The 72,089-nt window shown below is 48.3% G+C and overlaps 1 protein-coding gene across 4 annotated transcripts; it reads left to right on the top strand.

Annotated features, from left to right (window-relative positions):
- Positions 1-51,111: 51,111 nt before the first annotated feature.
- LOC144824039 (uncharacterized) lies at positions 51,112-58,950 on the top strand. 4 transcript variants are annotated; one of them, XR_013608876.1, is made up of 4 exons: positions 51,112-51,252; positions 56,974-57,174; positions 57,899-58,124; positions 58,649-58,950. XR_013608876.1 is itself a non-coding variant. In XM_078683089.1 (4 exons), the coding sequence occupies exons 1-3, from the start codon at positions 51,171-51,173 to the stop codon at positions 58,082-58,084; spliced, it is 402 nt and encodes a 133-aa protein (XP_078539215.1). In that variant the 5' UTR covers positions 51,112-51,170; the 3' UTR covers positions 58,085-58,124; positions 58,649-58,950. The 4 variants fall into 4 exon arrangements, 1 of the variants encoding a protein (XP_078539215.1); XR_013608875.1 differs by having other exon boundaries at positions 56,971-57,174; XM_078683089.1 differs by having other exon boundaries at positions 57,041-57,174.
- The last annotated feature ends 13,139 nt before the right edge of the window (positions 58,951-72,089 follow it).

The following is a 72,089-nucleotide window of genomic DNA, read 5'->3' as shown; positions in this document are numbered from 1 at the left end:
ATGAGCGAAAGGGTGGATAAAGAGATGGATAAGTGAAAGGATGAATGGATAGGTTTTGAGTTGGATGGATGGATAGGTTTGTATATGAAGGGTGGACAGACGGACTGGTGAAAAACTGAATGATAGATGAAAGACAGAATAGACAACATAATGTAAAGGTTAAATGGTGGACATCAGCAGGTAAATGGTAGGATGAAAGAATGAATGGATAGATCTATGGAAGAGACAAAAGATATCTTCTGAGGAGGGTCATGATGATTTGCTTAATGGGGCGTGGCTACGTAAGCCACGATGGTGGTTGTGTTTCGCAGAGGCTCCGCGATCGGGCCGGCATCCTACCCGGTTCCCGAGACCGCCTAGAGCCTTCCACGCCACAATCCACAATCGGAACCCACCCGGCACCCGGAGCAGCCTCTATGTTCCAGGAAATCGGAGCCCAGCCGGAGAAAAGCCTGATTGCGCTGGGCACTAGCGCCGAACTGTAAGATGGCGCCCGCGCTTCCCCGCTAGCGGGCCTGCAAAGCCAGACGGCCATCGGGCGCTCAGCGCCTACCAGCTAACACTGCCTACGGAGCGTGTGAGAGTGATGGGGCCCTCCGCCGGGGCGCGCTCCTACAGCGGCTCCTACCTGACAGCGGGAGGCGATCTTGGACGGGCACGAACCCACCATTTTGATTGGCGCAGACCGTCGCCTTCCAGGACATCGTCCCGCTCCGGCGATCCACGCTGCAACGACCCCGGGCGGGGGAGCGCCTACTCACCAGTGCCTGAGAGCTGGGGGCCCACCTGTGACCATCGGGCTGAATGTGCCCCCCCCCGGAGGAGTCCCTCTGATCGGCCCGCCTGCCCCTAAGATGGCGCCCGAGGATTGCCAGGAGTGACGAGACGGACACTGCAGCCCCCGGGGAGTGCCTACAAGAGCAACAATCGGAGGTGAGCTGCGCTCCCCCGCCCTCCCTGGAGAGTTCCCTTGGGCGGGCACCCCCAGCAGGTCACCGTTACGGTGCTTCAGGACTCATAGTGAAGCGGAATTGCCTGACCTTAACATGGAGGCGCAATAGCTTCACTTACTCGTACATTAGACTGGTCCAAATCGAACTTGGGGGCACAAAACTTGGCCCCTGTGCTACCTGCAACTCGCACACTACTTGCCTCCCCATCCAGGACACGGCACTTCGAGGGGCTGGAGTGCGACGGCGGACACACCTCAGGCAGTGCGCTGATGCCCCTTGCTCCTGACTGGGTGCCTACAAGACAGACTGGTGAGAACCGACTAGCCCCACGTTCCACGTGCCCGGAGAGGAGGCCCACTCGGCGACGCATTCCTCGCAGAACCTGGCACTTTGAGGTGACTCCGTGATCGTCGCCATGTGGAAACCGAAGACGACGCAGCAAACTTCAGTGCCGGAAACTGCCCCAGAGAACATGCCACACACGCGGGCGTGGTCACACACTAAAGGGTCGCAGGCTAACCCAACAGTATCAGCCAAACTGGACCAAGTGCTGGCAGCCATCAAACTCTCCCGGTTGTCTATGGAAGAGCGACTGGGCACTCTGGCGACCGATATTAGCCTAATCCGCGATGACCATCGTAAGCTCGCAGATAAAGTGAAAGACGGGGAGAAGACGCTAGCTGACCTACAACCCATTGTCAAGACACATCAAAACACGCTACAGGATGTCCTTCACCACCTAACTGTCATGGAGGAGCGCGCGGACGATTTGGAAGGGCGATTGAGGCGCTGTAACATCCGCGTGCTGGGGCTGCCAGAGGGAATTGAGGGCTCGAACCCCCTGGACTACATGGAGACGTGGGTGAAATCATTTACCCCGACTACAGACCGGACTGCATATTTCTCTATTGAGCGTGCCCACAGGGTCCCAGCCCGAAAACCACCGCCGGGATCTGCCCGGAGACCGATGCTTGCAAAGTTCCTGTACTTCCGCAACAGGGACGCAGTGCTAGGGGCGGCCCGACTGGCAAGCCTCTTCCACGTAGAAAACAAGCAAATAATGATTTTTCCAGACTACGCACGTGCAGTACAACAACAGAGGTCCTTTTTCCTGGATGTGAAAAGGCGGCCACGAGCGAACAATGTTCAATATTCCTTGCTCTACCCGGCTCGCCTTAAGGTTCTACACAAGGGCTCTGCCATCTTCTTTACCACCGCTGAAGAAGCACATGATTGGGCGGATCAGCACTGCCCACTACAATCCAGAGCTGAGACCCTACGCAACTCCAGTCCCAAACTGCCGCGATCCAGAAGGCGCGGCCCGAAGCGACACCACTAGAGTGACCGGGTCTTTCCCCCAGGATTCTCCAGACTTGACACAAATTGTGAGGGAACGCCGGGAGGCACTACAGGCAGTGATCGACTTGCAGACATCGCCCCTAACGCAGGACATAGATCGACCCCCACACATATTCACGTCGGAGGGAGAAAATGACAGCGACGGAACACTGTCCGGCGGGGACTCAGTCACGCCCCCCCTGGTCACTCCACAGACGGCTGATGCTATCCTAGATGGACAAATGGGCACCTCTTGACGTAAGAAGATCTCACGAACATCACCATGTGCACCTGACCCGAACCCGAAAATACAGAATAAAAACAAAATATTAAAATATTTTACCTATACATATTAACTGCTCTGTCCTAATCCATGGAGTTTCTATATTTGTAGGAAATGGGATCCCCGGCCGACCAGAGCTTGCACCAGAGTCAGTCAGAGACCACCACTCCCCCGTCAGGGCCAGGGGGTCACCCACCAAGACAACCCCTACTCGCCCTCTAGGTAACGTGGCGCGAGCAGCCAGGCCTATCTCGGAGGTCATGTGTAAAGCATTTGCGCACGCACCCCCCCAGCGACAACCTCCCGGGCCCCCCCACAAAAGGAACTCCACACAAGATATATATGAAAATAGCTTTTGTATTGAAGAACACACTTAGACAGGAATACGCAATTCACAAGGTGCCAGGGGCACGGGCAGGGTTTACAAGGGACTATATACAGGGCAGTGCCATGGGGCCACTGCCAGGGATATGCACATGATGGAACTGGCATCTGAACACATAACCACTGGGAGCTTCCTAGAACTAGCTCTAGAACACATTCACCCAGGAGCTTCAGGGAACTAGCGGTAGAACTCACTCTAACCAGGATTACATGCATGGGACATCGGATACTCAGGAGGGAAGGAAGGACAAAGTACATAACACAATAGAGGCATCATCAGAAGGCAACACGTAATACTCTCAGGGTCACAATTAACATTAATCAATACTTCCAGCAGGCAATGTCAGGATGTTCAGGGCAGGCTGCAGGTAGCCAACAATACCTAAACGGGGCAGCTGCCCACGAAGTGCTGGGCAGCCGTAGAGCAAGGATGGGGCCATTGTGGGAGCCTCGCAGGCTCTGAAGGAAAAGGCGCCAAACGGTGGAGCCTCTCGGGCTCGAGAATAACTGGGCGGAGCCTCGCAGGGCTCGGGCCACTGGGCCACGTGGGAGCCTCTCGGGGCTCAGGGGGCAAGGACACGGTGGAGCCTCCTCGGGGGGTAAAATATAGATGGAGCCTCTCGGGGCTCAGAGGCCAGGAATGCCGATGGAGCCTCTCGGGGCTCGGGGGGTAAAACTGTGTCCCCCTCGGGGGACCCGGCATCACTGGGGGCCCCAGGGGCCGTGACTGAGCCTAGCGGGGCCCAGGGACAAAGCTGCGGGCAGGCGGGGCCCCCCTCGGGGGACCCGGCATCACTGGGGGCCCCGCGGGCCTCTAAACACATGGCGCTAGTGCGGGAGGGGAGGGGAGGGGTGGGCACCGACAAGGTGCCCCGAAGCCCCGCCTCCCCTCCGGCAGCACTCACCGGTCGGTCGGGCCGGCGCGCCGGTCTCTCCTCGCTCTCCGGGGCTCCCTCTCGCTCCTGGGGGCCCCGGGGGGGGAAGCGGCAGTCGTCTTGGTGGGACGCAGGGACGCGGAGTAGGCTCCCGCCGCTCCCTGCATGCTCGGCTCTCACTCCTCCGCCTCTGCAGCTCCCCGGGCCGCCGGCCAATCAGAGCGCAGCCCGGGGAGACGTCATCAGCACAGCCCGGGCCGGCAGCCAATCAGAGCGCGGCCCGGGGGAGGGCCTCACGAGGGTCCCGGGCTGCGGCAGTGAACACGGGGGAAATTGACGAGGGCCAGGCTCCCTCGATAAGGGCAGCAATGACGGGGCAAGCGAGGTAGGCACTCGCTGGGGGCTCAGGCCCCCTCCCACGAACGGGTAAATGCCGGGTGGGCACCGGCTTGTAGAATTTAGCGCTCCCAGCGCTAGGAGCCGGAAGGCAGCGCCCCGAGGCGCTAGGACAGCAGGAAAGCGCTAGAAACCGGGATGAAGCGCCCCAAGGCGCTAGGACAGCAGGAAAGCGCTCCCAAGCGCTAGAAGCATGAATGAAGCGCCCCAAGGCGCTAGGATAGCAGGAAAGCGCTCCCAAGCGCTAGGGCCATAGATAGCAGAGTCCAAAGGAAGTCCAGGATCCCAGTAGTCCAGGAGCAGGGCAGGGCTCAGGGAGGCAAGCCCTTCCCCTGAGCCCAAGCAGCAGCATGCCCCTGGCAGGATTCAGTCAGGACAAGCAGGCAAGAGAGAGAGAAAAGGGCACACCCTCCTTTTATACAGGAGACCCCTTTGTCTAAAAAGGGGCAGGCAGGATGAGAACCAGCTAGAACTGGTTGTAAGGAATTTCTTGTTACTGGCCAGGCTAGGACACCAGACGCACCCCAGGTGGGTGGAGCCAGCATTGTGGGGGAAAGCCCAGATCCATACAGGACACAGGCACAGCCCCTCCCTCGCATCAGCATGTTAATCTCTCCATTCACAACCGGGGCAGACCCACACAGACTCCTGGAGTCAGGCTCCCCAGCTGGCTTCAGCCAATCACGCGCCAGCATACTTACTGCACACACACACCGATGTCTAGAAGTGGCACTTCCCTTCTAGTCACACACACGCCGCTTACATCATCTTGCAGCATTCAATCACACGAGTCCACACATACCAGACTCGAGCCTGTACCCCCCATGCACCAGGAACTATCAGGGACACACCCATTCCCCATGCAGTCCTATGGGAGGACAGGCTTCTCTCATCTACACGCACTCAGAGTGGGAATCACCATCCCCAGGTCACATATAACAAGCACAACTTCAGGGGTGGACCTACCAGAAGGGCCCAGTCCAACAATATTTAATCACTGCTTTTAGAAAAGGCACCACATATTCAATACACTTTTCACATTCCAGCATTTGTAATTTAAGAAAAGCAATACAACACTGTCTTAGGCCTAATAATAACAAAATTGGCTTTAGGAACATTTTTCTTGGAAGTACATAAAATCTGCAAAATAGATTGGTATGTAAGGTGGTTTGTCTCGACATGTCATCACATGGACAGATAGATGTCTCTACAGACCAGTCCATGTTTCTAGGGAAGCTAACAAGCTTGTGAAAATTGCCCAGCCTAAATCGGGTATGAAGCATCCTTTCATAGCTACCCTGTGCTGTGGTCAGATATAATTACAAACCGCAGTTTATTATAAGTAAATTGTTATCTCTCACGCTCACTTTGCTACATTCCTCTAGCCATCTCTTGTTATTCAAAAAATTCATACAGAGGTCTTTTAAAAATTTTCTGGACACACTACTCAGGCTTGAGGGACAATCATAGAATTCTGGTCTGCCGATCTTAATAGATAAAGTTTTAATGAAACATAGCCAACCAATCTTGCACGCCCTGTCCAGCTTTAGGGAGTCCATGATAATCTGTCTATATAACTCATCTCTTCCATTGTCCAAATCCTGTGCCATAATAAGATTACATTGGTAATAATTATGTCCGAAATATATGGTAGACCAAGTTCTCTGTGACAGATATAGGTAGAAGTAGAATTAGGAACTGCTAAAACATAACGTAGAAAAGCATTTTCCACTAACTGCAACGCGCTATCATTAGAGATACCCCAGATACCTGAACCATATACAGCAGTAGAGACACATTTGGCTTTATAAATATCTATTAGTTCGGAGACTGGTCTGCGCCCAAGTCTCTTCGCAAAGTTCTTTAAAGCACCCGAAGCTCTCATAAACATTTGTTTCCTTGCGTTTATTGCAGCCGACCAGGAGCCAGAATGTTCAAAGACAATTCCCAGATAGGAAAACATTTTGGTGCAATCAATCTTACCAATTTCTATGTGGATGTCACATCTTTTTCCTCGCTTGGCTCCACATTTCATGGTATAAGTTTTACTACTGTTAACCTTTAGGCCCCTCGTTTCCATATACTCCACAAAATGTGTCACCATCATTTGTAGTCCAACCTGGGTTCTACTCATTAAAACTGCATCATCTGCATATAGTAAGATAGGAACCGGGGATCCATTAATAAAAGGATAATACTTGCAAGAATCAATTAAAAATTGTCCTAAACAGATCAGGTATTTTAAACATGACCAAGAGCAAAGCATCCAAGACTTCTTTACCCACAATGCAGGCACGCGTTCATTGGTATTAGTAGAATGGGACACGTTTAAAATAGTGGCCCGAGGAGAGTGTATCAAGCAAATAACGGGTCAGACGGACGTTAGAGCAGGCACTCACTAAAGCTGAACAGCACCTCGCCACGACCACTAAACAAGACGATCTGTCCGAGGAACGGGTGGCACTTACGGCCAAAGCCAAAACAGCTTACCAAGCGGCCTGCGCTGACCTCCGTTTGTATAATTTCAGGGCTTATGCCACCCGGATGCATAAAGAGAGAGATAAAACAAGCATGATGCTAGCATGGTTGGCACTGCAGGACACAGACATGAAGCCTATACCTGAAATCATTAACCCTGGAGGCACCCTGGTACGCTCCCAAGATGAGATCCTTTTGGCATTCCAACAATATTATGAGAAGGTATATAGCAACCTGACCCCAACAGCACAGACCATAATTGACCATTTCCTAGATCCTCTAACGCTACCCACAGTCACGAAGACAGATAGATTGGCACTAGACACAGCGATAGTGTCCACCGACATCACCCATGCTCTGCATGCCCTGGCCCGTAACAAGGCACCGGGATTGGACGGACTCCCACTGGAGTATTATACGACTATTCCCCCCCTATTAGTCCCGCGATTAACACAGATGTTTGTGACGGCGCTCGGACAAGGGGAACTACCAAAATCCCTTAGGGAATCAATAATCGTTGCCTTCTTGAAACCGGTGGCAGAGTGGGCTAAAGAACGGTGAGTGTTTGATTGGTTCAGATGCTCCGTCCATCACCACCCCCTTTTGTACCACTTTCTTGAAACCGCATCGTGACCCACAACTTATGGAATCGTATCGTCCCATCACACTCCTCTCCACCGACTGTAAAATCCTCGGGAAGATACTGGCGGACAGATATATACAAATGACACGCCCCCTGATTCATCAGGACCAATGCGGGTTCGTCCCCGGTAGAAGCACATCCCAGAACATACGTCACATCTTCCACGTTCAGGATCAGGTGAGAGACACTCACCCCCGATCAGCCTGTCTCATCCTAGACCTTGAGAAGGCTTTCGATACCCTCACCTGGCAGTATCTATTCTCCGTCTTACACCGTACAAATATCGGCCCCATCCTTTTGACGTATACACGACTTCTATATACCAAACTCACTACACGTGTCCAAATAGGGAGCCATGGTTGAACTGATTGCATTGCATAGGCAAACTGGTCGAATCTAGTGGTTCAAAAAGATTAAGGATTGGTTTTTAAAAATCGGGTTGGGGCAGCTTTGGGAGGAACCTGGCACCATTACTAAATCTTTGATCCCTCTTGTTAAAAAAAGGTTCTGGGCACTGATGATCTCGGAAAGCATTGAACATTTTGCACATGGCACTTTAACCGTGAGGTTTTTAAATGTTAAAGACAGCTATGGCTTTGAGTCCTTCTTGGACGACATCGATCCACCACAGGCACGGGCTCTGTATACCCAACTTAGATATGGAACGATTCCTTTAAACACAAGGAGAAGTAGCTGGGGAAATGTGGTGGTTAATATATTGTGTCCATCCTGCCTTGCTGTACCCGAAACACTTGAGCATTTTCTCTTTTGCTGCCCGTCCTCTGCTGACTATAGAAGAACCTGGATAGCCCCTGTTTGTCGTATGCTTTCTATTAGGTGTCATTCAGAAGTTATAAAACTACACAGATGTCCCCACAGGAATTATTTCTCAATTATTTGTAATTTATAAATCGCCACAACAAGTGAACAAATTTCAAATACTGCATGGAAATATCATTATGTATCATACTTCATTTAATTCAAAGTTTCAACGGCATAATATGGCAACCATCATACTACAGACATTCTCAATCTTTTTGTGAGTAGTATAAAACATCTTTTGCTTGAGTTGTATGAATAAACCAAATATCATACAGAACAGATTTTTCAAAGAATGGTAAAATACTTTCAAATCAACATAAAAGTTCTTTTTTTGTAGCAAATCGATGTTATACGTCGACGTTTCGGTCCCCTATTGGTTTAAGCATTCCCCAGGACCATCTTCAGGACGAAAAACGTTGCACATGTGTGTTTCACAACATCTAGAAACAATGAAAAAATACTAAATAACCATGCATCTCAGGTATCGTCTTCTCACCAAAAAAGACAGAAATCACCAAATTTCAGAATAGGTGGTCTGAATCTACACCAACCGATTATCCCAATGAAAGGCCAAGGAGTTTTACTAAAGAACCCAAAAGTTTCCTGCACAAGTTGTAGGGCTTACCTAATGCTTCCAGCCGGAAGTATAGTATGCTTTTAGCCACAAGAACCAATCTGTCTCACAGTCTAGAAAAAGTTAAAAACAACTAATATGTACATCTAATATTTACACAATAAATCTCAATCTCACTGACAATATACCTGACAATCACAAATGTATAAGGCAGGTATCCTCAATGAACAGCCCTATATGACAAAACCAACAGAGAAACAAGAAATGCCTGTTTATACCCAGTCTCTTGTTCATAGTATGCTATAGAACACTCCCAAAAAGTTCCACTTACATGTTTTATCCGTTTAATTCAATCTGTAACCAAAAATAATAATACCATATGAAGCTCATACCAATCTCATATGTACCTTTACCAAAAAAGCACCCAAAAGTGAACACGTAAACACAAAAGTACTCACAGCCCGAAATAATCTTTGGCGTGTTGTACTCCTGAAAATATATTAGACTCTCATTAGTTCTCATACAATCGTGTTAAAGAGGCCAGTAACGAATGATAGAGCCTATAATTCCACTTACTATTAGTTAGTGACAACCCTCGTCGAAACGCGTCCGAAGCTCTAAGTCTTAGACGGTTCCCTGGACGCCAGCAGTAAAATACCTGGATGTAACGTGATGACGTCATATGGGCTAAAATCTCGCGGCCATCTTAGAGTGGCTCGAAATGCGGATATATCCAGTGTTTTGCGATAATATCAACTAAATTCACTTCTAAATGCCAGCCCCTAACAGCGCTCGAACTTCAAATATGTTCTACACGATGATCTTTAATCATATGAGTTCTTCTAGATCAACGTTTCAAATGATACAGTCGTCTAGAAATGAGTGTATGTAACTAGACCACAATATATTCTATAAACCAGAGCGGCCATCTTAGAGAGGCGAATGCGCTTAAATGATGTCAATACGGATGTTCCCAATAATGATAATATATTTGTTGAACATCCCATAGATAGAAAGCTACTGATACATAATACAGCATAACATCAAAATCAATACAGAAAACAATTCAAAGGCACCTGTCTCAGATCTAACCCATAACGGAGAAGGCAAAAAAATTCTTACTATGAATTACAAGGTTGCCAGAGTGTGCCATTCAATAAGCGAGTTTAACCCCTTTTCCACAGTGTTACATGACCAAATCCACCTATTCTCTTTAAGCGTGAGTAGACGATCAACATTATGATATCTTTTTGTACTCTTAACAACATCCAAAACAAACCATTGCATCTCCGTAGGTGAATGCGATTTTAATTGGTAATGTTCTACTAACGGCGCGCTAATAACATTACATCTTATGCGGGATTGATGCTGTGCAATTCGTTTTTTGACCTCTTGTGTCGTTTTTCCTATGTAGCTTAACCCACATGGACACTGTAAACAGTAGATCAAATTTTTTGTGTGACAATTTGAATGATGGTACAATTTAATTTCTTTGCCGTTTATAACACAATTTTTAGTGACATTCGTAGTCGCACAAGCTGTACAGTTCCCGCAAGGAAAATGACCTGTAATTGGAGCCAGACCCCATTGTGTTTGAATGGTGCTTACTTGTGGTTCTTTGTATGCTCTTACTAAATGGTCTCGCAAATTCCTGCCCCTCTTAAACGCAAAACGCGGATGAGCTAGGAAGGGTTCCATTTTGTTGATCAGATGCCAATTATGTCTGATGATTCTTTTAATTTGGTTGGACTCTGATCCGAATGTCATAACACACGTGATGGGTTGAGAATTCATTGTGTCTATATTAAGCACATCCTTTTTGACCAACAAGGCATCCCGGTCGTAATACCAGGCCCGTTTCATTGCCTGTTTGACTAGTCTGTAAGGGTATGATCTCATCATGAGTTTAGATTGCAAGATCTTGGCTTCACGAAAATAATCCTCCCTCTTGGTGCAATTACGTCGAATGCGTAAGAACTGTCCAAAAGGGAGGTTATCGCGGAGATTATGGGGATGGTAACTGTTATATTTTAATAACGTGTTTCTTGCAGTTGGTTTTGTGTATAAGCTCATGGCCAAGGTATTGTTGTCATTGGAAATAGTTAAATCCAGAAAATCAATGGTTTTGTTATTGCTCATCAAAGTAAATTGCAAATTCGTATTTTGTTGGTTAAGCCAAACGTGGAAATTATTCAACATATCTTGTGTGCCATCCCAGACTATGCAGACATCATCGATGTACCTCAAATAATGGATAAGATGTTCACTGTAGGGATTGTTTGCATAAATCACATCCTCTTCGAAAGCCGCCACATACAGATTGGCAATGTCTGGCGCAAAAATCGCGCCCATCGCCACCCCTTGCCGTTGGACATAAAAGTCGCGATCAAAGAGAAAATAGTTTTCTTCAAGGGCGATTTTGGCACAATGAACTATGAAGTCAGTAGGGACCTGATGGGGGCGTACACGTTTCTCTAATGTATCTTTGATCACAGTTAGAGCTTCACTCTGTGGAATACTTGAATATAAACTCTCTATATCTATTGTGACCAGGATACACGAGAGAGGGTCATATGGTTGTCCTTCAAGTTTGATGATAACTTCTCTGCTATCTTGTGTGTAGGCTTTACTCAGGGGAACAAAAGGTTTTAGAAAGAACTCAACATATTCTGCAAGGGGTTGTAGTATGGATTGACAACCCGCCACTATGGGTCTCCCAGGGGGCTTTTGGCTATGTTTGTGGATTTTTGGTAGCGTATAAAACGCCGCGATGGTGTAATCCTTTTTGTTCATGTAGTCAAATTCCTTTTTGCTTAGCCATAGGCCTTCGAGCCCTGAGGTCGTTAAAGTCAGTATTTCCTTTCTTATTCTTAGAGTGGGGTCGCTTCTCAGTTTGGTGTAATGAACTGGATTATTAAGCTGTCTCAGCACTTCATGGTCATAGTCTGATTTATCCTGTAGAATTATTCCCCCTCCCTTGTCTGCCGGTTTAACAACAAGGTTATCACGGCTAGACAATGATTTCAAAATGGCATTTTCCTCCTTTGAAAAATTGAACTTAACATACTTCCTATTTAGAAAAAGCTGTTGGATCTCATTAAGTACTACATTCTCAAAGGTCATGAGATCTTTCGGCATGGTATTCGTTGGCGGAAAAAAGGTAGATGGACATTTGAGACCACTGATATTTGCCGTGTATGTTGTGGGAGCAGTGGCAAAATATTGCTTAAGACGTAAAGTTCTAAAGAATTTTTGAATTTCCACATGAGTAGAGAACGCATCATTCCTATTTGTAGGGATAAAGGACAGACCATGACTTAAGACATCTATCTCTTTTTGGCTCAAAATCTGTGAAGATAAATTGAATATAGGGACAGTCTCCATATTAGGATTGTCGCTCATTGGGGTTGAAGAGCTATTTTCTACCACTCGTAGTAGTTGTTGCGGGTCTGACGAAACCCGGGAGTATACTGGTTTCTGTACCAGCCCCTCCGGGTGTTCCGTGAGCGCCCTCTCTGTTGTGTCTGACCTCTCGATAAAAAAGGAGAGTTATGTCCTCTTCCTCCTCTGAAGTTTGGATGACTTAGCCTACTGTGTTTTACAGGAATTTTAAACTTTGTTTTTAATGGATAATTTGATAACTTATCAATGTACATAACTGTTGTTTTGATGTGTTGTGTTTTTATGTCAATGATCATATTTTTTGATGAAATAAAACATGAATATATATATATATATATATATATATATATATATATATATATATATATATGGTTTTGTGCCGAACAACAGCAATTAACAGTATGGCATTAAGAAGGTGCATCTATTGCAAAAAAAGGAAATGTTAACATATTATCGCATTTCTCTTTCATTTTGTGTAATGAGTTAACTTGCTTTGTTTATATAAACACATTTCTCATATGTTTTGGTGTGTGCTGCAAATAATATAGAAGTCATGAAGTATCATCATGTCTTGCCTTTAGCCCCGCTCCTAGCCCTGCCCCCTCACTACAGCTCTAGCTCATTTTAATGAGTACCTGCACTTATTTTTTCCCATTGAAAACACTGGGTATAGGTCCCCCAAGGTCTGTATGTCAGCTTCATGCCATGCCGTGAGTTCCAGAGGAGTAAGCACCCCAGACCCGCTGGGGAGCCCTCTAGTGGAATGGCTGGTGCGTAGGGGACTAGCGCTCTAGTGAGGTACAAGCAGCGTCGGTAGCACTTATAAGCCACTGCCAGAAGGAGCGGGGTCGGTGCTGGGGCCTGAGAGGCCGGGTGGAAAATTCTGGTAATGTAATTCAGAGAGAGGGGAGGGGTTGTGGCTGCAGTGTCTTCATGGCCTCTGTCTGCGAGCCAGCGGGCCACCCACTGCAACTGTGCAGCCAAATAGTAGTGTTCGAAACAAGGTGCAGCGAGGCCCCCCTGATCAGTGGGTAAGTATAGCTTCGCTAACCTGTGTCGTGCATTGCCCCAAAGGTAGTCCCTGAGTAGTTTAGTGAGTGTGGTGAAAAAGGCCTCTGGGACATATAGCGGGAGGTTAGCAAAGTAATACAAGAGACAAGGAAGGATCACCATCTTGGAAAGGGCCACCCTGCCAGAGACTATCAGTGGGAGTGTTTTCCAGAAGTGCAGTTGTGACTTTATGGCTGTCACGGCACGTCCCAAATTACCATCGAAGAGGTCTGTTGGGTGTCGATATATCTGGATTTCCAAGTAGCGGACAGTATCAGCTTTCCACTGCACTTTTGTACCCTCCAGAATATATCCTGGATCCTGAGTGTCCCCCCCAAATGTCTAAAGGCAGGATTTGTTGACGTTTACCCAGAGTCCAGAAAGAGCGGCGAAGTTGCGCAATATGCGAGCTAGGTGAGCTGGAATATTGTCTACATCCCTCACGAAGACGAGGAGGTCATCCACGTACAATGACACCTGGTGTGTCCCATCTCCTAGGGGTATGCCATCCCCTAGTATCACTCGCAGAGCGGCTGCCAGGGGCTCGATTGCAAGAGCGAAAAGGAGGGGCGAGAGTGGACACCCCTGCCTGGTGCCCCTGCGTATGGGTATGGCGTCGGAGCTGTGCGGTCCCAGCCGTACCCGGACTGTGGGATCTTTATATAATTGGTTGACCATCTGGAGAAAGTCCCACCCCAGTTCATATCGCAACAGCACTGCTGTGAGGTAGCTCCATTCCAGACAATCAAAAGCTTTCTCGAGGTCCAGCACAAAACATCCCGCCCTGGGCCATTCCCTCGTGCTATCCGACGCCACCCTAAAGAACCTCTGTAGATTTAGTGATGTTCTTCGCTTGGGCACAAATCCGTTTTTGTCTGTGGACCAGTTCGGGGACCACCCGCGCCAGATGCTCCGCCAACACCTTAGCAAATATTTTATAGTCCACATTAAGGAGCGCCAGGAGCCTATATTATCCCAAGTTTTCGGGGGCCCTATCTAGTTTGAGCAGGGACACAAGGTAGGCCTCACGCATCGACGGGGGCAGTGTCTGTTCATCCAGGGCTGTGGAGTAAAGGGTGTGCAGATGCTGCGTCAGAGATTCCCGGTAGGCCTTGTAGTAATCGGCAGGTAGGCCAACCGGCCCGGCGTCTTCCCAGATGCCATAGACGCAATCGCCTTCCCGATTTCCTCTAGGGTAAGGGGACCATTAAGTGTCCCTTGGTGATCTACTGAGGCTATGGACAGCTGGAGGGGTTCTAAAAATCTCTCCAGGTCCGGGCCGGAGCAATGCCTCTTGGATTGGTACAGTTGTGTGTAATGATCAAACAGCACTTTGTGTATCTCCCTCTGTGTGTATACTAGGGCTCCTCTGATGTGCGAATTGTTCTAATTGGGGCATGATTGCTCTCTTGTTTCAGCAACCAAGGAAGTAAGCGGCCCGCTCTGTCCGCCTTGGCGTGTGTGCAAGCTGTGTGGGCAGTATAATTTTGGAACCTCAGTTGTTCCATAAGTTCTGTATGCTGCGTCCTGAGGTTCTCCAGATGGCCTGATTATCCACCTCCGCCCTCCCCCTCACGCTCATACGGGAGGAGCTGTGATTCTAGGCGGGTGAGCGACAACGTCAGGTGTTTTCGTATGCTCCATGTGGCACCAAGACAGTGACCCCTGACAGCAGTTTTGTGGGCATCCCATTCCATCAGGGCGGTACTCGCCATTCCATCGTTGAGTTCAAAATACTCCCGAACAGCCATCCCTAGGGAAGCACGGAATTCTGGGTCTTCCAGCACGGATGGCTGGAGTCGCCAGGTGGGTATGGAAGGACGACCAGGGTCCCAATTCAGCTGGAGCTTCAGGGGATTATGGGCAGGGTGCGTCCGCCCAAGGTATTCCGTCACCGCGACCAAGGGGAGTAGAGACTGGGAGCCCACCACCCTATCCAGCCGCATGTGTAGGTCGTGGACTGCCGAGTAGGGGCGGGAAGGATCTGTCTGCGTGCACATCCAGCACCGAGTTGAAATCCCCACCTAGCAGCCAGGGGAGCCCAACGTAAGGGGTCAGCCTTATGGACAACTGCGCTAGGAATGAGGGTTGGTCTACATTCAGGGCATAGAGTGAGCCGAGCAGTATCTGTTGGCCGTTAAGTATCCCCCTTACCAAGGTATACCTGCCTTCAGGATCTGTCACTACGTCTGTGTGAGTGAACAGGATGCCCGCTCTCACCCAGATTAATGTGCCTATCGCATGCACGGAGTATGTCGTGCCACAAATTTGACCCCTCCAACGCCTACGCAATCTGTCGAGTTCCGGCTGTGTCATGTGTGTTTCCTGCAGTAGGGCGATAGCAGCCGAGTGTCTCTGGAGGTATGCAAATATAGAGTATCGACGAGCCGGTGTGTACATGCCCCGTATGTTCCATGTGATTATGTCAGCACATGTCATTTCTGATTAATTCAATCAACAGGGGCGACAGGGTGTGCCATAGGGTACTGGGATCAGGCACCTTCGTGGACATTTCGGAGTGCTACAACAAAAACATAGATAATAACTGAACTAATAGTAACATAACATCTGGGGCGGACATCTTGCAATGTCAGTCCAAACCTCTGTAACAGTTAAGTATGACAAACTAGGTCAGTGAGTTGCCTATTGGGGTGCGCGTACTAGCGTTGCTGTGTCATGGTCATCCCCCGAGTTTTAGTACGGTAGGCGCGCAATCTATATAATCGCCTCAGTTGTCTGGCTGGGCCAGTCGGTGGTAGGTCTTTATGTGAAATCAAGTGTGCATGAGTCCACTGATAGTATGTGGGCTGTGGCCAGGGGCAGGCATAGTGGTACTTGCACTGTAATCTGTGCCCCTCACCGCTGCTTTAGCGGGCTGACCGGTGGCTCCTCGCGTTTTCCGCCATCTTGGGGGTAGCTGGGGAAGTCTGGTGGCGCCATTCTGCTGAGCGCTCTAGTGCTCAGGCGTCCAGGTGAGGTGAGCTCCCTACTTAAGACGAACACTTCGGTTAGTCGGTCTTGGGAAAGGCTTTTTAGTGGAACGCTGCGCCCCACACTGTTTGTGCGCTGTAGTAAGCTCATTTGTAAGGCAGAGCGCGTTTTTAAACATACCACCCCGTTTTACGTATTTTATTTAAAAAATTGTTTCTTAAACCTTGATTTTATCAGGACCACATTTCACATACTTGCACTGTAATCTGTGCCCCTCACCGCTGCTTTAGCGGGCTGACCGGTGGCTCCTCGCGTTTTCCGCCATCTTGGGGGGTAGCTGGGGAAGTCTGGTGGCGCCATTCTGCTGAGCGCTCTAGTGCTCAGGCGTCCAGGTGAGGTGAGCTCCCTACTTAAGACGACCACTTCGGTTAGTCGTTCTTGGGAAAGGCTTTATGGTGGAACGCTGCGCCCCACACACTGTTTGTGCGCTGTAGTAAGCTCATTTGTAAGGCAGAGCGCGTTTTTAAACATACCATCCCCGTTTTGCGTATTTTATTTTAAAAATTGTTTCTTAAACCTTGATTTTATCAGGACCACATTTAACATACTTGCACTGTAATCTGTGCCCCTCACCGCTGCTTTAGCGGGTTGACCGGTGGCTCCTCGCGTTTTCCGCCATCTTGGGGGTAGCTGGGGAAGTCTGGTGGCGCCATTCTGCTGAGCGCTCTAGTGCTCAGGCGTCCAGGTGAGGTGAGCTCCCTACTTAAACCTCCCATGCAGACGCGCAGCGGTGACGCGCAGCGGGCTCGCCTGACTCTCGCCGGAGTCAAGCCAGAGTCCTGCCCGTCTGCGCCCATCAGCGCTAAGGAGGCGCCGGAGGCGGGGAACTCTGTGTTGGACCATGCCCCACGTAACGGTATTGACAGATCAGGTATGTCTAGGGAGTTACTTTACTCCTATAACATCCCTCATACACATTGTTATGAGGTCTTAAATGTTGCCAATTGGCATGGACCCGTGTGCTGTAGTCAGTGTAAGTCTATGCTGACTCCAGAGTCTACCCCGGAAGTGCCCTCACAATCTCACGTGTTGCGAGGAGGACTTATTAATGCCCGATCTCTCTGTAGAAACACCCAAAGTATTAACGACTTGATTGTGCATACTAATTTAGATTGGCTTCTGGTTACGGAAACATGGCTGAAACCTTGGTGTAACCCTGATTTAGCTGTAGCTCTCCCTCAGAACTTTTTGATACAGCGTCTGGACAGGAGGGAACCATGGGGGGGGCCTGGCCATTATTTATCGCAACTCACTCAAATGCTCCACCTATGAGTTGACAGACATCAAAGGGGCAGAGGCCTTGGCCTTTTGTTTGGGTATCCATGACTCTTACACCTTCTCAGGCGCCCATATCTATCGCCCTCCTGGGTCTCCCACCGAGTTCTTAGAAAGTGTAGGTGATGTTCTGAGCGATTTGGCGCTCAGATTCTCCCACTTTACGGTGTTAGGGGATCTGAATCTGCACCTAGACTCCTCTAAAGAGCCAGGAGTAGGTACTTTTACAGACATCATCAACATTTTCGGCCTCACTCTCCTCAATCGAGAACCCACACATACAGCAGGACATCTATTGGATTGTATCTGTTCCAATTCAACTAGATTAACAGTTAAACCCCCCTGTCCTCTAATCTGGTCCGACCATTATTTTATTCCGTTTGACATTGCATTGAAATACAATGTCTCTGCAAACATTACAAATAATAGAAGACCTGATAATAATCATAAACCCAACTGGAAGAAATTATCCAGTAGACCTGATCTCGTAGGAATGTTAAGAGAAAATACGCCCGTTCTTACGGGCGATACTTCCACTGATAATCAGAAATTTTGTGATTGGATAGCAATTGCCGGCGCTTTATTAGGTCCAACTGGCAAGAATAATTCCGGTGTCACCAAAGGTAAAAGGAGTTCTCCATGGTTCTCGCCAGCCCTGAAATCAGAACTAGGGGAGGTGAGAACATTGGAGCGGAGGTGGCGCAGGAGCTATGATGTAGCCGCCCGCAATGTCTATAGGTCAGCCAGAAAGCAATACCATGCAGGGATCGGATCAAGTTAGCCAAGAAAGCCCACTATTTGCAGGCCATATCTACCGCGGGTAACGGACAAAAAGAAATTTTCAAAATAGTAAATGAGTATACTAACCCACCAGCCTTATCGCAGGAGATTCCTCCATCTCAAAATCTTTGCAATGCGATTGCTGACTATTTCGAACATAAGATCCTTGACATTGTGAAGACCTTTCCTCCGGTATCCCCTATTCTAGGGAATCTAGAATGGATGGATGGGGAGAAGTCATTAACTAGGTCCCCTCGCCTTGACTCATTCGACCCTGTCTCCCTTGAGGATACCTTTAAAGCCATTTTGATCAGTAAATCTGGATCTCCTTTTGATCCCTGCCCACCTTCAGTCCTGCAGACGTTAGTAGAGGTGATTAACCCTACCATCAACAGCATCATAAATTCATCGTTAGCCACGGCAGAAATCCCCCATGAATGGAAGCTTGCAGCAGTCAAGCCTCTCCAGAAAAAGGCTCTATCTGATCCGACCACCCTCTCCAACTTGCGTCCCATTTCCCTGCTCCCACTGGTATTCAAACTGGCGGAAAAGTTCGTGAATAGCCAACTCACAAACTTTCTGGAGGAGAATAACATCCTGCACCCAAATCAGTCAGGGTTTCGGTCGAAACATTCCACCGAGTCTGCCCTGCTGTTCACAGCAGAGACCCTACGAATGGCCATGGACCAGGGAAAGAAGGCTGTCCTGATTTTACTTGACCTGTCGGCAGCCTTCGACACGGTCTCACATACCATCTTAGTGGACCGGATGGTTACTGCAGGAATAGGAGGGGTGGCTCTGGCTTGGCTCAGAAATTTCCTTAACAACAGATGCCAAGTCACAGTTTTGGGCCCATTTCAATCTGAAGCTAAAGTCATCAGCTCTGGGGTCCCTCAGGGCTCTAGTTTAAGCCCTGTACTCTTCAACCTGTACATGGTACCCCTGGTTGAGCTAATTGCGTCATTCCAGATTAGCACAATATCGTATGCGGATGACACGCAGCTCATTCTGGTGTTGGATAAGGAACTGCCTGGTGCCGAGGAAAACTTGAAAAATTGCCTGACGGCTACGTTTGAGTGGATGACCAACAATCATCTCAAATGTAATTCCGGTAAGACGGAAATCTTGCCGTTCGGAAATCCAAACTTGTTTTCCCCGAAACACTGGTGGCCTGATGATGCTGAAGCCCCCCCCCATACCATCTCGTCTGCCCGAAATTTGGGCATAAAATTCGATGACCAATTGTCCTTTAAACAGCAAGCGATGGCCGTAGCCGGTATGTGTTTTCACATAATTAAATCTCTGAGGAAGTTTTTTGACCTCCTTCCTCTGTCAGCCAGGAAAACGGTTGCAGTTGCCTTAATAACTTCAAGGCTGGAGTACTGCAATAGCCTATATGCGGGAGTTAATAAGTCCATACTCCATAGGCTACAGATGGTCCAGCACGCAACCGCCCGGCTGGTGCTACGGTGGCCCCGCAAGTCATCTGCCTCGGCCGCGCTCAATGCGCTCCATTGGTTACCAATTGGTAAAAGGATCTTATTTAAGATCCTCCTGATCACATTTAGAGCCTTTCAACAGCAAGGGCCCAAATGTCTGTCCAATGGCTTTAAACGGTATCATCCCACCCGCTGCTTGAGGTCTGCTGGTCAGAATCTGCTAATAATCCCCAGATTTAGTCTGGTAACTAAAGGAGGGAAATCTCTTTTTGTCTTGGGCGCTAAGGCCTGGAACAAGCTTCCGCCGCACCTCCGGTCACTATCCCTTGAAAATCATTTTAGGAAAGCCCTAAAAACCTGGGTGTTCTCCCTCACAGATGCTGCGTGTACAGCACTAGTGTAAGGTATGTTTCACCGAGCTGCTTTCTTCCCTCCAATCTATTTTCATCTGGGTTGGTTGAGCGCCAAGATACTCCTTGGAGTGGTAGGAGCGCTATATAAGTGCACATTACATTACATTACATTACTGTAGCTGCGCTGCGGGGAATATGTATGCAGTGTGTAGCCCAGCAGACCCATCCCCCCACCCATTATCAAGCAAAAGCAAAAACATCAACAGACAGTGTTCTACTTGCGAGTACTGTCTATGTCAGAGTTCATCTTGGCTATAGGTCTTCATATTATGCCATCAGCAGTCTGTCGGGTTATCACTGGCAAGTTGAGATCCTCAGATATTTCGGTTGATGGCGACGAGGAGCCACTGGGTACCAACATATCTCCTGCATAGGAGTTTGGTCGCTCTGTGAGATGTGGAGATCCTAGGGTTGTAACCGCTTCCAGGGCATCCTTCCTTTCCCTCTGTATCTTCTCCAGACTCTGCGCTGCTGTCCCTTGTTTTTCGTTCCGTATAAATCCCGGTTGACGCCGACGTCTGTTCCTCCTGCTCTCTGAGGTGACGCCATCAGAGCCTGAGGACCTCTCGCCCGTCCACAGTCCTGACTCCTCCAGCCAGTCCCATGCGTCTTCGGGTGAGTCAAAGAAGCGGGTCCCTTCTTTCGTGACCACTCGGAGTCGGGCGGAGAACAGCAGTGAATATGGTAGCTCTAGAGTCCTGAGCTGGCACTTCACCGCCATATAGTTGCTTCTGCGCTTCTTCACCAGGGCGGTGTAGTCCGGGAAGAGCATAACTTGACTGCTGTTCACCTTGAGGTGGTTCAACTTGCGTGTTTCGTGGAGTATTGTTTCCCTGTCCCTGTAGTTAAGCACTTTGAAAATAAATGGTCGTGGTCTGGCGCCTGGCTTGGGCCTCTGCGTCGGCATGCGGTGGGCTCTCTCAACCGCAAACTGCATTGACCATGTTCCTTGGGGTAGGAGCACTCGGAGCCAGTGCTCTGTGAATTGCTCTGGGCTTCGTCCCTCCTATCCCTCCGGCAGACCCACCACGCGGATGTCGTTGCGACAAGAGCGTCCCTCCGCATCTTCCGCTCTGTCCTCCAGGGCATGTACACTGTCTATCAGGTCCTGCAGCGCAGCTGTGTGACTTTGCGTTACAGGTTAAAGCTCCTTCAGTGTTTGAGTGTGCGCAGCAACTTTGTCAGCCAACTTACGGTGGTCTGCGTGGAGTAAAGTGAAGTCTGAGGTGACCTTATCTATCCGAGTCTCCAGTGAGGTCCTGGTATGCTCCAGCGTACCGCCAATCCTCTCCACCGTGGTGAGTACGGAGTCCATCTTGGCTGCCAGAGTCGCGGTCGCTGGTTCCGTTGCCCCTCACGTGCACACGCGGAGAGGGTCCGAGCCGTCCGCTCGCAAGGGACCCTGCAGCAGTTTGGCTCTCATCCTGCCCATGACAAGTTGCTGCGCCGTGGGCATTCGTGGCTAGTTGTCAGGGTGGAGATACGCCGACTGTGGTATCCCCTGCAGGGAGTTTCACTGTCCTGTGGGTGGGTCAGAGGATGTGAGCAGGTGGTCGCTGTCCATGGGGGCCTCACCGCTTCTCACTTTCGGTGTTTAAGGTTACACGTGTCCACACAAAGGGCCGTCCGAGCCGTGGCTGGTTGCTAATAGGGCAGTAAGCTTAGTCTCCCAGCAATGGCAGCTCAGTTGAGGTCAGCAATGTCAGTATGGCAGCGTGCAGGACCGGCACAGTTGCGTAGCGGCACCATCGAGGCCTGGCTCGTAAAGGGTGGCGACCCGTGTGGACGTTACCCACGCAAGCAGCAATGTTCTACGTGCATGAGAGTGGGAGGTTGCAGCATTGGTGTCCAAATAGTCCCTCTTCCACGTGCCTTCCAGTGGGTCAGTGTGGGCTTGGTTCGTAGGTGTCAACGGGGGGTCTTATGGGTCCCCGCGCTCTTCGCGGTTGCCCTCCGACACCAGCTTAGGCTCGGTCAAGTCTCCCTCAGTGCGCGCCGGCAGTGTGTTTGCCACTGTTTGCCCGTCAGCGAGCGATGTGCTGCACGGTCTGGATTCGTGTGCACTGCAGGCCTCAACCGCCGCCGTGGGTCATTGATGCTTTTCCGGCTGCCCAGGCCCGTTCCCACAGTTCAGGCCCACCCCGCAGGTCTGCAACCCCGTGGTCACACACACCCCATACCCGCCGTGTCGCTCCAGGGGACCCAACTCACCATGGTAAACACTGCAGACATTTGCCTGGGCGTCTAGTACGCGCTGCTTCGCCTCAAGTCCTGCGGTGGTCCCGACCCCCGTTCGCGTCACTTACTGCGTCTCTCCCCAGCCTGCGACAGTGTCCGCCCATCTACAGATCACGGGCCTGCGAACATCAGCCCTGTGATGATTGCTGCCCTAGAATGCAGGGGGGCGCAATGTGGGTCATCCAACAGGGCACCGCAGTGCTCACTTCACCAGGCCTCACTCTGTCACAGCTCGTGGGTGTCGCCGCCCTCCTCAGCCACCTCTGCTGACGCCCTGCAAACACGTCCTCTGGTGGGTAAATACCTTCTGTTTATGCTGCAGCAGTTATGGCTCGGAACGGCGAAGCAGCGCGAGTCTGTGTCCCCCCACCGAGAAGGACGCCCCCGCTGTGCAGCCCTGATTGCGCCCGGGGTGGGCGGGGGTCTCCTTCTGCCGCGGGAGCCGACACTCAAGTGCGGGCGGCCATTTTCCAGTTCATGTAAGCCGCACGCGGACTTGTAGCAGGCAAGGCCCCGCGCTCGTCACCTATGTTGTCGTGGTTCCGGTGGGTCAAGCGGCTCAGAACCAAGCTCATCGGTGCAGAAAAGCCTCAGACGCCCGGTCCCAGTTCGCATTAACGGGGATGGCGCCCTGTCAGGATAAGTTTATTGGATGATGGGGGATGGAAGACGGAGCGTTATGGATGTGCGTCCGCCATTTCGGCTGGCTAGCCATGCCCCTCCCCTCATTATTTCCTTTAGAATGCCTTGTTTAATAGTTCGATCAATTTCAGAAGCTACTCCTGCTTTAACTTCTGGACTCATTTTGTATTGTCGGGTGTTCGGATAAACTGCATCTTCTTTCACAGTCACTTGTACTGGGTCTACATTTGCCATTAGACCGATTTTTTTTCCAATAAAATCCCATACTTCTAGATTTACAGTCATTTTTAGCTCTTCTGGTAAGTCATTCTCTGTCATTAATGAATACATTTCGTCTGTTTTGGTACCTTGCTTAGCTAACATTATTTTATAAACCATATCTTTGTCAGGAAAGCAACACCATCTGGTGTGCAATAAATTGTGCAAGTCATTTTACACAAAAGGTCTCTGCCTAATAAATTCACTTGACTTGAATCACATACTACAAATGTATGCATATCCTTGAAGGTTACGATTTGTACCTCTATATACTTTGTGATTGGGGTTCTGATCTGCTAGCTGGTAACTCCAACTTGAATAGAGTCTCCTGAGAGGGGTAGGTTTTGGATGTCTGCTGTTCTCGCAGCAGAACGGGTAGCACCAGTATTCAATAGGAAAGTGATGTTATTACCTTCCACCTTCCCATCAACAAATGGACCTGACTGATCTACCGGCAAGGATGTGCCAAGTACACATTCCTCTTCCTCCCCTCGCAGGCACCGTCATTGCATCAAAATATTTTCTTCACTATTATTCTGCAAAGAATATTGTAAAACGACTGAATTTGTCTTACCACTTCCTGGAAATCCGGCGTCCACACTTGACTGTGCCTGATTGGCATAGGGGCAGGTGGCAACTGACACTTCTGATTAACTACCTGCTGCAGTTGATTCACAAATCCCTCATTCTGCGTCTGTGGATTTAAATTTTGATTTGATTATAATTCTGAATATTTTTGCACTCGTTTTTCCAATGTCCAAGCTTTCCGCTTCCATGACAAGGAAACCTTTTCTTCACATCCTCTCTGTTCATTCGTCCTTTCTATTTATCACCACTTGCCACATTATCAATCTGATTCTATTCTTTTGTCTGTCCATCTGTTTGACCATCTAATTGTATTCCCTGTTGTTCTGTTAACTTCACTTGTGCCCACATCATCTTTTCTGTTAGTTTCTTATGTCTATCTTCAATATCGTCTCCACAATATTAAGCATACTTTAATATCTCATCTATCGTCTTACTTTGTCAACAAATTTTATGTTGTTGGATCATGTAACCAATCTCAGCTTTTAATCCATAAACAAATCGATATACAAAATGTCCCATATCCTTATCTCCAATGTATTCAAAACCACTATACTGCTTGAAAGCCTGCAGTAATCGTTCATCATAGGCATGAACAGATTCCTTTGGCTCTTGTGTAGTTTGATCTATTTTTACATAGTCTGTCTCTTTTGGAGGTATTTTCCTTTTCAAAAGAGTAATTACTTGGTGATATTTCTTCATCACGTCAGTCAGTCATTTAGCTTTATTCGATTTTGTAATACAAATCATAAAAGCGTATAATATTAGAAACATACGATAGAGACAAACTTAACAAGGGCTACAAAATATTGACAAAATTAAAAGTGAGGATTTGAATAATTGTTCGAAAGAAAAGAGTCCCTGTCCTAAAATGTGCATACCTAATTCATTCTAAAAACAACTTTACACAATATGTCGGGATTTAAATATTCTGGCAGTCCTGCTTTTACATAGATGTCGCCCTCCCCATGGGCTACTAATAGAAGCCACTGTAGTATTCCATATCGCGACGATTAGGAGCAGGGAAGTTACTATTGATCGGTCTCCACACAGATTTACCGATAGCATGGGTGTAGCCTGCCCCTGGTCTAAGTGCGTGGAAATGAGGGTAAAAGTCATAGAGGTCCCCAGTATGTATCGGTCCATCTTCTCCTTGGCAATACCAAGATTGGAGGAATGAAACAATGTTGCTTTTACAAAATTTCACTAAGACCAGATCCCCAGCAATGTCCTTTTGTAGGGGACCTAACCAGCCCACCCTTCTGACAGCTAGTATTTTGCCATTAAGTTCAGCAGGCAGGGGTCTATTCCTAGATAACCAGTGGGTAACCTTGTTTTGTAGTTCGTGTTGGGTTTCAGTTTTTCCCCGTGTGATTGGTGGTACTCCTGATAGAACATAAACAAAGGGGGCAGCCTCTGGTGGTAAGTGAATATGAGGTGCTATATTTGACCCCGAACTGGCGGTGTTACGCTGTGGAAATACGCGGTTTGGCAGAGGATAAGGAACCTTTGGATCTAGTATATTAGGCGCTGAGGCCTGAGGCTGGGCATTGGTACTTAGTTCAGTTCGTTTTGGGGTTCCAGAAACAGCTGATAAAGGGGATTGTCTGGTATATACCTGATTTTTTAAGGAGGCCAGGTTTGTGTTGACCGTCGTCTCTAATTCTGTAAGTCTATCCCCCAGAAGGTCTATTTTTGCCATCAATGGTGAAATGGCGAAGTTAATTAGCCGTTCAATGAGAGTCAATAAGGATGACTGTGAGGGCGATGTTGAAAGATCTATTTCGCCCACAGTTTCACCCGGTTCTAAAGTTGGTGGGGAAGTAGTCGCAGACAACAAGGAGTTTGAAGATAATTTAGGATGTTTAGATTGATTCCCATTTTGTAAGACTGTTTCGCACTTCCTTTTGCCAGGTGAAGGACATACAGGTGCTGTACTCTGGGCATCTGCTGGATTGGTGTGGGGTTGTTCGTACGGACTGTTATTCAAGTTTTGTGGATCAGTTGGGGTGCTAATGTAATCAGGACTACTTACTTCATTGGTGTAGTTAGTTCCACACAGTCTGTTTAGTTCGTCTAGCCCTGTTAAGCTATTTCCATAGCCAAAGACAGATGCTCGAGGTTGATTAGTAATTAAACACTCAGGTGACAGTGTAGCGTTGTTTATCCCTAGATTTAAGGGAGGTTGCTGAGTGGGCTTATTAGCTTGTGCGTCTTGTGTCCCTTTTGGCAAGCCCCTATGTGGGATAGCTGTATTAATTGCCCTCCTTCGTGTCATCGTGATAACAGGGGTATGGTAAATCAGTTATTGGGAATACTCAAACGGATGATGAAAAGTACCTTGTTGGTGAGTTCCAGTAGACGATTATACCCTTTTTCTGTTGGAGGTAAGGGGGGTGGCCCGTCCCGACCTTCTCGGTCCTCTGAGGGCCACAGAGGGCCCGCCCTTTGCCCGGGCTTAGCCCGGCGTCCCGCTCGCGTCCCGCGAGGGAGGGCTATCGCAGTTTTAATGCGCCTCCTGGCGCTTGTGGCAGGTCACGTGGTTTTCCCTGGGCTGCTGGGGATTGCAGTCCCTTAACCTGCCCTCCTCGCGATGGCCGGCGCTTCCCCAGATGGAAGTGGGGGCGGGCAGCGGGAGGCAGGCAGCAACCCCAGCAGTTGTAAGGGTCAATGAAGTCAGCAGCCCTCCGCCCGGGCTCCCCAACGGCGATTTCTGGCAGTTCCCGGTAGCGCTGGCAGGTTCGTTTATGTTCCCCCCCGCTCTGCAGGGCTATCGCAGTTTTAATGCGCCTCCTGGCGCTTGTGGCAGGTCACGTGGTTTTCCCTGGGCTGCTGGGGATTGCAGTCCCTTAACCTGCCCTCCTCGCGATGGCCGGCGCTTCCCCAGATGGAAGTGGGGGCGGGCAGCGGGAGGCAGGCAGCAACCCCAGCAGTTGTAAGGGTCAATGAAGTCAGCAGCCCTCCGCCCGGGCTCCCCAACGGCGATTTCTGGCAGTTCCCGGTAGCGCTGGCAGGTTCGTTTATGTTCCCCCCCGCTCTGCAGGGCTATCGCAGTTTTAATGCGCCTCCTGGCGCTTGTGGCAGGTCACGTGGTTTTCCCTGGGCTGCTGGGGATTGCAGTCCCTTAACCTGCCCTCCTCGCGATGGCCGGCGCTTCCCCAGATGGAAGTGGGGGCGGGCAGCGGGAGGCAGGCAGCAACCCCAGCAGTTGTAAGGGTCAATGAAGTCAGCAGCCCTCCGCCCGGGCTCCCCAACGGCGATTTCTGGCAGTTCCCGGTAGCGCTGGCAGGTTCGTTTATGTTCCCCCCCGCTCTGCAGGGCTATCGCAGTTTTTTTTTTTCAAAACCGTTTTTATTAAGAGTTCAAGCAGAATACGGCACAGCCCTCCACAGTCAGGAGGAGACTGTCAATGATTTACGTGGAAAAGCATGGCAGTGAACCCAGAGTTTCAAAATGACTTACCCCAACAATCCCCCCCATCCCACCCAGCCCCAAGCAGAAAACTACCCCCCACCCCAGCCCCAACTACCCACCCCTTATCCCACCCTAACCCGGTGCACGTGATCAGCTTAGCAACATGAGGTGTATAGCAATGGCAGTGTGGGCCAACAGTCTAGGGTACAGGATCCATCTCAAGAGACTGAACATCATCAATGTCTATCGGGGGGTCAAGCATCAGGCCCCTGTAGTCCGCCCACCGCTTCCAGATTTTGTAGTGTTTGCGTGGGCACCCCCGGGCCTCAAAGACCGGCAGCTCTAGGCCCATAAGGAAGTCCAATCCTGCCCCCCACACACCAAGCGGGGGGGCCCGATCGCTCCTCCAGGCCTGTGCCAAGTCTCGCTTGGCCACCACCAGCCCCAACAGCAGCAGGTGTCGTTTGTAAATGTTACCCCCAACGCCCTCCAGGACATGGAGAAGGCCCAGCCTAGGGGTACGGGGCAGGTCCCACCCCAACACCTCCGACAGGCAGTCCCAAACCCCAGCCCAGAATCCAGTCAGTCTCTCACAGGACCACACAGTATGGAAAAGCGTCCCCCTCTCAGTACCGCACCTCAGACACTCCGGGGCGGCTATCAGGCCCGCTCGCCACAGACGGTCCCTAGTATAATACGCCCTGTGAAGGTATTTGAATTGGATAAAGCGAAGACGAATGGCTATGGCAGTACCACGGGGAGATTCAAGGGCCTCACGCCAGTCGTCCTCATCCAGGGGGCCGACATCATTCTCCCAGGAGGCCTTCAACGTCGACAGGGAAGGGGAACAGTGCGCGACCAGGGAGCGATATATCTGAGAGACCTTCTTGTCACCCAGGTCCCCCATAAAGAGTTTTGCTTCAATGGGACTAAATTCAGGGAGTTGCTCTAGGCCCACTAGGCTAGGGGCAAGGGCGTGGCGGAACTGGAGGTACCGGAAGAACTGGGACTTGGGCATATTAAATTCAGAACTAAGGTCCTGAAAGGACTTAAGCGTAGTGCCAGTAAGAACATGACCGAGAGACGAAATCCCGATCGCATCCCAGCCGCCAAACCCCGATAAGGAAGCCAACGCCGGAAGCAAGCCATTACGCCACAACGGGGTCTCGGCCGTCAGTCTACCCCACCAACCCACACGATGCAAGGCTTGTCGCCAGATCGCGAAGACCACCTGAGTGACTTTCGGCAACAATCTCCTCCGTCTGGCCGAATACAGTAAGGTGTGTAGGGAGGCACCATCCATCAGAGAGTGCTCCAGGGCATAGGCCGGATCACTACGGTCCCCGTACCACCACTCGTTAAGCACCAGGAGGTGGGAGGCTTGATAGTAAGAAAGCAGATCCGCGGACGCCAAACCGCCGCAGTAAGTAGAGAGAAAGCACGTGCGCAGCGCGACTCTAGAAGCACCCCCAGCCCACAGAAACCGACCCAGCACCGAGTTAACACTGCGGAACCACCGTGAGTCGATCCGAAATGGATGGTTCTGCAGTTGGTAGAGAAGCCGAGGTAAGGCCACCATCTTGAAGATGGCCGACCGACCATAGATGTTAAGGGGCATACGCGTCCACGTCTTGACGTCCATCTGGACCGGATCCCACACCGGCTGGACATTCCGATCCCACGCTACCGAGGCAGAAGTCGAGAGGAAAACACCCAAATACTTCACGCCATCAACAGCCACCCGAAGGGACGCAGCCCACGGACAGCAGGCCGAGTCACCCCCCAACAACCACAGGGTCGACTTACGCGGATTAAGAGCCCCGACGCCTGACCAAACTCCTGCATCAACTCAAGGATACGGGGGCCCGTACGCTGCAAATCCGTCATGAAGAAGAGGACGTCATCCGCATACAAGGCTATGCGGTCTGAGTGATCCGTCCCCCACACAAAGCCTCGATAAATGACATCACGGCGCACCCGGGCGGCCAACGGTTCCATAGCCAGTGCAAATAGGTACGGGGAGAGGGGGCACCCCTGACGCGTACCCCTGGTCACAGGAAACCGAGCGGAGACCGCTCCAGAGACCCGTACCGACGCTGTGACATTAGTATAAAGCAACCGAACATAGGAGATAAAGACCGGGCCCAAGTTCAGCAGCGGCAAGAGAGCAAACAGATAGTGCATTTGATTCGGTCAGCTGGACCTATCAATATCCGCCAGCAGAAGTGCCGCCTGATCCCCGGAAGACCCGATCGCGTCAACCGCGGCCTGCGCCCGCCGGATGTTGTGTCTTGTCGCTCTGTGCGGCATGAAGCCCGCCTGATCAGGGTGGACAAGGGCCGAGATGTGAGGAAGCAGGCGGTTCGCGAGCGCTTTGGCCAGGAGCTTAGCCTCGAAGTTAATGAGGGATATAGGGCGATAAGACTCATGGCGGTCAGAGGGTCTGCCAGGCTTCTGAAACACCACAATTTCGGCGTGACGCCAGTCCGGGGGGAGGCTGCCACGTTCCCTCGCCAGTTCCAGCGCCCGCCTGTAGTGGGGACCGAGCTGCAGATGAAACTTCCTATAGAATTCACTGGGGAACCCACTCGGCCCAGGCGCCTTGCCCGCATTAAGCTGACCCAGTGCGTCGCCCAATTCCTCTGCCGTCAGGGGGAAATCTAAGTCATCGCGCACCTCATCCGATATAGCATGTGGGGGGACTGCCGCAAGGTATCCTTCAATGCCGTCCGGGGACATGTCCTCCCGAGAGGCATATTGATGCCCATAATAGCGCGCAAAGCTCGCCGCCAGGACCGCAGGATCTGTTATCGCTACCCCGGCGTCATCGACCAACCCCGGCAGAGTGACCGGCTGCAAGGACTGTTGACAAAGCCTGTGGAGCATGGTGCAAGACTTATCGCCCCACTGGTACACCCTACTACGCGTAGCCAACCACGCCTGGCGAGCCTCATCCAATAAGACAGAGGAGTAAGACTGCTGCGCCTGTAGGAGCAGCCGCAGTGTAATATCATCGGCTGCGTCCCTGTGCCTCGCCTCCAGCACCTCCACGTGCGCCGCAGCGGCAACAATGCCACTCTGCCGAGTCCGGCGGGCAGAAGCGCACCAGGCAATATCGACACCCCGCAGGACGGGCTTCATAGCCTCCCAGACCGTCACCGCGTCCACCCCTACCGCAAGATTGTCCTGCCAATAATGGGCAATCGCGCCACGCAGATGCTGAGAGTAGTCCGGACGCTGCAGGTGCCACGTAGACATCCGCCATCGAAATGGTTGGCGTGTCTTACAAAGATCAATTTGGACCGCCACGGGGGAGTGGTCAGACAGCCCGCGAGGCCGGATCGCCGCCCCCTTCACTCTGTCAAGGAAAGCCCCCGGCACAAACACACAATCAAGGCGCGAAAGGGAGCCATGCACAGCCGAAACATAAGTGTATTCCCGCCGCCCCGCATGCAAGTGTCGCCAAACATCTACCCATCCGAGGCCATCAATCATAGCACTCAACCGTGTAGGGGAGGCCACAGGCGCTGCCCCCGGTCCCCTCTGCCTGTCCAACGCCAAGTCTACCACATCATTCCAATCTCCACCAATCACAGCCAGGGAACGGGGGAGCTCAGTCCACAGGGCAAACAATCGCTCCGCAAGGGCCCATTGCAGCGGGGGAGGGGCATACACACTACCAAACACCACAGGCTCCACACCGATCTTCCCTTGTATAAACACAAATCGGCCCTGAGGATCTAGCCACTGACGCTCATGAGTGTAGGCTAGCCGTCTGTGGACAAGAATGGCCACTCCCCTCGAACCCCTAGTAAATCCAGCATGGAACACCTGGTGGAAGCCAAACCGCTGCAGACTCAGTGCCTTAGTGCCCAGCATGTGAGTTTCCTGAAGGAGGAGCACATCCGCAAGGTCCCTTTTGGCCCAGCGAAGCACAGCCCCCCGCTTAATCTTGTCCAGGAGCCCCCGAACATTCCAGCTCAGAATGCGCATGGAAGCGCCAGGAGACGCTAGACTGGGAACATCAGCCATTGTCATGGACAGGGAAACCCCGCGCTCTCCAGCACCCGACCCAGACCTCCCACACCCCAATTGCAAATATCACAAAGAACACGTGCACCCCACATAACACAACCCCAAACTCCACACCCCAGCTCCCCCCTCCCCCACCCCTATACCTCAAAAAACAATGAAGCATCTGTCGCGGCATACGGTACTCCAGGCCCAAAACATAGTGCTGAAAGTCAAGCATGCCAATGGATCCCAACTAGCCCCCCCAACCAACTAGACACACTCCCGAAAGCCACCCCCCAGTCCCAATAGGAGGAGGTAGCCCACATAGCGTGCCCCGAACCCCATCAAACACACAGCCAGGCTAAAGGCAGTGCGGTTCCAAGAAACAGAAGGCCGCAAGGGTCCCACATTGCCGCCAAATAACAGGGTAATACTGCACCAGCCAATGTCCGTCCCACCGAGCAAAGTTCAGCCGCCACGGTGTAAGATCACTGATGAAGGCAGTCAGTAGGTGGCCAGCCAACGACGATCAGACGTCCTTGTCAGAAGTGTCCGTAGCATGTTGCGTGTCCCCCAGCAGGGGGTCCCGGGACAGGGACCGTCGGCGCGAGCGGGACTTGCGATGTCGTTTTCCTTTGCCCGGCTGGTCCCCCCGATCCTGAGATGAGCTGCGTGAGGAGCCGGAGTTCAACCCCGGCTGGGCGTGCGGCCGTAGTCTGACCGCCTCGTCGGTCCACCTGAAGACGGCCTCCGGAGTATCGAAGAAATGGGTCTTAGAGTTGAAGATCACCCGGAGGCGGGCCGGGTAAAGCAGCGAGTACTGAATTTTTAAGCCGCGCAGCTTGGCCTTGGCCTCCAGGAAGGAATGTCTCTGCTGCTGGACCAGTCTGGTATAGTCCGGGAATATCATGATCTTATGATTATCGTAGAGCAGAGTGTCTTTAAGCCGTGCCTCGCGGAGAATGACGTCTCTATCATGGAAATTGAGGATCCGGGCGATGATCGGGCGAGGCCGCTCCCCAGTCGGCGGCTTCTGCGTTAAGGCGCGGTGTGCACGCTCCACCACGAAGCAGCGCGACAGGGCGTCCGGGGGCAGCCAGCTCTCCAGCCACTGGGATAGGAAAGTGTCCATATGCCCCTTCTCACAGTCCTCCGGAAAGCCAATAAAGCGCAGGTTGTTCCGTCGCGCCCTTCCTTCAGCGTCCTCCACACGAAGCGCTAGGCCGCGCTGAGACTGTTCCAGGTCAGCAACCCTCTTCTTGAGAGCGCCCACGTCTCCCTCCACCGCCGTGACCCTGGTCTCCGTTTCGGTGATGCGGGCGACCGCATTGCGAAGGTCCTGACGCAACAGCATCACATCGGCACCCACCGCGCCAATCTTAGCGTCCAACATGTCGCGGGACTGCGTGATGGCCGTCAGCAGCGCTGCATTGTCCGGTCCAGTATTCTGGCCTCCTCCGGCACCCCCTCCAGGGCCAGTGAATTTGTCGATAGGTCCCGTTTTGGCGGCGGCCGCGCCACCTCCACCTCTGGTCATGGCGGCAGCAGAGACGGCCGGGCAACACGCACCTGCAAGAGGGTCACCCCTCGGGACTGTCCACCACTCAGGCCCTCGGTCAGAGCTTTCGGGGGCTCCTATGCTCCAGCACCTCCGGTCCAAGGATCAGCGTCGGTGACTCTGGGCAGAGGCCGCCAAACCCGAGGCCCCTGCTCCGCCCTCCTCGCGTCCAAGGCCTGCACCGCCACCACACTGACCCCGGTGGTCACAGGGGGGATCCGGCTACTCCAGGCTTCACGAGGCCCTCCCGAAGGGCGCCTCACCGCAGCCCCCAGCTATGCCGGCAGGTCCGCACACTGCAGGGGGCCCCTCCGCTCCTCCTCTCCCGGCCGGCACTCCGGCCCCCAGGCCACTGCTCGATGGACACTGCAGCAAGGGTCGCCGCCGGCCGGCCGGTGGATCCAGGCGGGACGCCTCCAAACTCGAGGCCCCTGCTTCAGCCAGGCGAGGTAGGCCGCTGCACGTTCTCCGCGGCTCCCCGGGGCACCAGTCCCAGCCACCACCACTGCAGGGGCACCCAGGGATCACCCCAGTGCCTCGGTAACACTAGGCAGCCCAGGGATCAGGCAGACAGGGAGGCTCTGCGGTCCACGCTCGGGCCCACCGGCCCGGGGACGCCAAACTCGAGGCCCCGGCGCCAGCACCCGGGTCCAGGCCGCTCCCCGCCCCGGCCGATTCCGACACTCCGGGTGTCCCGGGAGCGCCGCTCTCAGGATCGGATGGCTCCCAGCGCTATCCGCCACTGTCACTGCACTTGTGGCAAAGAATGCAGGGTCCGAGGGCAGGATAAAAGGAAGGATAATCGCCGGGCTAGCGGGAGCTCTAGAGAGCCACGTCCGCCATCAGCGCCCGCTAAGCCACGCCCCCGGGCTATCGCAGTTTTAATGCGCCTCCTGGCGCTTGTGGCAGGTCACGTGGTTTTCCCTGGGCTGCTGGGGATTGCAGTCCCTTAACCTGCCCTCCTCGCGATGGCCGGCGCTTCCCCAGATGGAAGTGGGGGCGGGTAGCGGGAGGCAGGCAGCAACCCCAGCAGTTGTAAGGGTCAATGAAGTCAGCGGCCCTCCGCCCGGGCTCCCCAACTGCGATTTCTGGCAGTTCCCGGTAGCGCTGGCAGGTTCGTTTATGTTCTTCATCACGTCATCTGAGGGTGCTCCTGTTTTTGAATCTCTCGGATATTCTTCACTAGGCCAATCTACTATGATTTTACATTCTGTCCATAAGTCTGCAGGCACTACTATATCAAACAGACCATCTAAATCTTTCAACAGAACCTTCGAAATTTTCACAAATCTTTCAACTTGTTTATACCATTCAACTGGCTTTTCTCTCAATTTTGGGAACTCGTTTGTGAAAGACAAAATATCTTGTTGACTCCATGGAACATGCACATATCCACCACCAGGTACCTCTCTCATGGGACACAATCTTTCCATCTTCCCTGTTTCTTTCATCATGTATGCAGTAGATGCTTCCTTAGCCTGTGCTTCTTCCTTTTTCTTTTGCCACCTTACTCTCCACTTATCAAGGTCTCCCCATTTCTGTAAGATACTCAGTAATTCTTTCACTTACAACTTTCTTCCGGACATGTTCATATTCTCCAAATCCTTGTCAGTAAAATCCATTCGGTAAGGCTTCTGTAATACCTTTGACCTCCCTATATCTATTCCCATCTCAGAGGATAGTTCTGTCAATTTCTCATGAAACAGACTCACATTTCTCGTTATACTTCTCCACACAAATGACAAGTCTTCTTCATCATAGGTGTTCAATCTATCTATTCCCACATTTCCAGCAATCAATTCTTCCAATTCTACCTTTAATTTGTAAATGTCTAATATTTTAGGTAGTGAACTCTGTTTTTCAATCCCTTGTGCCCATCTTTCTAAATCTTCTGGTGTTACTGATGTGGCACTCCTGACCCCCGAAGATGTCACTGTCCTCCCTTCTTTTGAACTGCTAAGTACAGCTCTCTTTGGGGTTTCATTCACATTGTCTCTTATCGGTAGATCCATTAATTAAATGACTGAATCACATTCACAGGCTTGGTCATCAGTTATTATGATTTCTTTTCTGGGATTATTTAAAGGCATCACTGTAGCTGGTGGCTTTGGACAATTTACTTTATCTCCATATAAAGGAACAACAGAACCTATAGTTAACGGTGTGGTCAATGCTTCAGGATTTACATTTAGTTGGCTTATTTTATGTATAAATTCCTCCCTATTGTTATTTATTGCTTTTTTTTCTTTGTCATACAGTACTCTATTAACTGTCTGCTCATGCATAACCTGTGGAATCAATGGTGGTCCTAAGACTGGTGCACTCTGGTTAACTCTGCTTGTTCCTTCTTGATACCATGGAGGGTTCTTATTCAAAATGTCCTCAAATAACTCATCTTTAGATTCACCATATCCTGTCATATTCAAATTTTGTATTACTTTTTCTTTACACTTACTCCCTGTCTGTTCGTCAGCCATTAATACTGGATATAAGCCCTCTGATACCATTGCTCTTCCCCACTGTTTCATTTGTTCTTTACGTGACCCATATATATGTCTTGTATAAAATCCTGTACATTTTCCTCTTTAACCCTTTTCTTCGACTACCTCATACTAAGTTAACCTAGGTCTTGGTTCTAACTCATACATCCACATCCTTAAATTCTGTAAAATTCTTCCAATAAAAGTACCATGCTCTAGAAAAGCCAAAACACCATCATCCTTTGTGTACTCCATCCAATTCTCCAACCATACACGTGTATGATTACCTCTCTCCATCATTATGAATGAAGCAGGTGTTTTGAGTGGCGGAATAGGAATTCATTCTCTGGTTAAAACGGGTTTATCTTTCTTGAAGAAATTCTTAATTTTCTTTATAAATGACACTTTTCTCCTTTCTCCATTCATTTTAGACACTCGATAAATAAAACAATAATCAGCAAAACCTTGAATTCTCCTGTCAGGGCGACTCGCACAAAAAGGCAAATGAGAATCGAGCATACAAATTTTCACTAACCAATCAAAATGTAGTTATTTTTCAGGCTTCCAATCAGGCTTCAGGTTGCGCTTGTAATCTGACCAATGCTAGCGCGGCCTTTCGAATGACGTCAGTTCTGCTCTTTACTACTGACCCCTCCTTTACAATCTGCATTGGTCACACACACCTGCTGTTTCCACCAATCCCAGCGCGGCTCACTATGACGTCAGTGCAACTCCGGCAACTGACCCTCCCTTTACAAGGTCATGCGTAAACTTCTTTTCCTTACTTTTCTTTCAAAAAAATCCATTAACAACAACATATATACATTTGCTACTCTGTTCCACTAAATCAAAGGATAGTTTACTTCTTTTCACTGCAAGTAAAACCTTCCGCTCACTCTTTTTTGAGTAAGACTTTTCGTTTACTTTTCATACACTGCGAGTAAAACCTTCCGTTTACCCTTCAATCAAGCTCGGAAGAACCTGCTACTCCTTCGGTGTTACCTGTACGAGGTGATATAAGACCAAAGTTTCTCCAGTGAACTCTCTGCTATCAATCACTCTCACCTTTACACAAAATAGTCCCTAGTTTAACACTGCCAGCCCTACCTAGCTTTTCAGTGTTATTCCAACAGACGAGTAACCTCACTGCAGTGTGGTTTCTGTCGCCGCCCGCTATTCACTTTTTCCCCGGGGAAATTCTGGACAACATAAAACAAAACGTAACACAAACAGATAAACAATAATAAATACTTATCACCAAACTAGTCAATAATAACCATCCTCTGCTACCAGAAAACTGATCCAGTGGGTTACCAGCAACAGGTAATCTAACACCACATACTCACCTGGGCCCATAAATTCATTCACAGCACACTGGTAATAACCGCTGGGGCCCTGTTTTGTAATTCTCTAGATTAGTTATCTCTAGTTCCTTACTAATCTTTCACTGATCAAAGAGTTCTTTCCTCTGGTCAATGGACCATTATTTGAACTAGTTGATGGTGAAATGACATAAGATTTCAATATTCTTACACATTGAAAATGATCACAGAGACAGGCTGTGTTTTAAAATTTATCTCAGATTAATTTCATGTGGAACCACGTACACAGTACAGAACAAAATCTGTTTCTCATAGGAAGGAAAATTCCAATAATCAATCAATATGTATTCTTTGCAATGACACTGCATAAAAGGGAGAGGATAGAGAGAAAAGCACATAAGGGCATACACAGATATATTTATAGTTACCTAGAATGGTGTGAAAACCAACTACCAGGCCTAGGAATTGGTAGGGGTTCACCAGGAAAGATCTGGCGAACAAAGACTTCAGGACAGGAATTAGAACAGGAATCCGGACAGGACAGACAACTTCTCTATCACCAACGCTTGCGTAGCACCCCTCTCTGACACTCTCTTCCTCTTCGAGATTCTTCCACGATCATCTTATAAATTAATTTGCTTGAGATAATTGGTTCAGCAATTCGATTCTTCTTCAGCATCACTCGTCACTCCGACAGCATTCCAGTCTCAATGCTCTGTGCTTCTCAATGCTAACTAACTAATGCTACCTCAATTATAACTTTCTGTATGCTGGTACCACCTATTAATGTTTCAAACTTAAGAAAATAGTAACTCTGATTGGACAAGCAAAGGGAGGTGATCATCACACCATGCTTACATATTACTCTTTTCAGTTAGCCCTTTGTTAATAAACCCACCCCCTTAATTCTTTATTCAAACTTTATTTCCGACCCGCATTCACAATTAATTTGTCACAAATGATAAAAGTCTGCAGGTTCCCATCCATTTCAGTGGACTGTCGTTCCAGTTCTCAGGAAAGTATCCGTTCGCAACCTTGGAAGATGTTCAAGTTGACATTGCGTCATCCTGCTTGGTTGTACTACCATGTGCGGTAGAACGAGAGGGAATAGACTGTGGCTCATAATTCTAGGCCCATAATAAGCACTATTGAAAGAGTCAAAAAGATAAATGTTAAAATAAAAAATAAATGGTTTCATTGCATACCACCTATCACTACTCTAATCCCATTTACTTATTATTATTCTCCCCGCATTAGCATTAGTAAAATAGCTGGGTTTAGTTTTTCAGCAAGCAGGTGGCAAGCATGTGAGTTTCAAGCGGCCATTTTGTTAACTACTGCGCAAGTGCAGAAAGTTCCCTTCAGCAAAAGGTACGTCATACTACGTAGATGCAGTAGACGCATGTGCACTAAAGATTTTCAGTTAGCGTCCATTTTAGAATTACACTTGTGTTACTTATTATTAAAACACATAGGCAAGCTTCTTTTTTTCTCATAAATGTTGTGTAGTGCATTTATTTCCACAACACAGGTTTAATATGGGGTTAGAGGTTACATGAGAAGATTGCTTTCAAGCAAGTCTCTTTTTCACGAGTCCTTGCTCCATCAATAGCATCCCTATATGAGGCTATGACGTAATTATAAGAAATTCTTTATTGTTTGATTAATAAAAACTGCTGCAATGTAATACATAATATACACCTGTACAGTAACGCATACAATCGAACCATCATCTAAATTAATCACAATACAATCAATTAAAACCCGTTCCTCCTGCCTAGAGAGCCCCTTTCCCTATGCACGTACTACTGCATCAAAAGGTGCTGCGGCATAGTGAGGGTTAAAGATGCTCATTTTAGTGAGCAGGGCAGGTTTGGGGATAGGCTGAGTAAGCCTTAAGGGATCAGTACTCTGCTTCTACATAAGGCTATGACGTGAAGTGTATCGTATGGCATGGTTCGGATACTGTTGGCAGTTTGGCTCCAGGGTCAGGGGAAACCAGATCACGGACAGGGGGCACCACCTGTCTTGTTCCCCCTGGAGACAGCAAGCAAGGGTGATAGGATCCCATTTATACAGAGCCTAACAGTGGGTGAGGTGTATAACAAAATGATCCACTCTATGATTGTACGTGGGAGGCCCATCCTGAAGAGTATGGTGAACAGGTGATCCCAATCTACAGAATCAAATGCCTTGGTGGTGTCCAGAAGAACTGCCACAGCATCTAGTTTATGATTAAGCAGCAGGGCCAATACAGAGCAGTGTGCTATACCGCATCCTGGTATGAACACTGATTGATCTGGCCGCACCAGGCCGGGTAGTAGTAGACTCAGGTGTTTACCGAATAATATTGCTAGTATTTTTGTGTCACAGTTGAGGGATAACAGCTCACAGTATTGCATCACCTTCCCAGGTTTTAGTCATGTTACCAAGATAGCTTTGCGCATAGTATTTTGCAACGCACAATATTGGTGAGATTCGTTGAGCAACACTAGTAGATGCTGTACCAGGAGATCACTGTCAGGGGCCGTCCTTCGGACCTTGGAGTCTTTCATGTAAGGGATCTTGCTTATCACGTCTAAGATTTGGCCTATAGTGAACGGTTGAGCGAGGAACTTATGCGGTGCTATCCCAAGGCAGCATCTCCATGGCAGTCTGCTAAGGCCTCTCTTGGAAGATATCTCACTGAGGTATACAACTTGTAGCATGCACTGAATGCTTGTGTTATCTGAGGCGTTGTCTGCAAGTCGGCTTCCACTTTATTGTCAATATGGGTAATGTAGTTGTTTGCCCGGGGTCGTCCAACCACATATGCAAGTGATCTTCTCACGTGGTCGCCCTCTCCATATGCCCTGGGTCTCGCATGTTTGCCTAGAAATGTGGATCCTCTATCTGCAACTTCTGAGTATTCTGTGAGTTTTTCATGTAGCTTTGCTTGTACCCTCTCTTCATTGAGGGCATTTAAAGCACCTTCCAAGAGCCTTCGTTTTTGCTCAAGTCTGGTCAGATTGTCACATAGTGACCTTGTTACACCATTATGTTTAGCTATGTACTCTCCTCTTATAGTGACCTTGAAGGCATCTCAGACGGTGCAGACTGTTCACCCAGCTCAAATTGTTGAGGAACAATTCCTCTATAGCATTATGTAATTACTCCAAACATTGTATCCAAGAGGACCTCCATGTTCAGCCTCCAGTTCTTCCCTGCAACCCCACAGCCAGTCCAGGGATTTGCAGGCTCTGCTTCAGCGGGGAACGGTCAGACAGCAAGCAAGAAAGGTGTTGTACGGCTCTTTCCCAGAGCCCCCCCATTCCATGTTACCAGCCGATAATCTGTCTAAGTCCAGGCGTAAAAACATGTGCCCTTCCTCACCACCGGGCAGTGCTGTCTCAAAGTGTCAACAAGCGTGAGATCCACCATGATTGCCTGCAGCCGTTTAGAGGCAGAGGCTGTCACCCCAGGGCCTACAGAGACCTATTGACACCTTTGTGCAACACACAATTGAATTCATCTGCCCGCCCCCAGACAATCAAGCCAAGATAGGTGGAAAGCAGTTCCCCTACAGTGTTTTGGAAAAACCGATGTCATCCATGTTGAGTCCATAGCCAAAAACTACAGTCCGATGTGTCCATCCCCACCTCTCCTATAATATTCCATATTCTCCATGATTGTCAGAATATGAACCTATACCCGCGAAGGGCACCAACTTTTGACCAGAATGGCAACCCTATGTGCGTAGGAGGTGTCTGAAGATAGGACGTAATGTGCTGCCTGCAGGAGAGTAGGGTCTGCTTCCTATGGTTACCCCCATGTTTTGCTGTGCTTCACTGGTGTTTCGACTTTAGTATGGCTGTGGCTCTGCTAATCAGGCCCGCAGCCTAGGTGTACTCTCTATAAATTGATACCATGTATTTTAGGTACATGCCCGATTGGTTACTGGGTCACCCTTGTGAGCCCCTGTATATGGTACCTTATGTACCCAGGGCATAGGTGCACCCTAGTCCTACCAGGGGCTGCAGCATGTATTATGCCACCCCTGGTTAGCCTTTCAAACTGACACCACAGGTCTGTACTTACAGTCTGGGTAAGGTGGTGTAATCACCCCTTACTTAGATATAGTATATATATATATATATATATATATATATATATATATATATATATATATATATATATGCTTCCTCCACCTCCGGGTGGAGGAAGCATACAACTAAACCCAATGATGATGCTGTCACGTCGCTAATTTTAAAAGCAGAGTAGCAAGATACACCGCTATCTCGAGCCTTGGTAATTGAATGAGTTTTTTTTTTTATTGGAACAGGAAACGATAAGAATACAAAAACCCTGGTTACTCAGGACAAGTGATCCTTCCCCCCCATTGATTTTTTGAAAACATGTACCTGACAGTTGCTAACCACTTTACAGACAGGAGAGAGGAGGGGGACTTTGTCACATTCACCTCCAGGAGGCACAAAATGATTTCTGGCAGTTTGGGGTGTCAGCACGCACCCATCCCCCTAATGGTCCCTCTCTCTGGGCCTGTGACTTCAGAGTCTGGAGGGTCATTTACAGGAATCGCTATGGAGGGTGACTCCCACTGAGAGCACCCCTCTTTCGCATCGGATTTGTCCACTGTGTACTGGTGTGCCCAATCTGGAGTACCTCCTCCAAGGGTGCCACCCAACAGCTGCCTTGCTTTCACGCTCCCTCTGGTTGGCTGTTGTGTAGTTTTAGATCTTTCTTTTCTACCACCCAGCCTCAAGCGGCTTCTAGCAAATTAAAAACATAGTTCTCAAGTTGTATATGACTTTCAGCCTAGGTAGACACCCAAGTATATATTTGATATTCTTTCATCTTCTGTTTAACGCCTTGAAGGATTCCCTTTGCTTCTGGACCAAGCAGGTGTAGTCGGGGGAAAATTAGTACCCAGGAGGACTGGAATGTTAGGTCTTCAACAGCTCTTGTTGCTCTAAGGATAGCATCCCTGTTAAAGACAAGGAAGCACACCTGGCAGGGGGCATTAACCCAGGGCACGATGCACCCTTCCAAGATAAAACAGGGAGAGAGCCTGTCCGGTAGCATCCATTAGGCGATCCAGGTCTCAAAATTGTTTTGTGGTGATCCCCGCAGAATCTTCAGGGAATCTCACAAATCAGAGGTTGTTTGTTCTTCAACTGTCCTCCACATCCTCTACATGCTCTCAATTGTCTTACTTGTCACCAAAGGGTGATACATCATTAGTTTGAGTTCTAGGACTGTGTTCTCTAGTTCATCAATGTGCTCCTCTGCTTCAGAGACATTTCCACTGCAAACGGCAGGTCCTGCCATGGCAGAATGATATTCATCCCCACTCCGCATATTTGGGTTTCCAGTGCAGTGCAAGGTGCCTCAATTTGCCTGCAGTATGGTTTTAGTGGAGGATGGAAAAGGAACCTGCTGTCCACTGCGGGTCTTGTTAGCGGGTGGTGGTGCATCCATGGAGGGTGTTGTCTACCTGTCTATCTTAGTTTGTGCACTTGATGTAGTAACCCTATCCTTCCCTATGTTTGCATATCGTCTGGGTGCTGACAGTGTCCCTTCTGGGTATCAGAATGGGTGGCCAAGAAGCAGTAAGTGCATACCTCTTATGTTCCCTGGTGAGGGCTGTCAAATAAAGGTGGCCCCTCAGAAGGTTGTATGGGTGTCAAGGAAGTAGCACCATACCTTCACGGCTCGTTCGGCCACCCAACCGTGCCATCGGATCCAGGCGGCCCATCTTCCTCCAAGCATTGTAGATCATAGGTCTTTGAGGGGCACCTGGTCTAGGTTTTGGCTTTGCCACAGTGATGTCTCACTGGGGGAGCGGGGTGGGAACCCCAGTTGGGCCCTTCTGGGGATCAAGTACAAGCACCACCCCTGAAGAGCATCATGTGCGCCACGCCCGGCAAGGGCACAAGTCCTATGACGTAGGGCAGGGCACCACCAGGCACAGTGGGGTCATACTCACCAAGGCAATGGAGCAGGTCTAGTTCCAGTGCCTCCTCAGTCCGGGTCAGGGCAACGATGCAGGAGGAGAGTAAGTGTAGGCCGCACCTCTCATAGTCCACCGGGATAGTATTGTTTTATATATTTCAGAAACCCCAGTCTCTTTTTTAGTATTAACTGCAAAGCAGCCTTAAATCTCGTTCAATAGGCGTAGTGCTATATAAAACCATGTATAAGGCACATAAAGGCAAAGATTGATTTGAAGAGGGTTTTTTCCGTTGTTTTTTTTGGGGGGGGGCATGACGCTGGTATTGTTGAGAGAGGAATATTTCAGTATGTTGAATCGATCAATTGGTGCAGACACATTTGAGTCTCTAGTGAGTTGTGCCCTGGCAAGGACTCTTTGGAATGATTTCTGAAATCACAAGTTAATAGGTCACAAAATGCATTCTACTGTTCCCTATGCCTTTCTGGCACACCTAAGTAGGCACTTTTAAAGACCAGATGTCGCTTGAAAAAATACAGCAGTATTCAGTACCAACACTTCATCTAGTCTCTGTTTGAACGGAACTTGCAGTAGTGGTCTCAGCTGTACATGCAAAACTGCTTTGCACACCTGCAATCACTGGGTATGGGGGAATGGTAGAGGAATGTTTGAGTTGAATTTGAAAGCTGTTAGCGATAGGCATATGCAATAGAAGTACGTTTTAATGAGGAACATGCTGCCAGTCCTCAGAATATCGCTGTGCACTCCAGCACAATGACCAGCCCTCAGAATATCGCTGTGCACTCCAACCAGCCCTCAGAATATCGCTCTGCACTCCAACATACTGACCAACCCTCAGAATATCGCTGTGCACTCCAACACACTGACCAGCCCTCAGAATATCGATGTGCACTCCAACCAGCCCTCAGAATATCGCTGTGCACTCCAGCACACCGACCAGCACTCAGAATATCGCTGTGCACTCCAACACACTGACCAGCCCTCAGAATATCGCTGTGCACTCCAACCAGCCCTCAGAATATCGCTCTGCACTCCAACATGCTGACCAACCCTCAGAATATTGCTGTGCACTCCAACACACTGACCAGCCCTCACAATATCGATGTGCACTCCAACCAGCCCTCACAATATCGCTCTGCACTCCAACACACTGACCAGTCCTCAGAATATCGCTGTGTACTCCAGCACATCGATCAGCCCTCAGAATATTGCTGTGCACTCCAGCACACCAACCAGTCCTCAGAATATCGCTGTGCACTCCAACACATTGACCAGCCCTCAGAATATCGCTCTGCACTCCAACACACTGACCAGTCCTCAGAATATCGCTGTGTACTCCAGCACATCGATCAGCCCTCAGAATATCACTGTCCACTCCAGCACACCGACCAGCCCTCAGAATATTGCTGTGCACTCCAGCACACAGAATATCGCTGTGCACGCCAACACACTGACCAGTCCTCAGAATATCGCTGTGCACTCCAACACACTGACCAGCCCTCTGAATATTGCTCTGCACTCCAGCACACCGATCAGCCCTCACAATATCACTGTGCACTCCAACACTCCCAGCAGTACGAAGATTCATGGATAGAAGGACCTTTTTAATGAGAATTGTGCTAGTAGTCCTCAGAACATTGTTATTCATGCTGGCATATTAAGTATCCAGTGTATGCACTTTAGAATATTCCCTGTCCTTTTTGTGACTTGTATTTAGTTCTATGGGTTCTATATCTAAATTATATCAACAACTTGCAATAAATAGTTGAATTGCTATAGATTCTAGATTTTAGATAAATTGTTTCAATTCCTTATCTTATTTGAATGATCTGTAGATATACTTGATTTTAATACCACAGTATGTGTTTTATTGAAAATGTTTTTTAAGATGTGTTTTATTAATTGTATTGTAATGGTTTTTATTTACCGAACAATAAATATTGATTGATTGAGGTGACTAAAGTTTTGAGAAGTTTGCATCGACGCATTACGGTCATGCTGCCTTTTCCTTTCTGTGTAAGGAAAGCACACACGAGTGCTCCTGTCTGTACTGAGGACAGTAGGCAGCCATGTGAGGCCATGATCTCCAAACTGCAACCTCTGTGGCCTTCTATCGCGTGACAGGAAGGGAACCCTTTAACCATGACGAGATTAATGTGTACTAATGTTCAGTCCTCGCCCTTCGTTTAAACAATAAGACTGGGGTGCAAAAGAGGATTTTTAACTCTGGAAATGAGGCCGTTAACTTTTTTTAAAATCGTATTTTGCGGTTCGGAAGTTGAATTTGAGAACCATGAGCAGCTGCTGGCTGTGTCGCACTTGCGGGAGAAGAACCCTACACTGCTTGCTGCATCTTTCCTGGAAGAACCTGCTAATGCGGCTGCTTGAGCTGCACATCTCGTGGAAAGCAAGTGGCAGTGCTGCTATTTGTGCTGCATCTGATCTACCCAGGTCAAACAGGATTACTTTAGAAGCCATCCCAGAGTCATTGGATAATCATCCAACTACCTTAGAAGTCATTTACACGTCATCAGACATCATCAAGCTCTTGAAGTCATCAGCAAAGCTGGAGAAGCTCAGCCTGATGATTTGAGGATGACTTGAAAATGAGTATCTGATGACTTTAGTAGGTGTCATTATGCGTGATGATTTAAGGATGACTTGAAAAGGAGTACCTGATGACTTTAGTAGGTGTCATTATTCGTGATGATTTAAGGATGACTTGAAAATGAGTATCTGCTGACTTCAGAAGGTGTCATTATTCATGATGATCTGAGGATGACTTGTAAATGACTCTCCGATAACTTTACAAGATGACATTGTTCCTGATGAATTTGGGGTGATTTGAAAATAAGCATCTGAATACTTCAAAGGTACTATTGTGTTTTCAATAAGATGTTTTTGCGTCTGGTGATTTTAACAGGAATTGCTTGTCTATTTAAAGAGCACGTCCACCACTTTGGTTTCAGTTTTCCAGAAAAATGCAAACTGTTGGATGATTGCACAATGAATTGCAGATAAACGCAAAATGGCATATACGTTTTCTATTATACACAACAGAGCATACAATGTGCTTTAGCAAACTGTGTATAAGTCAGCGGTTATTATTTTAACACATTTATTTATTTTTTGTCACTTTCATTTTGTACAAACCAGGTAAGATAAGCATCCACTGTAACTGTAATGGACTCCATGTACCTTAGGTGCATCTCCAATTGGATACTGGGTCACACTTATAAACCCCTGTACTGTGTACTATAGGTACCCAGGGCATATGTGCACCCAAGGCCTACCAGGGGCTGCAGCTTGTATTATGCCACCCCTGGCTGGCCCTACTAAATTGACACAACTGGCTGATCACTCAGCTGGGGATGAGTGGTGTAATCACCCTTTGCTTAGATATAGTATACCTATATCTAAACCTATATAGACACATATATACCTATAAGTCACTCCTATGGCAGGCCTTAACAATCCCGAAGGCAGAGAGTACTTGGTATTATGTGAGATGGTGCTCTAGCATGAACTGAGCCTGTCTGCAGCTTTCGGAACCATGTCCTTATAGCTGTTCTATGATATAGCGATACCATATACTTTTAAGTGCATTATAATCCTCGCGGTCAATGCTAACTTTGGTTTGGCTTTATCAAAAAATGTTGTGTAAGTTGTCATACGCTTTGTAATACTACTCCCTCACCAAACCCAAACACACCCTAAACTCTAAAATTAACCATGGCACCCCAAAACCCAAACACACCCTGAACCCCCAAATTAACCCTTGCACCCCAAAACCCAAACACACCCTAAACCCTAAAATTAACCATGGCACCCCAAAACCCAAACACACCATGAACCCCCAAATTAACCCTTGCACCCCAAAACCCAAACACACCCTGAACCCCCAAATTAACCCTTGCACACCAAACCCAAACACACCCTAAATCCTAATATTAACCATTGTACCCTAAAACCCAAACCCACCCTGAACCCCCAAATTAACCCTTGCACCCCAAAACCCAAACACACCCTAAACCCTAAAATTAACCATGGCACCCCAAAACCCAAACACACCCTGAACCCCCAAATTAACCCTTGCACCCCAAAACCCAAACACACCCTGAACCCCCAAATTAACCCTTGCACATCAAACCCAAACACACCCTAAACCCTAATATTAACCCTTGTACCCTAAAACTCAAACACACCCTAAACCCTAAAATTAACCCTGGCACCCCAAAACCCAAACACACCCTAAACCCCCAAATTAACCCTGGCACGCCAAACCCAAACACACCCTAAACCCTAATATTAACCCCTGTACCCTAAAACCCAAACACACCCTAAACCCTAAAATTAACCCTGGCACCCCAAAACCCAAACACCCGAAACCCTAAAATTAACCATGGCACCCCAAAACCCAAACACACCCTGAACCCCCAAATTAACCCTTGCACCCCAAAACCCAAACACACCCTGATCCCCAAATTAACCCTTGCACACCAAACCCAAACACACCCTAAACCCTAATATTAACCCTTGTACCCTAAAACCCAAACACACCCTAAACCCTAAAATTAACCCTGGCACCCCAAAACCCAAACATGCTCTAAACCCTTAAATTACATCTGGCCCCCCAAAACACAAACCCACCCTCAACCCTAAAATGACCCTGTACGCCCTAAAATCCAAAAGCCCTACTAACCCCCAAACTGTTTATGAATGCGGAATGCCGGGAGGCGCGGCTGTGATTGCAAATGATACTTTCTGTACCCCCAGGAAGCACTTCCTTCATACTTCCTTCATAGAGTATTTCCATGGAATCCGATTGTTAGACTTATTAAACAACTGCGGACAGACCTGCTCATGGCCCATAAAGAGGAATGGTCTTGCAAAGGAAAACAAGCTTTGTAGAAGTCCTTGGGACTGCCGAATTCACTCCATCACGCAGTCCTGCCAAGCGTCACGCAACAGGTGTGACGCTCACGCATTTCAGTGCGGTGATCCGCATCACCGCACTGAAATGCATTGCACGCATTTTCCACCTGTGCCAGGGCGCTCCTGTGCCTGGGCTCTCAGCCTCTCTCTGCTGTTCTGAGAGAGGTGCTGCTCAGCCCGGGCCGAGTGCCTAAACAGTTAATCAGACTGCCGCAGCTCTGTAGTGGCTGAGAGCGGCGCGCTACAATGTATCAGTCTCTGCCAGCCTGGAGCTGCCTGCTGTCCAACTCCTGTTGCCCTGGAATCTAAATTGCGCAAGAATGGTGCGGCGCGCGGCTACTCACTCCTCATCTGCAGGGGGCCGGGCTGCCCTCTAGGAGTCGATTAGTGCAGCTCCGAGCTGTCGATCACCGTGTGGCGCACCAGGGGGGCCGGGATTAAATCCGGATGTGCCGGCCGCTGTAGTGCCGTCACGTCCGGAGAAACAGGAAGAAGTGCAGAAGCGCGCGAGTCAGCTCTCTGGCCACGAGGAGTGCAGTCCGTCGTGGGCGCATCGACTTGAGTGGACAGAGCTGAGCAGCCTCCTGGATGAAGACAGGCACCATACAGGCAGCCACTTGGCAGCTCCACTCTGAGCTGCGCCTGAGTGAATCGAGAAGGCTTGGGGGGCACATTTGGCATAATTGCCTAGGGAGTCGAGTGATAAATTGCGGATGAACTCTGAGGAGGCAGGCGGTCAGCCCATAAACTGAAATTCCGTGTTCTCCTCGCAAGTAAGTGTGAGAACATCCGATGGTTAAATTGTCTTTTTAACGCTTGCAGAGTAAATTGAGTGCATTAAACAGCACGTCCTCCATCCTCCGCATGTTCTTGCATCGTGACAGTTATTGGATGCAAAAAACGATGTACTGCAGTTTTCGGAGTGCATTTTTATCTGCCTGCCCTGAGTAAGAGAGCTGTTGTTAGTTGTTTACATTACATTGTCGAACGGGGTCAGTCTGCTGTCCATGCGTGCAGCTGCCTGTTTCCCAGTTGCTGCACTCCATTCTTTAACAGCTCATACTTCACGCTGGATTTTGTTTTCCGACTGTAGATTTTGGTGCTACATGTTAAAATAACATTAGTAAGTGAAATGCAAATCCTAAAGCCTTTTTCTATGTAAGGGCTGTTAGAGTTAATTTTGCAAAGTTGTGCCAACTCACCTGCTGCCTTTCCTGCCGGTAGTACCACGGTTCTCTCAAAAAGCAAGGCCGGCTGACGAGGCTTGCAGTCACAGTCTCATGTCAGTATGCCTGCGCCATGCCTCTGAAGAGCTTAGGTTAGAGTGGTGAGCCTGCTAGCATTGCAGATGACGTCTGCACAGTGAGTCCGACTCACGGCACTGCATGCAGTACTGAACAGGCAAGAATCGAGCACAAGTAAGGAGTCTACTAGTGTTGCAGCTTGGAGGCATTACAGCTGAGGTGCATATTTTTGATGCTGGGACCTCACATCCTTCAGTTGTGGGCCTGGTCCCATTTGTGACAGAAAGTCCCTGGAGTACACACTGATCCTCTGCATCCTGACTTGATTGATTGCCGGCAGCATGGAGGATCCAGGATGCCCAGAGTGGGTGAAGGCTGCTATGGCATCTGTGTTTAAGTAGTTCTGCTAACTTGCTATGGCTGCTACTAATAAATAGCATTAATGCTTCAATCATTCTGAGCTGCCAGCTCCCCCTGGTCTGTAGTGTACTGAGTCTGAGAACTGTGCAGTCATGCAGCCTAACTCTGCTCTACTAAGTTTTCAGCTGCCAGCCGTTAGCGTATTTTAGTTCAGTGACTTCTTAGTTTCTTGTTGCTCAAGTGGGTGTAATTTCTGATATTATTTATATGTTGACCTTGTCTAAATTGCTTGATGTTATCGTAAGAAAGTGTCACTCATAGTTGTGAAAATGTCACTCATAATTACAATGAAATTATGAAAATGTCACACATAGCAATCTGAAACCTTGGCAGCTATGCTGTCGTTTAGTGGGGCCGCAGCGGGAAATCGTTTTAATGCTGATGGAGATTGAGAAAGTTCTGATTGGCAGAATGCAATGGACTGCTGACAGCTCTTGGTGTGTGTTAGGCTGCTGGAACTTTTCTGTCCTTGGTTTCCAGTGGTGCCACCAAATAGCAACAGCCCTGCCTTCATTAAATAATTGACGAACACAACAAATACCGTTCGCAAGTCACTCCAACAGTGGCCGATATGCTTTATGTGGTGAACAACAATAAGTGATCGTTTACAATCATTTTCATTCAGGTTTGGTCTGTGTGATTTTTTTTAAAGACACAGTCGGTACACAACCGGAAGTACATACCACAACCTGTTATGTTTTCACAGCCTGTATTTCATCCCATTTTTTAGATCAGGATTTGGCCAGACCTTTTGTTTTAAAAGAAAATACATCTGTACGATCTGCTTATTTAAAGGAACTCTTGGACAACTTTCTTCATCTGTTAGAGCCGTAATTCACATTTTGCTTCCGCCGGCTACAGCATACAGTTTGGGGAAGGGGACCATATCTGCCAGGTTTTCACTTCGCTTATGTGTGACATTTACAGGTCTTCAGTAATTTATGAGTGACATTTCACTGCCTTATGTGTGCACTTTAAGCAACACTTCACAGCGAGGTCAAGAAAGCAGTTCTTTACATTAAATACGGTAATCTATGTAAGCAGCCATTTTTTGTAAAATGTGACGAACATGAATCTTATTATAACAGATGCTATGCTCATGACGTTTTGCAATCACTAGCTATCCCTATCCTTACTGGGCACAGGGCACTTGACTCCTATGCTACACATTGTTATTTCCACTGTGTAATTCTGGGCCTGGTGCTGATGAAGGATTTATTAAACCACAACTGATGACTAGTGATACGATGTCAACAATAAAATCACGTAGCAGCAGTTAGTGACAGCCTGCAGAAATGGACCTCAACATTTACAGATGTGAATCATTCTGCCTTTACTTTTAATGCCTCGTTGTTATGTATTTCAAGCATCTTATGTGTCTCTTCCTTGCAGAAGTGAGCCAAAATAGTGAAGAGGCCTTTTTTGTTTGTGGCTGTGACATGCCATGGGCTTCATTTCAAGTTGTGTTAATAGAAATCATGGGGCAAATTTTTTTTCTTTTTTCCATAACACTTGTCGTAATAATTATTTTGACACAGGACAAAGAATTTACCTCAAAACAAAGACACAGCACTCCTCTTTGTCACATGATTAACTTCTACAGACCTTTTTATTATTGCGGCTCCAAGTTCTGAGAGTATCTAGTTGGGTGTAAGTTCTGACTATTTATATGTTTCCTTCGTCTTCATTGCTTAATTTTGCTTGCGAGAAAGTGTCACTCAACATCGGTGAATGTCACTCATAATTGCACTGAAATTATGAAAATGTCACACATAACCAATAGGAAACCTTGGCAGCTATGATCACAATACTAAAATACGTTTTTAAAAAGCACAGCTGCCTCCAATGGAGAGCAGCTCTGTCATCAGCTTTGCATATCCTAAAGCCGGTGGATTCCTCTTGCAAAAGCCTACGCACATCCGGGAGCGCCGGAAGTGACGTCATTGGTATGCGGCAAGAACGAATACCGTGTGTGCAATGGCCATGATGGACGATGGATCGGGATCGGTCTTTTTATTTTTCCAACTCCACTTACAAAGCATCACAAGTTCATGGATTCCAGCGTGTATACTCCGGTAAGTGCTGCAGCTTCAAGGTAGATGTTAGTCCATCGGGGCAAGCTCCACGGATCTGCACGCGCCCATATCCTGGGTCAGCCCCCCTATTTTAGCGCAGCTGCCTTCTAAAAGAGCAGCAGTCCTCCGCTCTCGGTCCCAGCTGCTCAGTTTCCGTCCCAGACGAGCTTCCTCATTTTTCGGAAAGCACAAGTTTTCATTAAGTGGGCCAGACGCAGCTCCCTGCAGATAAAGGAAAAAACACAATTTCTTTGGTTGATGTGGCACCCGATGCGTTGGCTGCACACTTTTCCAAGCCGAGCCGAGGGTGTACCGGTGACCGGGTGGAACACTAAGATAAAGGTGTGTGCTTCGTGTTAGTGTAATGAATGCCTGCGTTGCAATGTGTGTGCGTGCGTGATTGCGTGTGTGTTTGATGTTTGTCTGTATCAGCATGACTGCTTGTTTATGCACCTTTTGTGTTTGAGCATGTGTATTTTGTGTATGTGTGGTAGCGTGCCTGTGTAAGTTGTGGAAAATTGTAAAAAGCATAAAAAATGTTTTACAACAAGTTCCTCGCAGTAAGGAAAAATACATTACTGCCCGTGTATTAGGTAGCTAAAGTTTTCGCCTAGTGTTAGTTCGGAAATTAACGCTGGGTACAATGTTGAGATGATTTCTTCTAAAGCATGTGACATTCTGCATTTAATCTGAAATGTATCCGTGTCACAAGCACATGAGATTCTTCAAGAGAGATAGGGACAAGAAGTACAGCATAAGGTGTTGTGTGATAATCTGGGACAGTTCCCTCTAAAACTGCCAGGGGGAAACCAAAACATCACATCATACCAGCCTCGCGCACAAACATGCAAAGCAAATATGATGAAACACTGGTCGCATATTAATTTTATTTTATTTCCCATTACTTTTAGTATCGAGATATACAACATAGGTTGTTGCCTATATGGATGCCTAAAAGCATTTTACATTTTATTTATTTATTTATTTATTTATTTATTTTGAAAGTTTTGTATAGCGCGAACAAGATCTTTACAGATATCAGAGCGCTTCACATAGGAAAGGGGAGCATGAGGGAACCTAGTCAAACAGGTAAGTAAAAATGCTAGTAGTACAAACACGTGGCAGCCAAGAAAATCACATAAAACATTAATACATGTAAAATAAATAAGCCGCGGGGTCGAACAAGGAGTACAGAGCAGCGCGGAGTCTTAACAAAGTTCAGAATAGCACTTCAGGTGTATTTAGCCATGAATATAGCTTTTACTTCTTTCTTAAACAGTGCAGTGGAGGAGATAAGGGGGATTTGCAGCTTATTTGCATAAAGCAAATGTGCAAACGAAGAAAATATTCTGAACAGTAAAACACAGGGAGGTGGAGCGTCAACATAGGAAGGACGACTTGCACAGAACCCACTCCCTTCTCCTGTGAGATGCAGGCCTCGCTTCTGCCAATCATATTTCTGTTGAGAAGACTGCAGACTCCTGCTATACTAAGGCCAACAAAATGGCCCCTAATACCGATAGAGCGGAAACCAAATCGGTATAAATAGAGATGTAGTAGAAACGCGACTTGTGGTATTAGAGTGTGTGATAATATTGATAATAACACAAGTTAAAACAAATGAGCACCTTTTAGCAGGCGAAGTTGCGGTTCAAAAGTGAATATTTGTTAGGGTACAGCCACTGCGGTTGACAAAAGACTTTCCTCCTGCCAAAGATGCTAGTCAGTTCTCGGCACTAAATTCAGGAACTGCTGGCACGTACTTCCGTTATCTGGCTGTCGCCAGGTCTCTAAAATAAGGCCTATGCAAACGTGAAAATGTATGCCTTCTGAAAATTATATGAAATTTAATGAAATCCGCTTATGTTGGTATCTTGCATGAAAATTGAATGTGTGGGTGGGCATAGCTCACGTTCAATGGTCACGAGATACACTCGAGCTGCACACAAGAAAATGTCTCCTACGAGACGTTTTCTGCTTCAGTCAGTGTAAACTGCGAGATTTTGTAGCCACAAAAATTGATAGAATTTTGCAAATCTCATATAACACGAAATTTGGAAATTTAACGAGCATTATACAAAGTTTTCATGTGCCTTCCAGCAACAGAAGAGTACTGGAGCAGCATAACATCGGCTTTTCCCTCATTAATATTGATGAGGCCATATATGTATATTATGGCCTTATGCATTCATGAGATACAATGTAACCTGTAAGAGAAAAAAGGCCTTTGCCGCCATCTATGTCGTAGGTTGTAACTAGCTACATGATTTGGTGCATTTTCCAGATTTCGAAAGACTCTACACCAGTGGCATAACAAAGGCCTCTCGAGTATAGGGGGTCCCGAACTCCAGGGAGCCGCTCAGCACAGTAACGTGGCCTCAGAGCTGCTGAGAAAGTCTGGAGGGCAGCCTCTCTATGTGATCTGCAGGGATCTCACCAAGTTTCATTACGTTACTGCTCCACACTATATACAAACATTATTCCTTCATTTAAATTCTTCGTGGCATGACAGGTAAGGGATGTCTCATGTTATATTTTAAATGACTCATTTATAGCACTGCAGATGTTTATATTAGGTGGAAGTCTGCGCTTGTAGGCAGAGAACACAGTCATTATGTAACTTCACCTTAGTGTGTCATTTCAACTGTTAATTTTACACCCTCCTTGATCCAGGGCATTGCCATATCATGAATCCACATCCCAATAACAAAGCCGTGTGCATCAGAAGGAGAAAAGCACCCCTTGTGTCATTACAGCGCTGCTCACTGAGCAGCATGGTGCCAGGGCACAAATAAGTCTGCTTTTCCCTTTTTCCGATGCAGGCTTTTTCTCACGAGTTGATTTTTCACCCCTACTTGCCACAGTCACTCATTTATGCTTGCTGGATGACTTTCCATTTGATAACAAAGTGCAAAAAGCCCCCAAAGATGACCACGTCTGCCCACTACCACACATAATTTACCCATCACATCAACATCTTTAATGCATCCTCTGTCACTTGAGGTTGTGCCTCGTTAATGTTCATCTCAATGGAAAAGGAAGTCCCTTAGCCTCTTATGGGTCCAGAAGTGCAGTGACTCTGGAAAATTGTGTGAATAGAAGCTTCCTCAAGCCCCAACACTCTTTACAACGAACCTATGTGAAAAACCCTTTTTGTGAAGAAGGGGTTTTAGGACATTACAAATATTCTCCAGTTCACTTTTTTTTCTTAGCTGAGCATCTTTCATGAAGTCAAAGAAGCCTACTGTGACAGAGAGACAAGTTATTTTAAGTTAAGCAGGATGGAAGGTCTGCACTCATCTCCTGTGTCTATGACCACCACAACTTGCGGGGCAACCGCCAGGTCCTCTTCAAGTCAGCCGCTTCCCTGCCCTCTCTCCTTCCCTCCCCTCTCTCCTTCCCTCCCCTCTCTCCTTCCCTCCCCTCTCTCCTTCCCTTCCCTCCCCTCTCTCCTTCCCTCCCCTCCCCTCTCTCCTTCCCTCCCCTCCCCTCTCTCCTTCCCTCCCCTCCCCTCTCTCCTTCCCTCCCCTCCCCTCTCTCCTTCCCTTCCCTCCCCTCTCTCCTTCCCTCCCCTCTCTCCTTCCCTCCCCTCTCTCCTTCCCTCCCCTCTCTCCTTCCCTCCCCTCTCTCCTTCCCTCCCCTCTCTCCTTCCCTCCCCTCTCTCCTTCCCTCCCCTCTCTCCTTCCCTCCCCTCTCTCCTTCCCTCCCTCCTTCCCTCCCCTCTCTCCTTCCCTCCCCTCTCTCCTTCCCTCCCCTCTCTCCTTCCCTCCCCTCTCTCCTTCCCTCCCCTCCCTCCTTCCTTCCCCTCCCTCCTTCCCCTCCCTCCCTCCCTCCCTCCTTCCCCTCCCTCCTTCCCCTCCCTCCTTTGCCCCTCCCTCCTTTGCCCCTCCCTCCTTTGCCCCTCCCTCCTTTGCCCCTCTCTCCTTTGCCCCTCTCTCCTTTGCCCCTCTCTCCTTTGCCCCTCTCTCCTTTGCCCCCTCTCTCCTTTGCCCCCTCTCTCCTTTGCCCCCTCTCTCCTTTGCCCCCTCTCTCCTTTGCCCCCTCTCTCCTTTGCCCCCTCTCTCCTTTGCCCCCTCTCTCCTTTGCCCCCTCTCTCCTTTGCCCCCTCTCTCCTTTGCCCCCTCTCTCCTTTGCCCCCTCTCTCCTTTGCCCCCTCTCTCCTTTGCCCCCTCTCTCCTTTGCCCCCTCTCTCCTTTGCCCCCTCTCTCCTTTGCCCCCTCTCTCCTTTGCCCCCTCTCTCCTTTGCCCCCTCTCTCCTTTGCCCCCTCTCTCTCTCTCCTTCGCTCGCTCGCTCTCTCCTTCGCTCGCTCCTTCGCTCGCGCTCTCTCTCTCCTGACTTGACTTCAAGAGGGGTACACAAAATTTTGCGTTTGCCACCTCGCTCCATCAGTAGCAGGCATCTGACTCTATGCATCTGTGGGGATAGGTAACTTGATTTCCCGTCACAAACCCCAGTGTGAAAGTTTACTTATTGATAGTTCTTCTATTTCTCTCATAATGCCTCTACTTTGCTTTCCTGAGCAGCAAGACCTAAGCATACACTCTGGCTCTCCAAAAATAAAGTTGATTATTAGGTAATTTCCTCAATGGCCTTCAGTGCATGCCCTAACACTTCTTTGTAGTCCAAAATCTAGGCATATTAGATAGAAATTGCACCAGGTCAGTGTACTTTTTGAGGTGCTTTTCTCCAATTGTTATTATCTGTTATGTTATGTTATTATCATTTATTTTGCGCACAGATGCTCCAGCTAAGGAGCGTCCTGGCGCAAGTAAAAGGTGAACATAACACAACGCAAAAGGAAACAGAGAAGTACAAACTCCGTGTGAAGAAATTAAAACAAGTAAGTTTTCACGGCCCTACGGAATGCTAATCGATCCTCTAGCAGGCGGATTTCCAAAGGGAGGGAGTTCCAGAGAGCCGCAGCTCTCACACGAAAAGAACGACCGCCCATCCGGCTAAGCCTGAAACGCGGGATAACCGCAAGAGATTGCCCAAGAGATCTAAGAGAGCGAGTCGGGACATAGGCGGATAAAAGATTATTGTGGATCTCGGGTGCCGATCCTTTTAAGATTTTAAAAGCAAGGCTAAGGGCCTTAAAGTGGATTCGACTTTTAATCGGTAACCAGTGTAGGGACCGTAGGGTATTGGAAGTGGGACAGGACCTCGGCAGACCCACCACTGCTCTCGCAGCAGCATTCTGTACTCGCTGCAAGCGAACGATCTCAGATTGGTTAACTCCCAGCAGGAGCGAGCTGGCATAGTCCAGCCGGGAGATAATCGTCGCTTGGATAACCAGCTGTCTCGTCGGGGCATCAAAAAATTTAAAACCTGGGGGCATCCTGTTCGGCATCCCCACTGATCGTGACCGCTAGCTGCGTGTCGTCGGCATACGAGACCATGGTTAGGCCCCATTGCCTGGGGACATCAGCCAGCGGCCGCACGTACAAGTTGAAAAGCGTGGGACTCAGCGAGGAGCCCTGAAGGACCCCCAGGTCCAGCTGATGGAATTTGGACTGAAAAGGAGGGGTGGCAACGCAGAAGGAGCGATAGCTAAGGAAGGAACGGAACCACTGCAGAGCAGAGCCACAGATGCCAATGTCCTCCAGGCGGTGCAGAAGGATGCGATGGGACACAAATCTGTAAATCACTTTGATATGCTTTGTATTTTACCTCTGAAACTTAAACCACACAAACTAATTCCTGATTTTTATATCTAGCAGGACATAATCATGGTTTCATTCATCGTCCTGTTTTTCATTTGCGACCATTCTGTGTGTGTTTGAAAAGATGGTGACTTCCTGCTTTTGGACAATCCTGTGGAAGTTCTTTGTAAATGGCTGGTCGAAAATCTAGATGAAGCTGGTCGGACAATCACCGAAGAGAGAGAGATTTTAAAGCTACGTTTCGGTCCCAATCATCTGGTAAGCACAATAAGTAAACCTTTATAATAAGTTTGCAACTGCAGGATAATGGTACAAATTACCAACCTGTTTCAGTAAAAACCTAGATTTGTGATTAATTAATCCAATAATGGACAGTAAAAATGAACATGCATATCCTCACATATGCCTTGGATTGCTCTCCAGAGACAAATGTAACACTTATGAAAAGGGCTGAAACGTTTAGCTTGTGGTACTACTATAAGGCAGCGATTTTTGGATAAACCATTTTATTAAGGCAACTTTTTTCAGGAGGTTCAAGTTCAGGCTTACAATGTATACTGTCTATTAAGGAAAACTTACTTTGTTATGGATAGATTGTACATTTGTCCTTTATTATCAATACCTCTTTATATATTATGGCTAGTGTGTGAAGATATATTGCAAGTGGTCAATGTGTTCTTATCTGTTTTGAAGTTTATATGTTAATATATATTTTTTCTCTTGCTTTTTTTAGTGAAGAAACAGTGTCTAATGATTCAGGATATTTTTCAAGAGATAATTGCAAGCTATTCTGGCACTTTGAAATCTTTCTGCATTCAATGTTTTTAAATATGGCTGCTTTATACTGTTGGAGGGAACCTAGCAAATATTACATTGTTAGCCATGTATAGATGCCAACTCAAAAAAACACTCTTCCTATATATATTTTTTAATATGTAACCTAACATGATGGCAAATAGTTAATAGTTGTGTTATTTTGCAGACTGATATGCAGCAGTTGGTGAAGGACTCAAATGATCCTTCACGGTTCAAAGATATTCTCGTTCCAAAGCGGAAATTGCACAGGCTCTTGGAGGAAGCCAAGGCAGCTCAGGACAGTGCAGGTTTTCTTCTCAATGGTGTCAGCGAAATACTTTCTGCAAAAGGTTTAACGGAGGCTCGTGCTTGAACAGCTGTCCTTGATGAGGAGAAGGTCGATGCATTATTTGGTAAGATATTACAAATGTTCAAACTAACATTCATTCAATCTTGGATTGCGAAAATTCATTATTATACATGTGTTAAAGGTTTGCATGTGTGGTCTGGTATCATATAATGGTAAGATGACTCAATCATTACTCAACAGATGTCTGCAAAAGAGCAAGAAGAGCAATGGGGGCTTGTAATTATTAACAATTTGTGCTGAGTTTGTGCTTCAAATCTGGCACAAAGCCGTGAGTTGTGATTTTATTTCTAAATCTGTGGTCCAGGTGAGGGGCTCAAACTGGATGAATGGGTGATGGCAAACTGAACTTATAAAATACTGTGCTTGCAGCTTTTATTTAGCCACATGTGCCTCTTTGACCAAGTACCCTTAATGTTAGACTTATGAACCCTTGTAACCCTAACAATATCTCATCTGGCACTCTATATGAAATAATGGAACAAACTTTTTAAAGGAAGCTCAGCCCTATTAAAATCTAAAAATAGTTGTGGTAACATGATACTGATGTATGTTATTTTATTTTTCCAGAGTTTATGAAGTCTGTGTGCAGTACCAACGGCTGGCCATCACTGGACTACAGAAGTATGAGAAGGAAGCTTGCGATAAAGATTTGCAATGCTTGGAGAGGATCAAAGAAAACTCAGAATCTAGCATCAAACGACTAAGTTGCTGGTTTCCGTTAAGCAATTTGTTCTGGTTGCAGTAGCCTGGCCTTTATTCCCTCCTTTTTTTCCTGGACTATTTTCTGGATTTTTCCTCTTGTTCGGTATCCTGGCCCCCATGGGGCTAAATATGTGCTTGCGATAAATAAAATTACTTGTTGACACATACCTTTTTGAACATTTTTCATTTCACCACTGTTTGGTTTAGTCTTTTGCCACTGGTCACCATGTCAAACAGCTTCAGATAATGCTCTGTACCTCAAAATAAGGCAAGTCCCAGTGAGTCAGGAGTATGGGAGTAGCAGCACGCGTAAACAGTAGCGGCTCGTATAGGGCGTGCTGTGGGGAGGGGAAGGGTAGCAAACATGGACATACGCGGAACGGAGGAATGTAATTACTTTCCTTCATTCTGTTGTATGTCCGTGTTTTCTACCCTGCCCCTCTCCGCCCGTGCCACCGCCCTATGTAAGCCGCTATTGGTTGTAACTCTTATCTGAATGCAAAGTATAACATTCTTGCAGACCTCTACTTTTGTATGAAGGTGCTTGTGGTATTTCTGCAGCAGAAACCCAGCTAAAATTGCATTTTTCAGATTTATTTTAAACATGTATCTACCTCTCACTGTAGAATTAAAAAGTAATCTTTCCAAAGCAGGAGAAAATTATCTGTTAATTAGGACCAGGTTTAGAGAAGTTTTGTGTTTGGTTTGCTTGTTTTATAATGCAGACCTGAATCAAAATCCTTTTCAGGATTTACCAATCGAAGCAAATTGGTATTTGGAACAACACTCATCAAAAATGGGAAAGGTTCCACGTTTGTCTAGACATAGTATTTTTGGGGTACCAGAACGGTACCCTTCAGTACAAAACCCAGGCTAGACTCTCAGACAACATTGCATTCTAGTGCAGTGGTGTTAGAGAGAGGGATAGACATGCCACTTCCCTGCTCTCTCCCTGTTATGCAACACAGCCAATTAGGGTGCTGCACTGCGTTCAGTGACAGTTTTATAAATCCGTGCCTTACTTTATAACTTGTGGCATTTCAAACTATTCTTGGTATTGTGTAAAAAAGGCATATCACATCAAAGTGGCCTGTTTTTTTTTTACAGGAAAGTACATCTAACAGGTGGTCTGCAAAATGTTTTCCTACCAGCAAATCCATAGTCCTAAACTAGTAGGGAATACTGGCAGTCGGGTAACATGGTCCTAACATGGAATTGTCAAGGTGTAACTCAACTGTAATGATTTATTAATGATTCTAAATTATGAATTAGATCTGGGAGTAATCCACTCTTAGCCTTCAGTTGGTTTAAAATATTCCAAGAGTATTTAAAGTAATCCATGCTCATTTTTGCGTTGGCATTAAATCATCCTAGCGTAATCAACACTGAAAATATAATGGGGCCATTCTGATGTAATCAATAGCCATCCTCAAGCTGTCATAGGATAATCCACACCCATCCAGAAATTGCCATGGGATCATTCCAGTGTAATCCACTTTCATCCTGGAGCGGTTATAGGATCATCCTGGAATAATTGACGGTCATCCTTAAATTGTCTAGAGCCCATCCTGGAGTCATTATCACTCATCCTGATGCTGTCAATTAGTATTCGTGGAGTTGTAAAAGGTAACCACTCCCTGCCAGTGGAAGTCATCAGAACACCATCCTAGCGTAGTTTTTGTGATTACAGTAAGAGTCATCCCATTTAAATAATCGGCCCTGTGGGCAGACTTCAGGATGGCTTGGGATGACGTCCCCAGGAATAGCTGGCTGAAGTCATCGAATGACGACAGAATCACTCCAGGATGATCTTCCTTTTTGACTAGGGTATGTGCAAGTGAAGCTCACGCTGATTGTGCCGCACCTGTCCATCACGACTCCATAGTACAGGGGAACGACACCGGGATGCGCCATCTTGAAGCGAGACTGGGAATCAGTCCTGGGACACACCATGCGAGAAGGAGGAACGTGATTCACTTTTTGGGTGAGCTCTACTTTCGAGGAGCGGCATGTGGGCGGAGCAGCACGTGCATCGGTCCAGTCGTATGCCTGAACCGAACCCCAAATAGCATATCCGGCTGCCGCCGCCTTCCTCCCAGCGATGCTTCGTTCAGTTTCGGTGGAAAGGGCTGCACAGGTGCAGTCTCTTAGGAGGTGGTGGACAAGGACGTGCGAAATACGGCTTTCCTCGTAGGCTTTTGCCCCTGCGGCCACGTGAGCACTTCCCAACATTGTGCTGACTCCGCCACAGCCCGCCTGCCTTGTCGTTGCAACATATCCTTCTCCCCATATGCGCATTACTAAAGCTTTATATAACATCATTATTAACCATGTCCCATAGACAACGTCTGTCTTCGTTCTGTGTAGTGTGAGGCTGGCTCAAGTGCTAAGAGGGATGACTGCTGGGATTCGGCCTCCTCCTCTCCAAGAGGTGTGTGCTGGAGTCTGCAAGGGCTAGAATATTTTCTTTGTGCCACGGAGATATTTCTGTTCTGGGTGCAGAGTTTAGGAAACCCTAAGTAGTCTATGAAACCCATACGTTTTACTTGCAAGAAAAATACATTTTCTATCCTTGTTTATGGGATAAAGTCTCTTGTTTGGACTGAGCCCCATTACCTTTTACTTTTAACAGACTTTAATATTAATTTTTAAGCCTACAATTTTATAATTATTACTTGCTAACGAAGATATGAGTAAAACTGTGACACAGTTTAAAGTATCTCTCCTGTTTAAAGGAACTCAGCAACACGGTTTCGTCGATACGTTTTTTCCAGAGCTGGCGCTGGATTTTCGGAGGGACTAGGCGGTCAAGAAATCTATGAAAGAGGAATGTGACATCACAGCTTGGGTAACTTTCCATGGACAGGGGTGTCCCCTTACAGGTCACTACAAGGAGGTGTGAAGTAGATAGTTCCTTTGGGAATCCTGGCACATGGGGAAGACATATGGCACCAAGCAGTTAAAAATAACTCCGTGACCGGTCACAACAAACGCTGTCAGGCCAGACGTTAGCAGATGCCATACAGGAGGAGTTGGGTGAGCAGTGGCTGATAGTGACATTTAAAAGTGGTGGGGCCTAAAAGTTTGGAATGAGCTCCCTGTGGTGAGTGAGCAAGCTCAATTCCATAACGGGAACTCCGCGACAGATAGGGGGTGTGGGGGATTGGGCAAGGTTCTCCCCCCAGGAAGTTTTGGAAAAAAAATTGGGCAAATAGTGCATTTTCAAGCAAATTTGAAAAAACAAGCAGGTTAATAAGGCAATTGCAAAAGTGTACTTATGATATCAATAACAAGATTTTCTATGATAATGATGTAGGTAGCTTCTTTTTCAGTATAACCAGAGAACTGCATAACAGACTTTGGGATAACAATGCATTGAGTACCTCACAGGTTTCTTTATTTATTGATATACCTTTACAAATGAAATTTACAGAGGAAATACAAGTTATTGTGATTTTTCGGACTGAATACAATGAGACAGCAAGGAATAAACATTAAAAGGCAGTAGGTCACCCTACATGGTACTTCAAGACTCATTCAGGTGATGAGGAAATATGATCTCATCACCTCCATCCTGATCGTCCTGGAACTCTACTTAATAAGGAATTATTTATTGCCACGAAGTACAGGTTCGATGATAAATGGGGTACCACTCAAGTGACTGTGCAGAATGGGCAGCCCCCACTGAACCACCTAGGCGCGCAGAGAAAAGGAGACCCCAAAGCGCAATGTCGGCTTGAATCGTCAAAATAAAGACATGTTCAGCACAAAAAAAACATCCTGATCCTGTACGAGCGGAGCAGCTCATTAAAGTTTGTTGGACCCTTTCATGTGCAAACAGATCGAGATGAGAAGAAATGAAGCAAGGTATCCAGTGATCATTAAAGTAAATTATTCACCATTCACTAGTAATTCACTGTTATCTCTTTAAAAATGAAAATTATTCAGGTCTCCTAATAGTCCTTCCACTTTTATACTAAGGAGGTTTTACTATATTGTCTTTTATTTGCCTTCCACAACAGCAATGCTGAACTAAACACCCAGTGACTGCCAGAAAAGTAAATGTTCCTGGGTCGAAGGGCGGGGGTTGAAAAGGAAAACGTAGCCATTTGTTCTGAAAAACACATCACACAGGGGCTATTAAGAACCCCTCAATGAATGCTGCCCACTTAACAAGTACAAGCACAGATATTTATGAGAATGTGTCAACACATACACCTTTATAAACTTCAGAAATGTTCCCCTGACAACCTAAAATACATACAATTATTTCAGTCAAATACTGTACATGCAATTTTACAACGTTTTTAAAAGTATGTGTGGCTGCTTAAAATGAGATGCAAATTGTAATAACAAATTGCACTGACTACACTTATATTCTGAAATAAAAGTGTCTTTTCTATCCATGGTCACCAGCTCACTAATTATTAAACTTACCCGTGGAAGCTCTTTTTCCCCTGGATTTCAAGTTTAGGCTGAAGTACAAGTAAGTAGTGAAATACTTCACGCGCTCCACGTCTCTCTTATCCACCGCTCCCTGTTGTGCATGCAAATGCGTTCTGTAGCAACCAACACCTACCTCTGTTCGTGCTGCACAAAACGGGGAGCGAGAGAGACAGCCTCCTCCTACTCCCATGCAGCCTCACATGCATACACAGCACTAGAGGCCCCTAGTAATCTAAACACATCTGTAAGCCAATTTAGATGCTGTTCCTGATGTTACATAGCATAAGAACATCCCCAGGAATGGCTCTGGCAGGCACTCACCGCTCAATGCTGAGACAGGGGGCTGTGGCTTTGACTAGACCTCACCTCATTATTGCGCAGGTGGAGAGACTCTGGGAGGCCTCTAGTGCATGTCGGGCTAGCCAGAGAAAGGCAGCAGTCCAACCGGACATGTGCACTTGGGTCCAGGTGTGCAGGCTACTGATGCAGAGTACTACAGGCTCTGTCAATATTGTTAAGCCCCACCCCCTCAGGCCAGCATGTGATGCATTGGCTTCTGCAGGACCTGCCTGTAGGAAGCTGGCTCTGTATATACTATACCAAAATAAGGTATAGTGTGCACAGAGTCCAGTGGAAACCAAAAGGTATGCAGAGGTAAAAGTAGATAGCACCTTACTCTCTGTTTGTGGTAGTGTTATCAGAGGGTAGTGTTAAGAATTTGTTGTACACACTCTGGCAGCAAATGCTGTCACACACTCAATGACTGAACTCAGACCAATTTGTTTGTATAAAAAATATTATTTAGTTATATTTATTTTCTAGAACCAAGCAAGCCTGGAACGGATAAGAGTAAATGGTACTTTTCAAAGCAGATTGAACAATACAAGCAAGCTGAACTGAAAATGGCTTTGTAAATCTTTTCAGTACAGTGGAAATTACTGTTAGATTACTTTTTAGATTACTTTTTCTACTCTGTGATATGCCTAGGTCTCACACTGGGACATTTCCTAGAGAAAAGGTAAGTAAAGCAGTTTTTAGTTATTTGCAGTTTTTCAAGTCCTCATACAAAACCAACTCCACACAAACATTTTGAAGGAAAAACAGTCAATGTATGCCTATAGAGAAAAATGAAGTTAATGGTTTGCAGGTAAGTACTGGTTTGTGGGAGTTGGTATTCTGGGGTTAGACCAAGGTTCCCCCAAGGTCAAGGATGCACTCTGGAAACACCCTCAGCGGCTCTAGGGCGGCCGGGTGCAGAGAGCTGAGGCCCAATGTTATCACATGTGGGATAGTGGACCTCCGGTTGGTGGCTGCTCATGTGCTGGCCACATGGTTTTAGGCTCCAGGCAAAGGGGGATGTAGCACCCAAACTACACCCGCAGTGGCGGCTGGGTGCAGGGTGCTATTTTGGTGTCGAGTGCCCTGTTGTTTTCAATGGTGATTCTCTGGTTGCAACAAAGACTGCAGGTTCAGGGGCGAAGATCTTTTGGAGATGAACCCAGGTTGGGGAGGTAAGTTGGGATGCCTGGGGATGCTAGGACACCGTTGGTTGGGCCACCCAAGGCCGTGGGACGTCGGGTGCAGGGGTGTCTTTAGGTGTCAGGTTTTCTTACCAGCTCTGGTCGCGGTCGATGGGGTCCTCCAGAAAGAGACTACAGGCGTCGTTTGGGGAGTCGAGGCAGGTCAGAGATCATCAGATCTCAGGTCAGGATCACTGCGGAGACCTTCTTGTGCTGTTGGGCCACTCGAACTCTGACCGTGGCCATCGGTTGCAGAGTGGTGGAGACTTGTGCTTTTGGCTGGGGCCTGAGTCTGTGGTTGACCAAATCCGGTGCTTTGGCTTGGAAGGCAGGGCAGGCCCTTCGGGTTCAGGAGGCTGCTGGCTGCAGGACACACCAGGATTTCACTGGAGCAGGTTCGAGGTGGGAACAAGCCGGTAAGGCTGGGGCTAAGTCAGTGGGTATCCTCCCCCTCTTCTTAGTTTCAGGATGGCTTCTTTGGTCCTTCTTGTCTTCTTCTTGTCGATTCTTGTCTGAGGAGGCAAGGTTTAGGTTTGCCCCTAAATATTAGATTTAGGGGCATTACACGTAAGTAAAGGTTGGGACCAATGGGTCTCTTCCTTGGATTGGTACACCCCCTATTACGCCACCCTTCAGTGGGAGTAGGGCATATGCCTCACCCTGGTTGGCGGGGTCCCCCATCTGCAAGAAGGTGGGGATAGAAAGTTGTGCTTCACCTCACCTCGCCCACCTGAGGGGTGGGGTTGGCAAAGGTGGGCACCCTTTCTTCCTCACTTGGTTTTCCCTCTGATTCTCACGCCCAAAGTGGGGGTCAGAACCGATGGGGGGCAGTTACTGGAAGCAGCAGAGGCCTGGGGAAGCTCACAAAAGCTGCAAGCCTTTGAACCTTCTCTTTCGTGAGCCCTGCCCGGCCCCGGGGAGGAGGCTTGGCACCTCGTCCAGGATGTGCATTGTTTCAGACCCCCGAGAGCAGCAGTCTCTTGACCCAGGGGTCCAGAAACTTGTCTGGTGGTGGCAGTTGGCGAGCAGCCACTCAGCCTGGACACTAGTGTTAGGTCGTTTTTCACCGGGCATCTCTAAGATGCCCTCTGCAGACATTTTTTATTAAATCCCACACTGGCATCAATGTGAGTTTAATGTGCTGAGAAGTTTGATGCCAAACTTCCCAGATTTCAGTACAGCCATTATGGTGCTGTGGAGTTCGTAATGACAAACTCCCAGCACCATATATGCTTAATGGCATTACTGCACTTATGATGTCTAAGAATTGGCTTAGACACTGTCTGGTACAGGGCTCATGCACCTGTACCTTCACCACTGGTATAGGGCACCCAGCTAGAGGGGTGGCTGACATATGCCAGGGCAGTGGGTTGTAGGCATGGCACACAGGGATGTGTGCCATGTCGACTCTTCACTTTATTCTGCACCAAATCATGCAGCCTGCAATGGCAGTGTGTGTGTGTAAAGGTACAGGGCCTCTAAGGGTGGCACAATAAGTGCTGCAGCCCTTAGAGGCCTTCCCTGGCCACAGTGCCCTTGGTACCTATGGTACTATTTACAAGGGACTAACCTGTGACCAAAGAGTGTCACTTGGGTTTTGTTTTTCATGCAGTTTAGGGCAAGAACATAGGCCCTGGGTACCTGTTTGGCAGGAACCCAGGCTACAGTCAGTCAAAGTACATCAGCAGTTTGGCAAAAAGTGGGGGCAACCATGCAAAAGGAGGGCTCTTTCTTACACCGCCCCAGCCTCAGGGGCTCGATACTGCAACCAGCCTGCAGCTGAAGGCTGACCTCTGCGGGCATGCTTTACTCTTGCACTTCAATTACCGATGTGCGACTGTCCAAAGCCTTTCTAAAATGGTTTTGATTTTCCTTCCAACAATCCTGTTGGAAGGCAGTTCCATTAGTGCAGACCAACCCAAGTATTTATTCCCAAGATTGGTTTGGAAATTCACTCTTGCTAAGCTCCCTATATACATTCTTACTCCCCTATGGGCCCTAAGTCAGCTCTTATCCCATGGAACAACAATATTTAATCGTATTAGTCCAGGTCTGCAGATGCATAACCGGCTGCAACTGCCTTGTCTAGACTCTTGCATATGTTCACAGCAAAGTTCCCAACTATCTTGCCCCCCCAAAAAAATTCCCAGATAATACCAGCATTTCTGGAACAGAGATGTGTACAATTTAGATTCTGGAACACTGCTATTCTAATTCGGTCCCTGTGAGGAACCACAATACCTTCTCAGAACGCTCTAGGTAGGTATGGTTTGAAACTACATATTATAGATTAAGGTGATCCCAAGTTTACTGAAAGCACTGATTTTTTGGAGGTGCTTATATTATTGACCAGAAGACAATGGCAATGAATGTGTTACATATCTGTAATAATATTTTTGCAAGTTGAGACTGTTCTAGATTCACCAACTGTGCATCGTTACAACATTTTGGGATTGGCAAAACATCTTGCCTTTATGAATGGCAGTTTTAAGAACTTCACCACAGGCAGAGTGAGTATTGCTTATGGGACGTAGACCCAAAACCAGTAATGCTCCACAAAAGGTTGGTCAACAAGGTTCGCGAGGACCAGATCCAAGCCACATTAGGATACACATAAAATAAATTTACATACAGCTAATTTTAATAGGATTTATTTACATTGTCAGTGATTATCTGGAAAATCTGTTTTGGATCCAGCCTGCCAGGACCTATTTAGAACTCCTCTGCCCCACATAATATTCCCCATCTTCATTGAATAGGGCTAACTGGTACTGTACTGAACTGGGGTTTCTCTCAGCTTATGGAACTAAAATTGTGCAAACTTGTTCTTCAAGACCCCTTTGCATAGAGTGCAGTAGTGCAGAGTGGCAGAGAGTTCAGTGCTGCAGAGTAAAGTGCCATTAAGCGGCTTAGTGTGCTTTGGGGTAGAGTACAATGGTGCAGCATAGAGTGCACTGGCATGGAGTGGCATAGAGTAGATTGTTTCAGATTGAAGTGACAAATTGGAGTGGTGCAGAGTAGATTAGAGTGGCGTACAGTGTATTGGTATAGAGTGGAGTGGCACTTAGTGGAGTGGTGCAGAGTAGAGTGCAGTGATGTAAAGTGGACTGTTCGTACTCCCAACAGAAGGCCAACAAAAGCCCCTCCCACCCCAGGACCTACTTAATGCATGCCACAGAGGGCGCGCCGCTGGTGCCCATCTGTGCCTGGACCGCACCCAGCGCCACGACCCCTGGCCCTTCTGCCCCCTAAAGATACACCAGTTCTAAATCCTCGACGCCGCAACAAATACTGTCACCGAGCTAACCCTCGCTAGGACCTTTCACCAGCACCCACTACAACTTCACCTGCTACTGCGTGTGCACACACACATGCACACACACCACCTTCCAGCCGCACCCAAAACACACCACAGATACCACATGAACAAAAAAACAACTTGCATGAGCCCTTCTCAATACACAATTACTATGCAGGCATCCCACTTAATTATGGAACCTCATTGCCACCCTTGCACCAGACAGTCTTCCTCACTGAGACCTGGCTCAAACCCACATCGCCCCAGACTTTGCCACAGCGATCTCCGACAGATATGAAATCACTCACCAGGACCGCACCAACAAGCCAGGAGGAGGAACAGCATCATTTACAAAGAGACCATACAGTGTACCACCACCACCGACAATACCACCACCCCCATGGAACATCTAAACTTCAAGCTCCACACAGACCACAAGACAACCATCAGATGCAACCTTGCATACCGACCCCTAGGCCCGTGCTCCAGCTTCTGGAACACCATCCCAGACTTAATTGCGCCTCTAGCCTTAAACTCCAAGCATAACATCTTCCTCGGTGACCTAAATTTCCACATCGACGACCCCAACGACAACACCGCACGTCTGCTCAACAGAATGAGCAGCGTCAGATTGACCTAGATCGTCCACGACCCTACACACAGCAGGACACAAACTGGCCCCAATTCTTACTTCCAGCAACCGCGCCAAATACAGCCATGTCACAGAACTCACACGGACTGATCACTCTATTCTCCACTTCAGCATCTCCTGCTCCCACACCACCACCCCCAAGATGACCAACGACCCATCTACTAGAGATGGACAAAGTCTCAGAGATCAGATGGGCAAACACCTTCAACAACTCCAACCATGCTACCACCACCAACCTCGAACTAAGAGTGAAAAACTTCAACGCCTGGATCACCAATTGCGCAGACAGCATTGTCCACATCAGGAGGAACACCTAGACAAAATCTTCCAAAAAGACCAGCTGGTACAACCTGGGAACTCAGAACAGCAAAGCAATACAACAAACAGTTGGAGGGGAGATGGCACACCAGTAAGGACAACTCTGACAGGGCAGCCTTCAAGACCGATCTCAACCTCCACCACCGCCTGCTGAGGGAAACAAGGAAGACCGCCCTTGCTGCACGCATTGAAACCAGCAATGTCAACACCAAGAAACTTTTCAACTTCGTGAAGTAATTCTCCAACTTGGCTGCCAGCGAAAATATTGCACCCTCACAGGAGCTGTGCAATAACCTCAGCTACTTCTTCCACAACAAGATCGCAACCATATACAGAAACTTTGAAAACCAACCCACACCTACGGAACGGAACATCCCATCCAACATGGACACCACCTCCACTATGAAATCCTCCCACTCTGGAGCTCCCACAGTCCCATGCCTACACCACATCATAAATCTTGGAAACCAAAGGATTGGCCAGGAACTCCCCACCCTAATCAACACCTCTACCACCACCACAACATTTCCAGATGCCTGGAAACACGCTGAAGTCAGACCACTACTTCAAAAACCCTCCGCCGACTCCAGCAAACTTAAAAACGTCCGGCTAATCTCCCTGCTCCCATTGCCAGCGAAGGTACTGGAAAAGATCATCAAAAATCAACTCTTAAAGGAGGAGCCAAGCTCGCGACCGCAATGGCCGCTCTGTAGCTCGGCTCCGTCAGCCTTCCTGCCCAACATGCAAATCCTGTCAAATATCCTGCTCCGAGACGACACACTCGGGAAGAAACGGAAACGTAAAGCGTTGCTTTTACTCACCGTCTGATCTGGGGGCTCCTGCGTGCTGTGGTTCCGAGGCTGTGCTCTTGCTCGGCCCGGCCTTCGAGGTGTGGAGACCGGAACCTCGCCTGCTTGGATCGGCCGGGGTGGCGGTGTCGACTGCGGCCCCTGACGGGAGAGAGAGCCGACGGTGAGAAGCCGTTGTGCGATTGTCCCGGTGGATACTGACCGGGCCTGTTCTGGTGGCCGGGAGGCCCGTGTGGAGTGCGGTGCGCCGCGGACGGGGATCGACTGTGCAAGGGGTGTCCCCCCCGTTGCTGCCTCGTCTGGTCATCCTGAAGCCCTGCGCCCGGAATCGGCTTGTGATGCCCGCGAGTGGTGGTGCAGGCGGACCCCCCGATTTGGTGGCACATCTTTCTGCACCAAGATTGTCATTAGTGGGGCCTGTGTGAACTCCAGGGGGGTCCTCGCTTGGGGGCCCGCTCCGGGAGTTGCGGAGGGTGGTGACGCAGCTGAACCCTCAAGATGGCGGCCGACGACTTGGGATACGGCTTTCCTCGAGACGGCGGACTTGTGTGGCCGGATTGCGTGGGGGCCTGGTCGCATGAGCATGAGCCCACGATTTGTGATGTTCTTGACGCCCTGCAGTCCCTGCATGCGGCCTTGGCCCCCAATGCCCCAGTGAAAGGTATGCGGTCCGCCGCCATCTTTGATGGACCGTTCTTCATGGCCGTGGATCGGCTTCGTGGTGACGCTGCTTCGTCCCCCTCGCTTGCTGCGAGGAGTGCTGCCGCTGTCCATCAACCAGTCTGCAAGTCTGCGGCCCCGACTCTTCTGACAGATTTGAGTGTGGGGACGTGGCTTCCAAGTTGGGGCCTGTTCCTGCCCGAACGTCCGAGGAGCGTTGTGGACCGCTGTTCCGATCTACTTTGGTGAGGTCGTCCTGTTATTCTGCGGGGGAACCTCTGCTTTCCTATTCGGCTAGACTGAACTCCTGGTTTTTGTTGCTCTTGTTGTCATTGTTGAGAGACCCGGACTGCAGAGAACGATTCTTGTTTTGTTGCCGGTTACCGGGGCCCCCTGGTCTGTATCCTTGCTTTGTTTTGTTCCGATTGGATGACCTCTCCATCTTGCGGTGTTTGCTACCCACTGCTACCTCATATGTGATAATGATGTCTAAGAAGGGCCAGGGGTGAGCCAAACATAACCCTGAGACCTACTGGTGACCGGATTGTGCTGTGGTTGACCCCCACTCATGATAATATGGCCGATCCCCTTGTGAGTTTATGATACCTGAGATTGTGTCGATCTCGTTTAGACGCTGTGTAATTCCGTGGTTGGGCGGGGGGCTGGGGCCAAATGTTTCGTTTTATGGTCCCCTCCCTCTCCCTCTTGATTTCTTTCCCCCCCCCCTTTTTTGCCTCTTTAATCTTTTCTTCTTCCTGACTTCTCTATATTTCGGGTTCTGATTTAGGGCGACAGGCACGCTGCTAGGGGGGTAGGCCGTAGCCTTCTGCAGGGGTGCAGGGTGGGTTGGGTGGGTTGGGGCTTCTTTCTTTTTCTTTTCCTTAGTCCTATGGCCCTTTTGTATCCCTTTATCGGAGCGCCGCATCTGTTCCTGTCTCCCTTGGTATGCTTGAGGGTGGGTACTGGAGGCGCGTTCTCTTTCTTGCGCTTCGTTTATGATTCGCATGCCCACCTTGCTGGTGATATCCTTACTTCTTTGCGTGCTTATTACTGTGGGGTGCTTGCTCCAGCGCGGCGTTCTCTCTTTCTTGTTTACATTATTTCTTCCCTTTCTCCTTCCTCTTTTCCCCTCTTTTTCTTTTAGGTAGTATGGCGGGTGATTATACTCACTGTCGCTATTCCGGTTCCTCTGTTCTGTTTAAAAGTGTAACTGGGTGATAAGTGGACACGCGATGAGCCACGGTGGGCGCTGCTTTGCTATGTGGCATCTATTTCTTGTATGGTGTACATTGTTGCTGCTAATTATCCGCATTGATGCCCTTATGTTTTGCTGTTGCTTCGTGGCCCACTCTGGGAACTCGGATATTCATACACTGCAATTGATCCTGCGATACTCCTTATTTAAAAAATTAACCTTCTTTGCTCCTGCTCGATGGCCGTACTTATCCTTTCTAGTCTGACTTAGTTGCTTTTGTATTGTTGGCTGATTCCGGAGACCATCCTTCCGGAGTCATCGGCTGCTCATATTGTGTTGTGGCCGGCCTGAATGGTTGTAGGCCCGTATTTGTATATTTCTTACTGCACAATAAAGGTTTAAAAAAAA

Source organism: Lissotriton helveticus, chromosome 1_1 (genome assembly GCF_964261635.1).
Source record: "Lissotriton helveticus chromosome 1_1, aLisHel1.1, whole genome shotgun sequence".
Classification (NCBI taxonomy): Eukaryota; Metazoa; Chordata; class Amphibia; order Caudata; family Salamandridae; genus Lissotriton; species Lissotriton helveticus.
This window is presented reverse-complemented; position numbering and strand designations above follow the sequence as displayed.

Bases quoted from the DNA above. Each gene is read 5' to 3' on its own strand.
- LOC144824039 (XM_078683089.1), top strand. From the start codon at position 51,171: ATGGATCGGGATCGGTCTTTTTATTTTTCCAACTCCACTTACAAAGCA. The intron at 51,253-57,040 runs GTAAGTGCTGCA...GTGTTTGAAAAG, and splicing joins ATTCCAGCGTGTATACTCCG to ATGGTGACTTCCTGCTTTTG. The intron at 57,175-57,898 runs GTAAGCACAATA...GTTATTTTGCAG, and splicing joins GTTTCGGTCCCAATCATCTG to ACTGATATGCAGCAGTTGGT.